Source organism: Coloeus monedula (assembly GCF_965178545.1).
Source record: "Coloeus monedula genome assembly, chromosome: 17".
Classification (NCBI taxonomy): Eukaryota; Metazoa; Chordata; class Aves; order Passeriformes; family Corvidae; genus Coloeus; species Coloeus monedula.
This window is the reverse complement of record NC_138797.1, coordinates 10134930-10206114: the sequence shown is the minus strand read 5'-3', so window position 1 is coordinate 10206114 and position 71185 is coordinate 10134930. Positions and strand designations below refer to the sequence as shown.

The window sequence follows — 71185 nt, the reverse complement described above, 5'->3', positions numbered from 1 at the left end:
TTCTAGCTGATTTCCTGTGTCCTCATGCTGCTGCTGTGGTGGGATAGCAAGGGAAACATTGGGCAGTAGAAGCAAGACAATCAAAGGGGTTCCCCATACACGGCACCCCTCCCTAAGCAATCCCCTTCTTCCTATAGGGCTTGATATTGGAGGGGCAAGCACCCACCTCCCATGGCATCAGATCCACTGGGACTGATGTACCCACCTCTGCTCCCTCTGTGGTGTTTTGACTGTTGTTAATTCACATATTTGCTCAAAACTCGCTGGTGTTTTCTGCTCACTCTCATCCCTTGCAGCAGCCCTCGTGCCACCCCGCCACCTCCAGTGAGAAGTATTTCTTTACATTCCCTGCCTCTTGCTGCTGGGGGTTGTTTTGGTTTGGTTTATTTCCCTCCAGCAGCCTTGCTTCCCCCTCACCCTTCAAAGGCTGATGTGGGACCTTAAAAATAGAAATGAGCTGTGCAGCTGAAATACATCGCATTAGCCTGAGGCTGCTTCCAAATGCCACTGGGTCATGGCTCCGATCCTTGAATCTGCAAACGGGGCACATGCCAGGCTGCAAATGGAGCAGGAGATACCTGTAACAACAGGACCAACAACAGGATTTGCAATGCCCACTCTGGAGTGGTTCCGGAAGGACTGGGACCCCAGCATTCCTGCCTTTGTGGAATGGACTTAAGGAAAAACCTGGTTCCGTTTTTTTGGGGGGAGGAGGGCTGCAGTGCCCAGCCCAGGCTGAGATCCTGGCAGCAGATAGGAAAATTTGGGCTCCCCACCCCCGGCCACCAAGTTTATCTACTTTTATAAAGCAAGTAAGACTCGGAGAAATGCCAGAACCCAGCAGACCATGCTGGAGGGAAAATCCAGGCTGCGGATTGGCTTTTCATGCAGCAGAGGAGGAGGAGGAGGAAGGAAAACTGCTGTGGGGGCAGCACCGTGTCATCACATCCCCATATTCCCCCTCCACATCCCCAAGAGGTCACCGTGACTGCTGAGTGACCTGGTTTTGGGCGATATGTCTGACGGGCTGGTGCCCTGCCAGCCCCACGGGCTTCTCCAGGTACCCCACCATGGACAGCTGAGCCCCACACCAGCCCCATCACCCCATACACACCCTTCTCCTCCTGCTTATTTTTGAGCTCCATCTGGTGGCAGCCAGACCTGCAAATTTACTGTCTTAATTGCTGTTTGACAGCCTGGTCTAGAGGAAAGTGTCCCTGCCCATGGCAGGAGGCTGGAACAATATGATCTTGAAGGTCCCTTCCAACCTAAACCATTCTGTGATTCTGTGCTACATCAGCCCCACCGTGCCTGCATCAGGCATGTTCCTGCCCTTCCTTAGTGTGCCATAGCCCTTCACCTGCTGGATGTGGCTTCAGTCTTTAGTTTCCTGCAGGAGAGGACCTGGGCTGTGCATGGGTGTGCTCTCTGCTCCAGTGTTTGATCAGGCTGCAAAATGTTTGAGTAAGGTGAGGATTTCCTCTTGCAACCATGCCCAAACCCAGCCTGGTACTTTTTCCACCTGGGAACACTCTAACCAGGAGCTGCTGCCTTCCCAGGACAGGGCTGCAGCTCTGTGGGCATGAACAGAACAGGCTTTATCCCACCCCTAAACCACATTCCTGCCTCCCCTTTCCAGGCCCCTCGTGCTTGGAGACTTGTTCAATTAACAGCCAGACTTGTTTCTGCTCTTCTGCACAGCACGGACGCTGCCCAGGCGTGGGGAATGTTGCATAAACTTTATTAACTTTATAAATTTCAACGCTGCTGTTGGCTCAGTCCCACTGGTCACCTGCAAACAGGCAAAATGGGCTTGTCAGGAGGAATTCTAAACCTCTGCCAGTTGCCTTTCACCCACAGCATGTCTGCTCCTGCCACCAGTGCCACAAATGTGTTAGGGCTCCAACAGCCCCACTCGGGCTGCCCCTGCCTGCACCAGCCTGGAGCCTTGGCATTGCTCCTAGTGAGGCTTTTCCATGTGTCCTTCCACTGCTGCCAAGGACAGCCCAGCCTCTGGGAGAGTGCACGGGCAGGGGGGCAACAGGCACTTGGCTGGAGCAAACTCTGCCCCGGCTTGGGAGGGACCAGAGGCTCAAGGTCCCCCTGCAAGGCCATATCCTGGGATCAGGGAGGAGCTGGGGGCAGTGGGAGTATCTCTTGGTCTGTCCCATGGGTGGGATAAAGAGAAAAACAGGGTGATGTAGTGTTTTACCTTTGCTGCCTGCACCTGGGATAAGGAGGCATTCAGTATTTGAACCCAGACATTCATTTTTCTTGGAATAGCCACACGATGGTGAGTGAGACAAGAACCCAGAGTGGAGCAGCCCAGTCAGGAGCTGACTGTGCAGAGTCCTCGGGGCATGTGGGGCTGCTGCCTGGGAAAGGGGCAGCAGAGGCACACAAGGGTACTTGGATGAACAGAGTCCAAAGAGACACAAGAATGGTTTTATCTGTGGTTGCAAGAGTGGGACTGGTTGCAAATCAGTGCTTCCTTGAACCTGTCCTTGATGGATTCCTTGAATCCATCCCTGAAAGTTTTCACACCCAGGTTGGATGGAGCTTGGAGCAGCCTGGTCTAGTGGAAGGTGTCCCTGCCCATGGAACTTTAAGGACCCTTCCAACCCAAGCTGTTCCATGATTCCTGGGAGGGAGTTTCAGCGTGCTGAGGGAGGAGCATCCAGCAATGCCCTGCAAGGACTCCTGTGGGTGGATGCACACACATTTATTGATAAATACACCGAACACACACTACAAGATAAGCAGAGCCACAACTGAACATGAACTGCAAACCTTCACGTTGGTGTGGGGAGCAGCAGGGACCTCTCACCCTACTGAGCAAATGAAGATGTAAACTCAGAGTGATGCCTTTGTGGGCCTTCTCCAAACTGTTACACAGCCAAGCGCTGGCAACGAGTTCTCCACAAATTGTTGCTTTTTCACTTGGCCGCCGCCCTGCACCCTGACTGTGAGGGACCACATGCTGTTTTTTGGGGGGATGTGCTTTCCTTGTAGGCCTGTCAGAGGGCAAACCAGAAGGAAGGAACTTCTTGGCAAGAGCTGGCCTGGAGGGGCTTGTGCAGGAAGGATGGTGGGAAGGGGTCCCTCAGGAGAGGGAGCTGAGCAGCCGCCTGTAGATGAAGCCCAGCTTCTCCCGCAGGGCCAGGAAGGTGGGACGCTCCTCCGTGTTGCCGCTCCAGCACTCCAGCATGATGCTGTAGATCTCGGGAGGGCAGGGGCTGGGCCGGGGGAGGCGGTAGCCCCTGGTGATTTGCCGTACGGTTTCTTGGTTCGTCATTCCTGCAAGGAAGGAGAAGATGCCCCTAGTCTGATGTCCCCAAAGGATGCCCTGAAGGTACACCTGCAGTGGCCAAGATGTCACTGGTGGTGCTGTGAAATGGTGTCTCTCTGCCAGAGGGGTGGTAGAAGAAAGGATGTGGGAGAGCCAGACCAACTTCCTGCCCCCAGCTCCTGCACCCACTCTGCAGCCACTGAATATCCCTCCAAGCCATCCCCTAAGTGTACAATAATTTTCTCATGCTCCAGAAGCTGCTTCCATATCCCTTGGGGAAGCGACAGTATAACAATTCACAACACTCTGGTTTTGGGGATCATAGGTGAGCTGCCCAGCAGATGGATGGAGGGCACAGAAGTGGGGTGGCAGCCTTACCTTCATAGGGGATCTGTCCATATGTGAAGACTTCATAGAGCAGAATCCCGTAGGACCAGACGTCGGACTTGAGGGAGTAGGTGCGGTAGTTGGCTGCCTCTGGGGCCGTCCACTTCACTGGGATTTTAGTGCTGCTGCTGGTGGAATAAATGTCATCCTGAAAAGCAATGGGAGATGGGACATGAGGGATGGGGTGATCAACAGAGACATGGTTTTTGGGGAAAGTGGACAGCAAGGAATGGCTCCAGCATGGGGCAACTTTATGAGCTGGTGGGTAGGAGGGAGGGAACAGAGCATCCCGTTGAACTGACCTTGAGGAGCCGGGCAAGTCCAAAATCGGCGATTTTGCAGGTGAGTTCCTCTCCCACCAGGATGTTTCTGGCTGCCAGATCCCGGTGGACAATGTGCTTCTCCTCCAGGTACCTCATCCCATCCGCCACTTGGCAGGCAATGTTGAGCAGGTGGGAGGTGCCCAGGGACTTCCCTTCAGGACCTGTTAATCCAGACAATCCAAGCATTGGGGGCAATCTATTATGGGGGTTCTGGTTTGGAAGGAGACCCTGTGCTGACAATATGGGACATAGAGAACATGTAAAACTTCAAATTTGAACTCCTAAACTGTCCTGGTTGTGCTGTGTGGGACGTTCAGCACTGCCACGTACTCCTCAGGCATGGGACAGGGGCGGGCTCTGAAGAGTACCAAGGACACAGATATCCATGGCTTATTCAAAGCCAAAGGTGACCTTCTGCCATGCAAATCTCCCTCCAGGCCTCTGAACCTGTTGTACCTGCAAGCTCCAGCTCCTCCGGCACCAAATGCTGCTGGAGCCGCAGTCAGAAACAAGGTCAGTGTGGGTGGGAGGGGGAGTACCCTGTAGAAAAACAGGTCTTGGTGGGAGCGGTTTGTTTTGTTTGCTTTTAAGGCTGATTGTGCTGGGTCAGGAAAATAAAGGCCAAGAAAATTAAACTGGGTAATGAGTGGTCCATGGCCTGTTACGAGCTCTGCACGCAAACAAACCCATGGGGAGGTTTGGCTGTTTCATTCCTAAAGAAGGTGGAGTTGCCCAAACATGGCAGTGAGATTTCTGTGCACTGGTGGGAGTCGGCAGACCATGGGTGGGTGGAGAAGGAGGGACAAAGGTCCCAACCAACATGCTTGGCTCCCAAGGGTTGATACAGACCCAGCCCACATGGACACCCAAAGGATCATGCCAGACTTTGTGATCCCAAGACCATCTCCACCAAGTGCCCATGGATTGCTGTGTTATCCAAACAGGACAGAAACCAGGCTGGCACTCTCTTAGGGTCCCCATTCAGATTCACAGGGCCATTCTGGGGCACAGGAAGCAGTGCCCCAGGATCCCCCATCCCGTGGGGCCAGCACAGCACTCACTGTTGAGGTAGCTGTGGAGGTTGCCTTTGCGCATGAGCTCAGTGATGATGTACACGGGCTCCTCCAGAGAGCACACAGCGTGCAGCTGGATCAGCTTCTCATGTCTCAGGCGCTTCAGGTTCTGAATCTCCTTGTTGAAGTCTTCTGCTTTCATGTCAGCTGCGGGAGAAAGCCAACACAGCCCTTGTGAGCCACTTTCTTACACGATGTTGGAACCTCAGCACCTCCAACTGGGATGAGGACCTTTTTTACCTCCTCACGTCCTGCCCCCCCCCCCCCCCCCCCCCGCTCTCAAAGCTCAGGTTTGCACAACCTGCACAACCTGTGTCTCAGAGCTGATGTTTTCCATGGGGCTTTGGATCCCATTTTCAGGATCACAGTTCCATCAGGATTTTATGTATCACAAACCCATTTGACTTGACATGATGTCACTTATCACGAACCCACTGGCTGGAGCCATTTTATAGGGATGCAGCTCAAGCTTAGGTTTGTGCACAGAAATATTCCAGTGGCTCCGGGCCAGGTCCTACTGCAGTTTGCCTGATAAAACAGTCACAGTGACCAAGAGGATGAGGAAATGAAGGAGGGTGAATGATACAGCAGTGAACAAGACTCAGCTGGCCACGGTTAACATCTGATTCTCCACATACCTTTAATGATCTTGATGGCCACCGGCACCGCGTTCCTCCACAGCCCTTCCCACACCTCTCCAAAGTAGCCCTCTCCCAGCTTCCTCCGCAGGGTGAACTCCCAGCGCGGCCGCTCCCAGCTGTCCCTCTCAGGGGGAGTCTGCCAGATAGACATGGAATGGCACACTTGGACCAGCCAGCCAGGCAGGACCTGCTGATGGAGCCTGCACCAGCCCTTGGTGACCACAGAGGAGCAGGGCACGATGCTTCACCAGCTGTGTGCCCAGGGGCTGAGCCCGAGCACTGCCCTTCCCTCAGTGTTCACTGTGGGCACAAAACACCTGGGGCATCCTCTGCATGACCCCTGCTGGGAGCCCAGGTGTGCAAGGGGGAGAGTTTGGAGACTACACAAAATACCAGGAGTTCAAGTTATAATTCACTCCTCATCAGACCTCAGAAGTGCCTTTTCTCCATCTCCACCAATAAATAAAAATGAGTGAATTAATATTATTGCATATTATGGCTGATTTAGACTACAGCTCATTAAGCCTTTCTTTTATCCCACACCTTTCAATTTCACTCTTGGATTATTCACATGGTTAATTGCTATTTCCAAGTCATAATCAGTGGATGGAACTCTAATCAGGAAATGAGTTGGCAATTTGGGATTAATACTGTAATTAGACTTATGAGTGCTGCACTAATTGGTATGAAAACTTTATAAAAGCCATGTGTTTTTTTCTTATATTCCCAGGAAAAAATTGGAAGCATGGGTATTTCCAGAATCTATAGTGAAGGGGATTGTAACAACTTGGTTTCCAATCTTTGAGATGGAGAAGACATTGCAGAAAATGGCTGGTCAAAAATGCAGATAAATGCCATGCCCCGCCTTAACATGGCTGATGAAAGGTGATGCTGGCAGCTATACTAATGGTGGGCTTTAAATTTAGTTTAATAAAGCTCAAAACTCAAATGGGCAGCCTAATTTGTCTAGTTTCCCTCGTTTCCCTTTCCTTTTTTCCATCCCGGTGACCCCGGGGAGCAGGGCTGAGCTGTGCCTGGCCTACGCACCGCGGGGCTGCAGGGCTGCAGCAGGGGGCTCTGGATAACCTTCCAGTGCTCCGTGTAGAAGGCGAGGAGCTCCTCCATGTTGGGAAAGGGGTGTCCCTTCTGGATGTAGAGACTGCCCCTGGGGCTCTTGCAGATTCGGAAGTGGCTGACCTTCGTGTGGTTGCGCACTGTGGGGAAGCCCAGGTTGGGGGAAACTCAACTCATGCAAAGATCAGCCCCTGCCCATCTCCCTGCTTGACTTCACCCTCTCTCCTTTCCAGATTCCCAGTCTTTTAATTAACCTAAAGCAACACAGCTCTCCCCTGGACTGCTCCATCCCACTCCCCACATCCCTTCTGCTCCCACCTCCTGGCCCAGAGGACTCCTGGTCATTGTGAGCCAGGCTCCTTGGACCATACAGCTTTATTATCAGGGATAATTAATAAACTTTATTGTCAGGCATAATTCCACCATGGGCTGCTCAGAGAATAGTGGAGCTGCTCAAAGAGGATAAACCAGGGGCAGCTGTGACTCCCACAGCCCAGAGACTGAAGGTGGGATGTGGAGTTTGCCATGGTTTTCCTAGGATTCCTTTTATGGGGATAAAACCAGATCGTAATGGCACTGTGGTCCAAAACCCCCTGAATTCGGATTTCAGTATGTGGGAGCAGCCCAGGCCCTGGTAATCTGGAGTGGCAGCATATTTTTAAACAACCGTCAGATGACAAAAGCTGCTGGAATGAAACCCTGGAAGTTAGTGCCACGAAACCATCATTAGGCTGCAGTGAAATGTTTATGGCTTTCATACCCCGGACAGGAGCCACGCACTTTCCTTTGCCACAGTGATTCAACAATCCATCCCTGCTCTGTTAACTTTCCCCTTGCCTTCAGAAAGCAGCCAATTCCCTTCAACAAGGTGCTGAAAAGTGCTTTAAACGTACTGCCCTGTTTTTCACCCCGTGCTAAGCAAACCAGGATTTGCCCCTCAGGAACAGCCTGCTACCTTTCCCTGTGCTAATTTTATCTGAATAATTGCCACAAAGTCACCTGAGAGAGAGTACTCGCCCTTGCTGCTCTCGCTGTCCCGGACGAGGAAGGAGCCATGCTGGTTGGGAGGCGAGAGGAGGAGCTGCTCCGCTTCGTTTCGGCTGATCTTACTGAAGTACCAGCTGGGGAGCAGAGCAGAGGGGTCAGAGTGGTGCAAGGGGTTGCTGCACAGATGGGTCTGTATCCATTTCAGGGGATCCTGTACCTCCTGAGCCAGACAGGGGGAGCAGCTGCTGTGATCCCACTGTTTGCTCATCCCTATAGCCACCAAGCAAGTGGCACAGTGGCCAGTCTGTGTCTCAGAACCTGTAGATGTGGCTGCCTGCATCAGGGCGTTCCAGGCAGTGCTTTACAGGCACTTGCTGCAGTTTATTGAGGCTCACTGCCTGCAGACCATTTCATAGAATCAGAGAATCCCAGAATGGTTTGGGTTGGGAGGGACCTTAAAACTCATCTCGTTCCACCCCTCCTGCCATGGGCAGGGACACCTTCCACTAGACCAGGTTGTTCAAAGCTCCATCCAACCTGTTCTTGAACACTGCCAGGGATGGGGCATTTCCTCCATCAGTGTCTGGACACTGCTGTATCAAGCTGTCCAGGTCTCAGGTCCATCCCACACCCATGAGGTTCACACTCTTGGTCTGACAGCCTGTGGTAAATAGAGCACCAACCACCTGGTGCTGTGTGGAAGGTGCTCTGGTGAGGCTGTCCCTGTGTCCTGCCATGAGAGCAACATCTGCAGGCACAGGATCACTTTGCACTTCTTGACCTGCAGCTCATGGGCAGAACCGGCTCTGAGCTCATGAGCAAATGGCATCGATGGAAACATCCCTGGCAATTGCCTTTTGCTGCTCCAGCTGTGGCAGCACTGTCTGGGGACTTCACAGCACCAAGCCGGGGGGAGAACCCAGCGAAATGCCTCTTCTGTGTCATATCACTGAGATTCATCACTGAATTCCTGTAAGGAAAGGCAGGTTGGCTGGCTGGCTTCCGACACAGAGGGAAGCACAGGAAGAGGCAGCCTCATCCAGCCTAAGGCAGCCAGGACGTGAAAAGCCGAAAGTTTCGTCATTAGCTGGGATCGCCAGCGTCTGAGAAGCCGCGCAGGAAATTACATGTGATGAGGTGAACAAATTACCACCCAGCTCCGACCTGCGGCTCCACGGAGTCTGTGCGCTTACGGCTTGCTCCGGCTGGGAAGCCGGGCACATTCCTGCCGTCTGCCTTCCACGCCGTGGCATCGCCCTTGTCCTTGTCCTCGAGATGTGGCTGGGCACCAGCTGCTCACGGATGGTGCTCACACATGTACACACACGTACACAAACACACACACGCTCCGCTGTAGCCTGCCCAAGAGTCCCGTGCCATGGGAATAAGGCAGGGAGCCGACCCCACGGTCCACACCGGTGTGGTCCCAGCACAGCCCAACCAGACTGGATTTGCCTTCCTCAAAGCACGCGCAGGGAGGGACTCTCGCATCCCACTGGTTCCCATCACTGCCCCTGCACATCGGGGACTCTTCCTGGGCTTCTCCCGTTCCTCTTCTTTACCCGGCTCAGCACAGGGCGAGCGCGGAGGGGTCTCCAGGGTGCCACGCCCGCCGCAGCCCTGCGCTGCCCGCACTCGGCATGTCTCAGGGCCGAGTACAGAGGGAACAGCAATGTCTCGGGGCGCTTTGCCCGACGTGTCGGGACCAGGCTGCCTTATGCAACGAGGAGTCTGGGCTTTCTCCAGCTGCCAGAGGGCTGAGACATCCCCCGAGCTCCGTGTCGGCTGGGAGAGGCACCGACCGGGAGGAAGCCCCCAGCCCTGGGTAAGCAGGATGGCAGCAGCAGCAGCAGAGCTCTGGGCTTCCCGGCAGGTACCAACCCAAACTGCTTCTTCCCGTGCTCCCAAGCCCTTTGGAGCCGGCAGGGCTCAGGTACAAGTTTCCCCAGCTCCCTGCCTTCCTCCTGTCTCCCCTTTAACGCAGAACAACAGGGAGAGGAGCCGGAGCAAGCAGGAGCCTTTGCACCCCTGCCCACCATTACACCGCATCGCAGCCCAGAGCCACAGTGCGAGAGTGATGCAGCCAGGAAGGGGCACTGGCATCTCTCCCCGCTGGCGCATCCCCCAAATCTCACTTGCTGTGCCCAACACCTCCACTCCACTGCCACGAGCTGTAGCGGCTGCAGGGCAGGGATGCCCAGGGGAGGGCAGATCCCCGCTCAGCCCCAGCACCGCTGATGGCCAAAGCAGGGGATGAGGATCTGGTGCTCCGTGCCGCTGGGGAGGGTGAGCACTGCCTTTCCCTGTGCAGGGATGTGCTACCCTAGCCCAGCGTCCATCCCTCTGTGGATCCAGAGCAGCGGATACTTACGGGCGGTGAGCGGAGGTGCCCTGGCTGAGGTTGGCCACGTAGGCAGCAGGGACGTAGCCCGTGGCCGGCTCCCCCAGCAGCCGCCGGGCTAGGACATACTCTCCCTCTTCTCTGAGGACACGCAGTTTGTCCCCTGCGCTTATGCTCAGCTCCTCGGCGCTCCGGGCTGTGAAAGCGTACAAAGCGATACAGAGAGAGGACTTGGGGATGAAGGAAATGGAAGTCGCCTCCGAGTTCAGCGAAACGGAATCAGAGCCAAGATACCCCAGCGAGCAGCTCTCCGTCACGGAGCGGGGACGGAGCTTGTTCCAGAAAGATGTCAGGAAGGTCAAACGCTTCCTGACGAACTGCTCCATCCCCGGTGAAGCGCTGGATGCGGTGGGCTATGCCACCGCGCTCCGGGAGGCCGGGGGAGGGGGGGGTGCCGGGCTCCTGCCGCCGGCCGGGAAGCTCATCCTGCCGGCCCGCGTTACCCGCACGCGTCTGGGCGCTCGCCGGCCCTTCCCGGCGAACTTCCTATTTCTGAAAGTGAAACTGGTTCATCTGGCGAGACGAGTCTGCAGGCGGGACGAGTCTGCAGGCAGGAGTCCCACGCTCAGAGCCACGGGCACATCTGGGAGACAGGCACAGCTGGAGCCGGGCTTGCTGCTCTCGAAGAAGAAGGAGGAAGGCTGTTGTTTTATTTAATCATTATTTTAAAGTGTGCTCTTTGCTTCTTACCGGAGCACCATAAACACAGCTCTCTGTTCTTCAAGCAGCTCTTGTCACAAGTGGCTGACTCTTGTTAATAGTCTTTATCTCACTTGTGTGGGAGGCTATTTTTTTTTCCATAGGACAATAATTGCATCCACAAATGTGGGAGAGTTAAAACAGAATTAAGGAAATAACCTTAGAAGAGATCTGAAGTGTTTGGATATTTCCTGGGTGGATATTGTGGGGGTTTCTAACACCGGATCCTTTCTTCCTTCAGTCTACGATGACCTCCCAGAGTAACCCCACTAAAGCATTTGCCTCCTCACATTCATTCCCTGTTGCAGAGGGTCACAGGGGAACTCACATCCCAGAACCACCAGGGTCTGGTGCTCATTCAGCTTCCATCAGAGATGGGTCCCACTCAGAATCAGGAGATCTTTGCCTGATGCAGGGCCAGCATGGCATCCAGAGCCAAGCCCTGGAATGCAGCCCCCAGCTCTCATTGTGTCAGCACAGCCACACTTCCCCAGCCCTGGTCACACTCGGACACTGACGTGCTCCAACCCCCCTCCCAAATCCCACCGCCCACAGCCATCAGCCAAAGGACAGAGATTCCCCCCTCACATCTTCCATGTGCACTTTAAGCCACCTGGAGATCGCTGCTCTAGTGAGAAATCCCAACTCCAATCCCCCAGCCACCACCTGGACTTTGTCATTTAACTGTTCCATCTAATTAGTGGGAGTTTTGTGCCTGTCAACTCCACTCCTGGCCTTGAGTCCATTGTTTTGATCCTCCTCTGCTTGCAGTTGGTCTTTGTAGCTCATTTTGGGTGTGTAGTTGGGATTTAAAAGAGGCTGCTTAAAAAGAAATATGAAAAATTAATTGTAGAAGTCTGGGCTGCCGACTGCAACCGTGTGGGGTGTGAGGAACAAGCTGGACCCACCCTTGGGTCAACAGCTCTAGACATGCTGTATCCTGCATCCTGGGTGTCCCGTGATGGCCAAAAACCTGCAAAAGGATTTCCTTGTCTGGGTTTTGGACTCAGGAATTTCCTCACCCTCTTCCAGGCACAGACGCCCAGGGCAGAGGGCAGGAATACAGAGCACTCCTCAGCGTGGCCTTTGCATTCCTGAACAGATGAGAACTGGGAAGAAAGGGAGTCTTTAATAAAATATTCTGCTCCCTCCTTATCCAAGTAGCACCTGAATATACGGGTTAGTCCCCCAAGATCTGCCCCCGTGCCCAGCTCACAGCCTCGCCCCCAGTGCCACACAGGGATGCGCAAAGTCTCCGTGCATTTTTCCCACTTCAGCATGAGGAGGGCAACTGAGGATGGGGCACAGAAGGGTTTGCAAACCAAAGGGAAGGGACATCCCCTCTGCTGTCCTTCTGCAGCCCTTGAGACCAATGTGCTCCTCACGTCACACTCCATCAGGAGCAAAAGGGGCTGGCTGGTTGTGCCCTGAAAGATGATCTGATCAGATCCAGCATGGAACGTTTGTGCCTCACTGTTTTGAATGAGGACTTGCTGAACGTCTGGTCTGCAGAAGGAGACTGTGACCTGATTTACCTTTATTGACCTATGCCAGATTAGATTCTCCAGTGGTACCAGCGATAGACAAGTGCAGCTGATTTCCAGCACGAAAGGCTTTGGATCTTCATTTGCACCTAAATGAAAGAGTACTTCCAAATGACAAACATCCCTGAGGACTAAATACTGCCTCTGAGCTGAGCCTACCAGACATGCAGAGCACAGACTCATCCCTGCAAACCTCTGTCTGCACAGGACACACACACAAAGCTCAGCTCCATGCCAGGAAGGAGATGATAAATCACAACCTTTTTCTAAGATCTTTTTTATTTTATTTTATTTTCCTATTCAGTTCCAGGAGCATCCCTGCTGCCTTGAATCCCTTTTGGTACTATAAAACACCTAAAAAAAGTAAAGAAGAAAAAGCATGTTCATAGAAGTTTCTGGTCCTTGTGCTGTGGGAAAGAAAGTGGAAGGAGGCAGGAAAAGTGATAAAGATAAGGAAGGTACAGAGATCTGATGGGTCAAGTATTTTCTCTTCAGTCCCTGTGGCCAGCTTACAAGGATGTATTAAAAACCAATCTGTCCACAGATTTGGGGTTGTGGTGGGTACACAGGGACTTCAGTTCTAGCACCACTAAAGAGCACCTCCAGAGAGCACCAAAACCAGCAGACCTAAGCAGCAGAGCTGCCTACACAGCCCTGGTTTGGCTGCAGAGCACTGGGGAGCCATAAACACAAACAGCACTTTGTGTACACCCGCGTGTCAAACACCACAGCGTGGCCTCCCAGCCTAATTGACAGAAACCAGCAGCTCCCTTCCACTAATGAGAGTGCCCATTACACCTAATTAGCTGAAGTTTTATTCCAGGTCCTGTTACGTTTACACTCGAAATACATCTTCCAGCAAAGAGCCTTTTTGGAGGGGAAAAAAAAAGGAAGAGAAGCATAATTCCAATTAAGCCCCTAAAGGGGCAGAAAGTTGGGGAATGCAGGTCATGCTGAGGAAAATGGTTTTTGAGAAACGGTAAGTCACTCGTGGGGTCAGAGAATGTTCCACTTGTCACCAACGACTGGCAAAGCACAGCTGGAGATCAAGGGTGGCCACACCATGCCTGGCACCCCATCCTGAAACACCCAACCCTGAGGTTCCTCTTGGTCTTTTTGATGATGTCAGAAGATGACTGGGATTTCTTCTGGGGTTCATGTTTCTTTATCTTTTTTTTTTAGTGATTTTTCCAGATGCTTCCTGGCACCACAGTGCATTTGAGAAAGGTTTTGCCTCTTAATGAATTGGTTTGGATGGGTGTCCATGGGACAGTTACGACAAGGAGTGATGGGTGACGACAGAGGTGCATGTGAAGAGGAGCGGAGCAGAACAGTGGCATTAAAGCAGCTTCAATTTGTCTCTGTTTCCTGGGGGCTGTGGAAGAGGCACCTTGGCAGACTCTGGGCTCTCATCATCGAGGGCAGAGCTCATCCCCAGGAGGCCAACAAGGGCAGGAAGGGTCCAGGGGCTGAGGGGCTCGTAGACAGTCAGTGCAGAGGGTTCAATGCAGGCAAAAGTACAGTGGTCCTGGGACAGGGAGTGGTATGAGAGGTGTGAGAGCAGGCACAGCATCATGGGGTCTCATGGTGGCTCTCTGAGCCCTGTAGGGGTGGGTTGGACTGGCTGGTGGAGAGCAGGAGTGCAGGTCACAGGGCACCTGAAATGGCACATGAAAGCAGAAAAGCTCTGTGGGAGCAGCTGGAGGCAGAGCGAGCTGTTTGAACAGTGCCTGGCAGGTCTGGGGCAGGGAAACCTTTAAACCCACAGTAAAACTTTTCAGGGACCCTGCAAACACAGGGCTCATCAAGGATCTGAAACAATGGCAAGGAAAAGCCAACCTGAAAGTCACACTGCACTCTTTGTCACATTTCTGAAGCAGAGTCACTGAGGAGAAAATCTGTAAGGACCAAAACACCAAATCATGCTGAAAGACAGCCTGGCCAACCTGGAGGCTTCCCTTTCTGGATTCTGCTGAGTTTATCAGTACAGATCAGCCTTTGCTTGCCCCATCCTTTAATCTAACTTCCAGAGAATGAATGCTCCTTCTAGTACACACTGACTGGCAGAACTGCACTTCTCAAAACTCCTCTGCTCCTGTCTCTGGAGAAATCATTTGCAACACATAAAAACCATTCAACACCTTCTCCAGACTGGCAGGTGCCAGGGAGCTGTTCAGCCTCTCTCTCACAGCTGCAGAGATCTCCATGGGAAGCAGGAGAAGGGAGCTCAGGCTGTGCTCCCTGTGCCCATGAACACCTGGAGTTCTGGCAGCTCTCTGCCAGGACTGTGCCACTGCTGAGCAGCAGCTGGAGTCCCCAGGCTGGCAGGGGCTGACAGGGACTTTACACAGACACCTCACAGCTGTGCTGCCTTGGCTCAGGCAAACAGAAGACTGGTGCCTTCAGGAGTGAGGAGCACAGTGACTCATGGGGAGGGGAAATCTCTGCCAGTTTGTAAGCAAATGATGGATTGCTCCATCTGCCCAAATGTCCTTGTTTCCCTGGGGAGGAACCAGTCCATCCACTCCATCACCGAGCTTTGTGATATCTCTCCCCACAAAGGTCCTTCAGAGGCTGCTGAATTTGGGGTTAGGACATTAAATGTTGTTAGAATAAACCTACCCAGCGTCACAGGAGAATAGGCCCAGGAGACGTCACCCAATCCACCCGGTCCATCCTATACTTATGTCTTTCCCCATCTTTGCCAAACCAGTTCTTAACAGACCTCCAGGAATGGATACGCCACCACATCCCCAGACAACCCATTCCAGTGAGTCACTGATCATTACCAGCAGAAACGAGTGTCTAACCTGCTGCATTTAAATCTATTTCCTCATGTCCCATTCGTCACCTCATTGCTCCATTCCTTCCTGCATGGGAACACTGCTGAGGTGTCCCCCCACAGTGACCCCACTGGGCCCCAGCCCAGAACAAACACACTGACCTTGTACGTGGTCATCTTTTTCTCCATTTGTCCCCAGTCTTCTTGCCCTGTCCACGTGTGCTGGTGTTCCTGTGGTGCCACCTCAGCTGGCTCTCTAGTGCATTCACCTGGGGGTGAGAAAGCAGCAGCCCTGAGAGGAGTTTGCACCACTGCACAGGTAATCTTTAACCTGTCCCAAATACAAGAAGAAAATGCTGGCTCAAGTTTTCTTCACTGAGGTTCATGACTCCATGAAACACAAACATTGGGACACCAAGTTTTACCTGTTTCCTTAGAGAAGTGACTGTCTTCTCCAGTTCAGCCACAAGGGACTCAAGATTCTCTCTGGAGGAAGGGCTTGGGGAAGGCACCTCGTTTCTGGGGTTGGGGATAAAAAGTAAAAAGGGTTATGCAAACAGCAGCTTCCTGGGTGAGGGAATCATTCTGCCTTCTCCAACACCAGCCTCCAAGTGAGCATCAAAGGGAGGGGCCCAGCTGCCAGATTCACCTGCCAAGGGATGCCAGCCAAAGAGCCCCTCAGCCCAGGTATTTACTCATCAGAGTTGGGCTCTGCACTGAAGTGTTGGAGGACTGTCTGAGTTCAGCATCTCTCTACTGATCCAGCCCTACCCCAAACCTCTGCAAGGAGCCAGATTCAGAGGCCTGAATGGACTATTAAAAACTTCTGTTTCATAAAATGGAGGTAGAAGGGGTGATACTACACCTGGGCAAGTCAGCCTTGTGCCTGGCAGGGTTTTCCTCCGGGTAGCTGAAGCCAGGGGACCTCTTGCTTCGGAACCGCTGCGAAAGAGCCCTGAATTGCCCTCGTGTCCGGCAGTCTTGGAAAGGAAGGGAAAGTCTGCAGTGAGCACTGGTGTTAAAGCAGGACTGCATGAATTTCAGCAGCACAAGGCAGTGCTGCCCTCCTGCACTATCCACCCTGGACACATCTCTTGGGCCAGAGGAAAGGAGGCAACAAAGGTGTGGAACAGGGTGTGCATCACTCATGGATTCCCATGTGTCAGATGGACATCTGCACCCGGAATGCAGCACAGAGGGACCATGGCAGGATCTGTGCTTTAATGGCAGAGATTTAGGCTCCCAAATGAATCTGTGAAGTGGCACGTGGTGGGGATCATGTCCTGTTTCAGTCTCTCCCCCAGCCAGAGACCAAAGCCCTCAGTGAGGTGGGGCTTTCAGACAGATTAAATGAAGCTAACAGGCTTCCTAGAGAGGTGGCCAATGTCCCAAACCTCTTGGGGTTTAAGAAGTATTTGAATATTATAATAATATTAATAATAATAATAATAATGATGATGACATAATTAAGACATAATTAATAATTTGCTTTAACTTTTGATCAGCCCTGAATTGGTCAGGCGGTTGGACAGGATGATTGCTTCAGGTCCTTCACAACTGAAATATTCTATACTATTCTATTTTATTCTATTCTCTTCTATTTTCTGTTCCCTTTGCACCCATTTGCTGACACAAGGTTCTCATGGTGCAGCCAGAAATCAGTTACAATGCCATAAAAGCTGCTGTGGTGTGTGACAAATGCCATCCAGAGTGATGCCCACACCAGTGAGTGCCAGAGCATCCCTCTCCTTACTCTCACAACAGTCCTGCCACAGGCGCAGGTCCACGGCAGGAATCTCCTCACAGCTGACCATGCCCTGCAGGTACGATGCCACCTGGAACACATCTCTCTGCAGCTGCTGGATGTGGTCACTGTTGTCACAGATGACACGAGCAAGGGACGCCTGTCTGATCTGAGTCAGCTGCGCCGGCGTGAAGACTCCAGGGTTCTCATACCAAAATCTGCAGTGGGGTGTAATCACAGCATGACTCAGGAGTGGGAGAAGAGAGAGTGAGTGAGTGAGTGAGTGAGTGAGTGAGTGAGGCTGGGAGAGGAAGAAGAGTTCCCCGACATCTGTGTGGCAGCACCCACACCCCTCAAAATGAGCATCTGCTCTGGTGTCCGGTGGCTGCAAACACAGATGGCTTTTTCTGAACCCACAAACCCCCATGCTCCTGCCCTAAGTGCATCACCAAGCAAAGACGTGTCTCGTTCACACAAGCAGCAAACAGGGATTATAAAAGAGCTCCTGCGGACATTTTCTAGCATTTTCATGAGATATTGGGAACATCCTCAATGATTCCCAGTGTTCTGCAGTGAAATGAGAATCACTAAATCAAGAAAGGACACCTTGACAGTAACTGTGACAAGTGCTTTTGCAAATACACTGGACAGAGAACACTGTTCCTCATATCATAAGACAATAAATAATTAAAAATTACAGATTCTGCTTCTTCCTGTAAGGCAAAAAACCTCCCAAACAGAATAACCAAAGGATTTGGGGTGACTCGAATGATAATACCTGTCTCCATCTCTCAGCCTTCTGAACTGAGTCGTTAACAGGCACATCAGTGTTGGTCCCGCTCTGGTCCCAGGGACAAGGTCCTCCACCATCAGTGCTGGAAACAGGTCAATATTTTTGGTAGTTCCGTATAAACTGCAGGATAACCAATATAAAAAAAAAAAGTTAAGAGGATCTCAAAGAGTAGAGATAATATAAATCTGATACCAACATAGAAATTTGTATGTCAGGAACTCATCTGGACAATATTTTTAATGCTTCTATCTAAAAGACAATGGGATAAAGACCTGCCCTGGAAGAGGCAGCCAGGGCAGATTGGACGCAGTTTAGTCTGACTGGAAAATAGCTCCAAGGCTCAATCTGCTCCCAAGCTATACCACAGCAGTGCCTGACAACATTCCACCCAGAACCAGACTGATCACTTGGAGAAACCTCATTTGTCTTACCCCATTGTTAAACCACAGTTATTACCCTATCTTAACATCTGTGGGGGACAGTATCTGGGAAGGTTATTCCATGGGTGTACTGGAAGGAGCAGGAACTTTTCACTGACTGGTCTCCAGTAATTTCGATGCTTCCACATCCAGGCTACAGTACCTCCTGAGCTTTTCTCTGATCTCCAAGTTCTTTATCTCATTTCTGAGGTCCTCAAACTCCTGTGCAGAGGAGAGGTTGCAGAAGACCCTGAAGTCATTGTAGGGTGGGATGCCGTGGTCTCGCCCTCTCTGGATGTTGATAGCAGCCAAGTCCAGTGACACAGAGTGTGCCATGGAGAAGAGTTTCTCCGTCAGCTCCATGTTGAGGAGTTCAGTGGGCACCCGCATTTTCCCAGGAACCCCAAATAGCCCACGAAGGAGGGGGTCAATCCCCCCTTCCTGCATGATCCTGAAAGGGGAGAAGAAGGCCTTGTGCAGGGGGATGTGGCCTTGTCGGATGGGCTGGAAGGTCTCATTCAGTCGGTACAGGATGGGGTTGATCAAGGTGTGCCCAAAGCGGAAAGCGGCCGTGGCAAAGGCGTTGAGAATCCCCGCATTGACATTGGGGTTGTAGCCTTTGTACTCACCCAGCATCTTCATCCCAGCCTCCCCAAGGACCTTGGGCAGCCACTGGGCATAGGTGATGTGCTGCATCTGGGCACCCACAATCTTTCGTGCCTCATGGTACAGGAGATCCCCATCCCAGTGTGGGTTGAGGGTGGCCAGCTCGGTGGCAACGCGGTTGTGCTCCCTGAACCACAGCGTGTGCATGGCTGTGAGCCCCAGCTGCTCGTTGGCGCGGTGGTCTCCTGCCAGGAAGCACGGCACGGGGCTCTCGTTCTCATCCCTCATGCACTCTGTGGGTGGCCCCACAGCAAAGGGAAGGAGATGCTTCCCCGAGCTGGGCACAACTTGCCCTCGCTTCAGCAGCCCTTTCTGGCCGCTCAGATCCCGCAGCTCCCGTGATTCCTGCTCCGTGCTGCCATAAACGTTGGAGGCATCAATGTAAGATGTCAGGTGGTTGATCTGCTCCCTGGCATAGACAGAGTTCATCAGCAGGGAGGTCATCCCGCTGCCGCACACAGGGCTCGAGCGCACAAAGAACATGCAGCGCCCGTTCCGCACGCGGGGGTCGTTGGCGGGGACCGTGATGGAGAAGCAGGGAGGGTCATTGCTGCACACCTCGCTGCAAGGGGCTCCGTCTGAGAAACGGGACATGCTGATGGCTGCCACCGTCTGGTCCATGTCGTGGTCCAGGAACTGGCCCCACTGCATGAGCATGTGCGTGAACTGGTCATCGGGGGTGATGGTCTCGGTCCCAATCATGGCAGTGGAGACAAGGCGAGGTAGAGGAAGGGGCAGATCTCTGGCATCTTCTGCCAAGGAAAACCCTCGGGGGAGGTTAAATCCATTCTGGTAGGCAGGTTTGAGGAGCCTCTGGAAGGCTGTGAGGGACGCACCCCACATGGGGTGCTGGAGGTTGTTGCAAGAGCCATCGTGGGTCCTGTACTTCTTGTGGAAGCAGATGTCAGAGCAGTTGGGCGTGCGGCGGTGGGCAGAGCAGCCTGACAGGTTGGCGATCATGGTCAGGTAATGAGGGGACACCAGGTCATTGTAGCGATAGCCTGCAAAGGGAAGGGCAAAGCACCAGGTCAGGCATCACCTGCAGCCTCCTGATTCCCACTGTCCCATGGAACAGCTCTGTATTCAAATCCCTGTCAGGATAGGCATGGGATGGCCAGGGCTCTGAGCATGCTTTTGCTGTGGAATTTATGGGAAACAAAGGAAGCACAGGATAGCATCAGGCCCACAAAGCAAAAAAGAAGGGGGAAAGAGTTTAACTGCACAGAGCTGGAAACTTGTCACTGGCAGAGCAAACTGTGGGGGTGGTCTCAGTCCCTATTCTAGGTTTATTTTATGGCTCCCTGGGTTACTGCTGCCACCATGAGCTCCATCACCCACCCAAGCTCTACGTGACGAGCAGCAGGAAGCCGTGGGTGACTGCCAGGGCGCTGCTGCACTGAAAGCGCTGGATGATGCTGCATTGTGTGGATGCTGACAGGGCAATGAGGAGGAGAGGCTGGCAGTCCAACCAGCCCAAACCAGACCTGCTGCCTGGAGAGAGACTCCTCACACCCTGGAATACATCCAGGCAGGAAAAAATATTTACAGGTCCCAGACACACATGCCTGTTCCATGATGAATCACACGTATAGGTAGAAGCATGCAGAATGTTTGCTGTATATCAAGGAAGTCCCAGGCAGCAAGTTTTGGGGTCCAGCTGCTGCATGCTTGGACCTCGTTAGGTAATTCTGGCATTATGTTGCTTTGTTGTTTGCTATCCTGCTTCAATAGAAGGAACCTGAGCTGCTGGGACTTACCTGAGTTTGTAGCTAAGAGGTCAAAGTAGTAGAGAGGAGGGATATTCCCTCTTCTTCTGAACAGCACCCAAATACCCCAGAGTTCACAGCATTGTTCTCGTTGCCATTTGGAGGGCAGGAAACATCTCAGACTATGCTCTTGAGGGTCTGAGCTTCAGACCCACAAGGATATTCCTTCATCAGCTAGTTGGTTAATATTTTTTAAGGAATAGGGCTTTTATAGCCGTATGAGGAACCTTTACAAAACAGGGATCTCAAACCATTGCCTGGGTATCAAATCAGTTCTGTGAGCACAAGACCAGCCCTTCAGCTATTAAAGAAACCATGAGACATAGAAAGAATTGCCACCCAGACAACACATTTCATCATATACCCAACATTTATAGGGATTTTTTATATACCTTGGCACATTTTAAACTTCCTGGATGTCTACACATCATTGTTTTCATTTCATCCTGAGCACAAAATTAAGAAGGGAAGTGAAATCTCTCCTACCTGTGACATTCATGTCCACGACCAGCCCTTGCTGCACATGTTCCTGAATCAGCTGCAGGGTCCTTTCAAAGATCTCCCCTGCCCTGGCTGTCTCGATGGTGTAGGGGTCCCTCGGGTAGCGGAACAAAGCCAGGAGGTCATTGGGAGTCTTGGGGCGCCTATTTCCAGGAATAAAAAGTGATGCAGGATCATTAAAATTAATCAACTCTGCTCAGGGCAGTGAGACCCTACAAGCGGCAAGAGTCAAGCTCTAAGCCTGGTCTAGTGCTTGGCCCCCAAATTAGTGCATAAGACCAACGTGGCTTGCCTGCACATTGCAGATGATTAAAGAAGGGAAGTATTTCCCCAGGAAAATGCACATATTTAATTCTCTCAGTATCTCTGGGTTTTTTCTGCTATAGCAATTTATTTTTTCACTTTTCAACAGCTGAAACCCAGAAGGTTTTGGGCTTAACACAAACTATCCATCCTTCCAATAAAAACATATATTGGGGTAGAAGAGGAGGGAATCATATTCACTTGAGAATTTATTTTTGTATTGAGGAAATTGTTAGAATTTTTATATTATTATTTCTGTTCACCCTCCACAAAGTCAGTTGCATTCATAAAATGACTACTCTGATTATTTTCTCTTTTATTCACTATCTACAGAACCAACTCCAGCTGACAAAACGCAGATAGAAGTGACCTAAGAGATGATGCTTGTGTATCTCATTTTTCCAGAGTCCCAAATGCCTATTGGGAAGCTCTATCACATCCTACATGGTGCAGCTTCAACCTCCAACACTCGAAACAATCCCGTAGCTTTCATTTGCGGGCTGTCAGTGATAAAATGAGCTTTCAGAAAGCTTCCTTTCTTGTGGGTTTTCAACACTTTTCTGCTTCAGGCCCCAGCTCGAGGCACCTCCCACACTTACTTGCTGAAGAGCTCGGTGCGTGTGGAGTTGATGGCGTGGTCCACGCTGCTGATGGCCTCGCGCAGCGACGTGGCCACAAATGTGTCCCCGCTCCGACCCACGTCCGTGGCTTCCCCAAGCACAAAGAAACAACAAAACACCCTCAATTTACTTGGATATTATTTGGCCCTCCCAGCTCAAGGGTGCACCAGCACCAGCCCCAGAGTGACCTCACTGCAGAACAAACTGCGTTTCCATCTGCAATATCAACACCATGAATTTATTTTTAAGACAGATATCCTGAAGAATGTGAACTGCCTGAAAAAGAAGGTGGCTTTTTCAGGAGATGTCTGTGGGCACATATTCAGGGTTTTCTCCTGTACAGCTTTGCAAAAAAAAAATGTCTGTTTTGGTTAGTGGTTAAATTGTAAAAAGAAAATGTACAAATCACAGTGGCTTAGCCCAAGATAATATATTTACTTCCCACAAAGGTACTTCTCAAATTCATGAAATTAATTTAAATATATTGCTCATCCATTAATTTTCTGTTTGTGGAACACTTTACTTACTAATTATTGGTAGTAATTAATAGACATTTATGATGATAATAATAGTTCAAAGTTAGTATAAACATCTCTGCTACATCATTTTAAATCAAAAATACCAAAGTTGTTGTTGTTGTTTCTTTAGAAGTAAAAAGACATCACTTCTTTAAAATTACTACAGGATGCATTTTTTAAGCCAGGGCCTTTGTCACAGCTGAACAAACCAGTTCCCAGTTGGCTACTGGTATATGCTACAGCCAGCTGGTGAATGAGGCACCAATCAAGAATAAACCAAGAAATTGTCTCAGGAATAATTTCAAACAACAAAGACATTTCAGACCATTTTCAGCTCCTTGCTTACAACCCCTGTATGGAAAATGTTACTAAATTCACCTAATAAGTGATTCACTATCCACTCTGGCTATTTCTGGAACAGCTCTTCACTTATATTTTGAACTTTTTTGTTTGCCTTTGATTTCTTTTTTCCTTTGACAGTTTTCTTACCCTCTAATAGGTACAAAAAATCCACTCTTGACCTCTGCTTTGACCAGCAGAGGAGAGTTACGCCTCCTTGTTCATTACATCTTCACTAACGCACAGAGCAGGAGCTTGAAAACCAGATTTAGTTCCCATTCCCAAGAGTGGTACATGGTCTAAGGTTGGACTTGATGATCTTGGAGGCCTTTTCCAGCCTTACTGATTCTATGATTCTATGGTTTTATGACTGAGCAGACATTTAAACCCCTGTATGTGCAGCAACAATGTCGTTCTGCTCCTGCCTCCCCCGGCGTGTGAGGTTTCAGTCAGATGATGATCTGTGAGCGTGTCGGAACATTTTAATAACTTTCTCCCTCCCAGCAGAGGCAATAACTACATGGACACTGACAGCTGGGCTTGCAGAAGGAGGTTTAAGACAACACCTTTGGCTTTGCAGGGAGCAACTGCAGCTCAGCTGAGCAAACAGCGAGGGGCAGCTGGGAGATGCGTGGGCTTTCACAATGGAGTGACTCCGATCCAAGGGACCTGTCTGCAAAGAAGCTGAAGAAATAATTTCTTACATAATTATCTGCTCAAAGTGTAGCTGTCGGCACAGCACAGCACCTCCTCACACAGGAGCCAGAGAAGGCTCGGGGAGAGCGCGGGAGATACGGTACCGGTGATGGTGAGCTGCATGGCACTCGAGGTGAAGCCAAAGGGGTTCCTTGCTATGCACTCGTATCTGCCCTGGTCAGCCACACCCAGGTCCTGAATGGAGAGGGTCCCGTCCTGGCTGATGTGGAACTTGCCACTCTCTGTGATCTGGATGCCCTCCTGTTGCACCATCAAAAGACAGAAGCTGTGTCAGAGCATAGAAAGCTTCCACTACCCCAGCCTTCAGCCTGCTCAGCAAACCCAGGGATGGATGTGATGAACGAATGTGGCCACCAGATGTTAGCATTGCTCTTCCAGGGAAACCAGAAAGAAGTCCAAGGATACCTGGTCCTGACAGGACCCACGGTGAGGAGGTCCCTGCTCTGCTCCTTCCCCTGGCCCAGCCCAGGAACTCCCCACGGGGCACAGACACCCCACACAGACACCCCACACAGTCAGGCTGGCTGGAACAAGTCCCAGACCCTCATGCCCTCACAAAAGTTTCATGGCACAAAATTAAGTCAAAATGTTTTCAGTTTTAGGCCAACCTGAAACCGATGGATTTTTGCTGGCCTTGAGCTGCAGATCCCAGCTTTTGCTGGCTCTGACTGCATCACTCAAACCCAACCTCTCAGCCTGGCTGGTGGTAGAAGTGACTTTAGGTTTTACTTTTCCATTTCCCTGCTTCTTAACATCTTTCTGCTGCCCTGTCCCAACCTAATGCTTGCTCTGATGCCCTTCCAGGCTTTTTTCTTCTGCTCCCACTGTTGGTTGAGCCCACAGAAAGCGGCAAGTTCACCTTCCACCAGAGATCTGTGGGGTAAGTGAGGCCCAAGCATTTTCTGTGCCTGTCCTTGCTCAAAGGCAGGGCAGGTATAAAGGAAGGTCCCAAGTGTTGTACTACAGCACAGCAGGAAAGAAGTCTGAAGAACTTCACCTATTGAATTCTTGGAAAGAGCAGCCAGGCTGCAGCATGATTCTGAGGGATTGTGGCTTTGCCTTGTCAAAACTGAAGCCAAAAAGCATCATCCAATGCCATCAGCATAGAAAAAAAATCGATTTTCAGGGTTTTTTTATTTTTTCCAGGGATTGTCAATCAAGTATTTATAACATCCTGGAATGTCACTGGCTTCAAGTGACTCTTTTGGAAGGAAGAACAGGAGAATATTTGCTGCATGGCTTTGAGCCTGAGAAACTGCAACGTTCTTTCAAAAACCCCAAATCAGTGGAAATGTTGGTGTCTATCCCATGTGTACTGCAAAACTGATGAAACTAATGAAGCTGGGAGAGGTGTTGAAGGAGAAAGTTGTTTAATTCTCCCCAGTGACATGAAATCATCACGTACCTTGACCCAGGTTATGGTGGGCCGAGGGTCTCCCTGGGCAGCGCAGGAAATGGCAACGTCCTGGCCTGTCTCTGCCACCAGGTCTTGGGGGGGATGCAGGAACACGGGGATCACTGTGCAACACAGGGAAAAAAGCCACTGGGGTAAGAAATGCATCAAGGAAAATAGAGAAATCTGTGGGTAAAAAACCATCTCAGCACGGAGAAAGCAGAGCTGCTGAGCTGCTGCTATCGCAAGGGCTCTGCAGAGGGGCAGCCGCTCACCCTGTGCTCTCTGTCTCGCTGCCAAGCTCTTTTCATTCATTTACGTAGTTTATGTTCATTATTTTCTGCTCCTCTGTGTCTCTACTTGGGGCAATTACGCAGGAATGTGCTGCATCATTTAAAATCCTTAATTCAAAGGCTTTCTAGAAAAGATGCTCCAGCTGAAACAGGGATCATGACTTGTTTTGGGAATTATCGGATGAGACTCTCTTGAAGTATTAGTCAGGCCAGATTAAGTAATTATATTGATCTTCCTGGTCTTAAAATATTCTGTGAATTCTGTGCTTGAAGCTTCACTAACTTATGCTTCTAGAGAGTTTCCTTCCCTCCAGTCTACCATTAGTAAAACCCTGCCCTATTTGTGAACAAGCAAGGAAGTTTGCTTATTTAGAAGGGTTATTTATAAGGGAAAAAAAATAAAATTAAACAAAAGCTTTAAAAAAATTAAGGAAAAAAGAAATTAAGCCTTAATTAAACAAAAGCATCCCTGTGTGACTTGTGTTTTACAGAGTCTTGATTTTAGAAAACCTAAATTTAGATTGAACCTATGACCTGGTAGGGAATGTTTAAGACAAATGTATCTAGAGGCCGGATTAAATGTTTGCTAGAAGGAAACATTATGTTTTGCAGAATATTTTGTTTAAGAAAGAATTTTACTCTTAATTTTGCAGGAGAGACAAAATTTTAAAATTTATATATATATATATGTAAGAATTTAATTAATACACTCTATTATTATCCAGTTTTTCCTTTACCAAAGCAATCTTCCCAATGATCAACTCCCAAACTGCAGCAGCTTATTCCAATTTACAAACCTTGCCACTCTGGCAACCTCTCTAACATTTCCCACCAGCTGATGGAGCCCTCATGGCTGGATGTCTGTTCCCAGGGAAGCGCAAAATCCCAACCCATCGGGAAGGGGGCAGCTCCCTGCCTGCTCCCTTTATATAACCATAACCTTGTTATGGTTATTTACCATAACACCAAATCAGTGTCACACCTCTGGCAGCCCCTTGTGCCCAGCTCACCTCGCGGGGTGACCGAGAGCTGCACCGGGAGGGTCCTGACGCCGATGGCGCTAATGGCGTGGCACTCGTACTGCCCGTGGTCGTGCAGGGCCACCCGGCCCACCCGCAGGGTGCCCGTGGACAGGACGCTGTGCCGCCGGTCACTCGGCAAGGGCCCACCTGGGATAACGAGCAGCTCGTTAATTCCCCATCCTCATCCCATCGATGCCAAAATGGTTTTTGGTTTGATGTATTCTTCATGTCTGCTTGTGGCTCTGCAGACTGTTGTTGTATAGTTCTGTGGTTTCCTAACTCCAGCACTTTTCCTATTAGGCAAACAAATTCCTGAGGGCCAGTTCTGATCTTGCTTATTGGGGAATCAAGGACAAGGCACCTTGCCAAGACATCTTCTCATTTATTAGGCATAAACAACTAGCGAGGAGGGAGCTTCAGAACGGGTCGAACCAAGAGGGGGAATTACTTCATTACCTGTGTTTCTAACTGGGGATTATTGTCACTTATGCTAATTTGCTGAATTTATAAAATTGTACTTGCCCTATGCCCCAACATATGCTTCAACAAATGTGCATATTCAATGCATTTTCGGTGTGCAATTTGCCATATTTGCACCTGGAGGCCTCCAATCAAAGACCTGATTTTATATTACTTCCTATATTAATATTGTCTCAAAAGTGTTTTGTTTTGTTTCTAGATTTTGAAGGCATCACCATCACTGGAAGGGTCTGTGTGAGTTACACATTTCATTTCCTTTCCAGCATCAATCACCCTGAAATATCACCTTTACACAAAGAGTTGTCTGATCAGCTGAGAAGAGCTGGAACCCTTTTTTCTTTCCTCCTAAGTATTTTCTTAGTGCAACCTGCAGATTTTTTGACCCCTGATGGATAGCAAATCACTCTTCAATTATCCAAACTGTCTGTTTCATCAAATAAATGGGAACATTTGGCATTGTCTTTCTAAATATGTTGGTCTGATTTTCTGGTTTGGAAACTGTTGTTTCAATATTTTCTTGATTTCAGGAGAAAAGCTGAAACCTAAATTGCTTTAACAAACCCAATTAACATTATTAAAACTCATCAGTTTAACAACTTTTTTTTTTAGTATTCCATTTCCCTCCATTTATTCAACCTCTATTTATTCATTCCAAATACCAAAATCCCCCCATGCTGTCAAAAGTGGCTTTGAGATGAGCAATGCTCCACCACTTCCCCTCCTCTTGTCCTGCTTTTAGCATGTGAAAGCGCTGTAAAGCCTGGCTGACTTTTGATTTAGGATTTCTGAGTGCAAACCTGGTTGCAGAGCAGTTATGAACCTTACTTCTTGTCATCGTGCTCCTTTCCACATGCCTAAGATACATTTTCTGGGAAGTGGAGGAAAACAGGTTAAAGGAGATGGAGAACATGCTGGCAGAGCAGAATTTCAGCTGGTCCTTCTTAACTCTGTGTCAGGGCCATTGCTGTGGAAGCTGGAACACAATACCCACAAACTCCACAGCACTAAACCATTAATTACGGCTTGTGAAGCATAAGGAAAAGTTGGAGGACCTCTGGGCCAAGCATTATTGGCTCCTGTCCCAGAAAGTGTTGGATGAGATCAGTTCAGTGGAGCCAGCGCTAACAATTATTTGAGACTTTAAAAGTTCACCACCACCTGTTGTCCCAAAATCCTTTTTCCTAAGCTAAGAGAAAACTCTGAGGTGTGTCAGTGAATGGTGCCCTTCTGCAATGTGTGTCCCCAAGGGCAGCAAATCAAGGACAATGACAGAGAGCTGGCACATGGTGGTACAGCAAAGGGAAGTGGTGGAATCATCATCCCCAGAAGTGCTCAAAAAAAGTGTACATTTGGCATTTAGGGACACAGTTAAGTGGTGAACATGGCAATGTTGGGTTAAAGGTTGGATTTGATGATCTTAGAGGTCTTTTCCCACTCAAACAATTCTGTGATTGATATCCACTGATCTGGAGTGTCCAGACCTTGCCTTTTCAGAGGAGGTGGGAAGCCTCTGCAGGAAGAAGTGTGAGGCTTTCCATGGGTTCCATGCTGATGAAAACCATCACACTCCTACCTTGTGACAGAGATCTAAGAGGCTCCTTCCACAGTGCTTAACACCATCCTTGGTGATCTACAACACACCTCCCCGTGGGACTAGGTCTGTGCTGTTCACAGTTTGTCCTGTGCCACCCCTGCAAGTCACCACGCTGAACCAGCAGCTCAGCTGTTCCCGCCCACACCCCGTGGATGATGGCCTGGGAGAGAGAAACCACGAGTCAAGTGAGGCAGTACCTGCCCTTGTCCAGGTAATCACTGGGGGAGGGTGACCCTCAGCAGAGCAGGGGAAATCCACGCTTTGTCCCTCAGTTACTGTCTGATCAGTGGGAATGACGAGAAACCTGGGAGAATCTGGAAGGGAAAGCAGTGACTGAGCAGCAGGAAACACTCAGGCAGCAAACTCGGGGAGTTCATGGGAGCAGAACCAGTCACAAGACTCAAATACACCCCACTGACCAAACACTGTATCCCAGAAATGTCACAGAATCTTCACAGGACCAGCCTGGGAGCCCTCACCTTGCACTATGATCCTTGCTGTGGCCTGGATGGATCCCTCAGAGTTGCTGGCATTGCAGTTGTACTGCCCCTGGTCCGAGAAGGTGACGTTCTGAATGAAGAGGCCTCCAGAGCTGGTGATTGTGAAACGGGAGTCCTCTGGCAAAGGAGAGCCTGTGCCAAGGGTCCAGCTGATGCGGGGGTGGGGGTGCCCAGAGACCCCACACTCCAGGGTGACACTTTCCCCAATCAGCACTTCAGTGTTCTGTGGCTGGATCACAAAAGTGGGCTTGGCTGGAAGGGAATGAAAGCTTTAGGAACCAGCTCTGCTGCCTGCTCACTGATGGGCAGAAGTTGCTTGGACTCCTCTGCAACCCAGCAACCCACTCTGGTTCTTCCCTGACATCCAAATCCTCGCTCTGAGCAATGCCCACAGCACCTTCCTACCACCTCCTCACACCCACTCACTCAGTGATGGAGCATCCCCACGCCAGTGCTGGAGCATCACCCTTGTGCTGTAGAATTCATCCCAGACTTCAAACTCCCTCCCCAGTGCTGAACTACCTTCCATCTCTAAGTACCCCTTTTCCCATTCCAGTGGGAACTCCTTAAGTTCAGGCCTCACTTCGCTGACAGCCACTCTGTCCCCCAGCACACCAAGACCACCTTGGCACATACAAAGCTGGGACTGACTCTGATTTAGCTCCACTCCCACCCCCAAGCTCAGCCGGGTCGTCAAGGGATGCACAAAGCTCAATTACATGGGGTGCCAAAATAGCGCAGCACGACTTCCTGTGTCTTGACCTCCCCAGCAATGTTCTTGGCCATGCACTGGTAGACGCCTTTGTCCGACTCCTTGGTGTTCTGGATCATCAAGGTACCATCTTGCAACAGGTTCAGGCGGCTGTCATCTTTCATGTCAATCTTATTACTGAAAAAACAGCCACAAACAGGCAAAATCTGAAAGGAATAAAGGCTGGTGGTTCCCCCTCGAGCTGTTGGGGTTTCTGGGGGCTTTGCTTGCATGGCAGTAAGTTGGTGTTCCATGGAGCTATTCTGAGACTTTGTGAAATTTGCAGCAAGAGTTCTGATTCACAGCACTGAACTGCAGCTCCAGCTCCAGTTTACTCCCTGGGTGAGCTGCTTTTTCTCTCCCTACTGATTAGGCAGGACATTTACAGCTCATCAGGAGAGCACTCTGTTCCCATGTCACAGCATCACTGCCATTGTCAGGGCGTCCTGGCCTGGAAAGCCTGCTCTCCTTACTCACTAAGTGCAAATTTAACAATGAATTAATATTGTTCTTGTGTGCAGCCATTGCTATTCAAACTCAAGGCTCAAAGGCCTCAGAGGAGCAAAAAGCTCTGAGAAGTCACCATAGGACCCCAACACAGCTTGGACTCCAACCCAGCCCGAGAGCTGTGAAACATCTTCCTTCTTTCTGCAATGACCTGCGACTCCTGGATCCCAGCCCATGGCAGAAGGTCCCAGTGCTGCATCCCATTTGTCCCAGCACGAAGGAATCTTGGATGGCTGCAGATGATTGAAAGGGAAGAAGGGACCTCTCTCCCCCTGGGACAAAGGCTGAACCCACTATGCAATCTAATCTGCTTGCTGGGCATTTATTTAATTCCCCTGGTGTCTCCTCACTCCAGTCATATCTCATTTGTGGAACATTTATTATCATTACCCTTCTTACAATGCTGTCTTTGGGAGCCTGCCAGCATTTCCCTAACAAAACCTTCCTTCCAAAGGGACTTAACTCAGCCATAAACTTTTGCTCCAGGCTGAAACTCTGCCTGGTGGGGGGTTTGCTGAAGAAGCACACATTGATCATTTTTATTAATAACCAAGCCCTGCTCAGGCTTCACCAGACAAGAAGCTCGTAAAGCAGCAAAGCAGCTTCTCTTCCACAGTGGGCAACTGCCTGAGCACAGAATATTTTATTGTGTAGCATTTCCCAGAACACTCTGGCATCTAGCACATAACCTACACACGAATTTGCAAATTTCACCCTTCAGTGGAGCACGGCGATTTTTCCCTTTGGAAAGAAACCTCATACCTAACACGGTCAGCCTTAAGTGAGAAGCATTTCAGCAGTTAACAAATGGCAAGCATGGTGGCTGAGAGCAACATGAAACACTAATTTTATTTTTTTCCTGATCAAAAGACAATTGCTTTCAGCCTGCAGAGTATGTTTATAGGAAAGTTATAATCTCTTGGAATCCATTACAAACGCAGATGAAATATTCCAAATGCAGATGAAAACACCACTTGGATTACGTGGTCACCAGAGAATGCTGTTAAAAGGAAGGTAAATATAGCCCATGGGATAACCATTTCTTTTTCCTTCTTTTCTTTAACGTTGTGTGAAACAGCTTTTGTAATTACAGGCAGGCACTGAAGAGCTCAGCGCTTGAAAACCTTTGCCACCCCAGGGCTCCTTGCGTGTGACTTACTTGTTGTGCAGCCAAATAATGGCAGGTTTTGGGTTGCCTTCTGCCCTGCAGGTGAAATAAACTGTGTTTCCCAAGAGCACATCGACGTCGTGGGGTTCTGAGGTTATTCGAGGCCTCTCTGCAAAACACCGTTTGAACACAACCCAGTCCAAAGCAGCACAAAACCACCTGCAGCCCAGCTGGGGGTATGGTGGGGCACACAACACCCATCCTGCAACACTCATCCTGCAATGCCCCAAGAAACAGGCACCAGCAGAGCCCTAGGCACAGCAGCATCTGCTCAGAGCCACCCCAAAACTCACTAACCCCTGCGAATGTCATGAAGGAATAGCATCATTCACCCGAACCCATTAAGAGCCCTGGGGAATAGTTGCTGTTCCTATTCTCAGTATGTTGGGCAGCGGATCAGTTCCCACAGATCTGTCTGTACAGTGGCTCATTACAGAGCTGGTCCCTGTCTCCCCCCAGAGAAGCAAAGAAGTCAGCAGCGTCCTCACTTGGGTTGTTTTTCTGCCCTTGGCAGCCTGCAGCTTCCTGCTCCACCTGAACACAGAGCCAGATCCCTGCAAATCACACCACTTCCCTCCCAACAGGATTTCATTCATTATGTCCTTAATTCATCATCCTGCCCTTCACTGTGTGCTTCACTTTGAGATGTACTCCAGCACCAAGCAAGTTAAACATTGAAAGGATGTGCTAAAATAGGGAGGAATTTATGGACAAGCCCTGGAATGCTTGATCTTGATTCAGCAAAAAGCTTACCCATTTCACAGTCTGCATGTTCACCAGTAATCCAGTAAAACCAGCTGGATTATTCCTAAAATTGAGAACCTATCACTCCCTCCAGTGGAAGGTCAGTATCCTCACTCCCTAGTCCACAAGTTAATGGCTCAGAAAAATCCCCAAAGGCAAAGCCAGCACAGCCCAAACCCAGCACAGCTCCACAGTACAAAACGCCTCTGGCTCACAGCTGCTCAAAGCCATGGGTTAATGGTACCAGCAGCTTTCAGACTGACTCAGATATCAGCCACCTGCATGGGTAGAGCTTTGTGCTGAACTCTGTATCATTTGTCTTCCCAGCTGGCACACCACCACAGTGAAAGCCAAATGCCAGCAAAATCTTCCCACCAGGTGCTCTGGCTGATTTGACAGACACCCCACTGTGTGTCCATGCCTAAACCAGAACAAATTTGCACTAACAGCTGTACTGTGGCACTGGGGGTGTGTTGGGAACAGCTTGTTGTGCGGCACAGCCACTCCATGTGTCCCCAGCTGCTTTCCCTAGGCTCTTCCTATCCCCCCTCTGTTGAGGTCACAGACCCATTTGTGCCAGCTCAACTCTTTGCATGGCTGTGCCCAAAATTAAGCTGTGAAATGGTCAAGACTTTTTACAAAAGCAAGCTGAATTCAATGGAGAACTCTTCAAAATCCAGCTGAGCTCACACATTTGGCTCACAGCAGGGCCGTGCACAGCTGGACTGGCATATCCAAAAGGGATGCTAACAGCAAGCCTGTGTGAGTGGGAATTTCTCAAACTGACTCTACCAGCAGCGAAGTACCATGGAATTACAGCCAATGCTTGTGCCAACTTCCACTTAAAAATCAGAGTTTTAACTTACCTCCACTTAAAAATCAGAGCTTTGTCTTTTTTCTATGGGAAACAGTTAATTTTAGGATTTTTCAGAACAAAACCAAGTTTAAAATTCTAAATTTAAAGAATAACAGCCTAACAAGAGCCCTCAGTTACACCACAGTCAAACAAAGCATACAGCTACACGTCTTCTGTGCTCTCCCACAGGTTTCCAGATGTGTTTCCAGCCACTGCAGCTCTCCCAGTGTTCCCCTTCTGTTCAGCCTAATGTGGGATATTTCCTCTGGTTCCTGGTTTAGCCACTGTTGCAGCAGATCCTTTACCAGCCCTACTCTATGCAAAAAGCCAAAACAACACCCACCAGCCAAAACAGTGCTGCCTCCAACACCTCTGGGAATGTCAGCTTCCTCCTGCAGCCCCACTGGGATTTTCCCATTTCAGCAGTGAAGGAGGGAGAAACCAAGATGCCAGCAGAGGAAAGAGGGAGGAAAAGGGATGGAGGAAGCAATTCCCAGACCAAAGGCCAGCTCCAGGGCCTGAGGGTGGCCGACGGAGGGGTTTGACCTCGCTCACCACAGTTGAACTCCTGGGCGGTCAAGGTGACAATGGAGCGGCCGTGCAGGTCGCGGGGAGCCTCGCAGGTGGCAGCTGTCTGGATGCTGCCCTGCTCCGCGTATTTCCTCAGCAGCTCTGCCAGCCACAGCAGGTCACAGTCACAGAACAGGGAGTTGGAGTCCAGCCGCCTGCAAGAGCCAGGAGAAGGCAGCTCAGTGCCCAGCCTCCAACTGCTGTGCTGCCTCCTTCTCCAGGGCACAGGAGGGGAGCAGTCCTCTGGAGTGAAGGGTCACTTGGGTGGTTTGCCCTGCATTTGATCATATCCCAAGTGAAAATTTGAGATATCTCATTGGCAGGATGGTTAACTAGTAGAAGGGTTTAATTGTAAAACTAGCATTACCATCAACCATTCCAGTTTCAAATAGAAATGATTCAGTTAAAGTGGATTATACATTTTTTGACTAACTGAGACACTGAAATATTGGGGTTTACCCTGGGATGGAGATTTCAACCTTTACTGAATTCTATAAGAACTGCCTCTGTTACAGCTTTTCTCTTTTAGTTCCAAAAAAATCTTCCCCTTGATTTATGTGTGGGTGGGATCAGTCCCTTTCTGTAACCAGCTGTGAGGAGTTGCAGCATTTCTGCACAACTGGAAGAACTTTTATTACTGCAACACAAGCCTGAACCACAGCAAATGGAGCTCCAGTGACCTGCCAGTGCCCCCAGCCTCTTCCCTACACTGACCTCATTCCTACGAGCAGTGCTATCCGTGAGGATAAATAAGGACTACAGGGGGATTAGTTTGTGCCTCCTTCCCCACTGACAGTTTTACAGTCAATGGGTCTGGGCCATCCGAAAAAAAAAACAACATGGAAGAAAATTCTAACACTTTCAGGGTCACATATTTGAGAATGTGAGATTTCACACAGGGCCATGACTGAGTATTTTATAGACACCCCAGCTTTTTCTCTGGCACCTACAGACAGCATTTCACAAGATATTCCCTGTTAAAGAGAAGTGAAGCATTTTACCTGCTTGCAGAAATGACTGAGGGCTGCCGTGAGAAATACATTATTTAATTGTACTTGAAAATCATGGCAGAACACCAAAATTCTTTACTTTTTGCATTTTTTTCCCCCCAAACACATCATAGAACTTATTTCCAGAGATCATAAAACCAAAGCAAGAAAGAAGTAAGCTTAAGAGACAGACAGGTTATATGGGAATAGCACCCTGGGGAATTCCTGCGTGGAAAAAGAATCATGCACCGTGGCATCCTCTGACTAATTTCAATCTAGAAAACAAGCCTTTTCTTTTATGACTATGATTTTTCTTTCCATGTTAGATCCTGATCTACAGACATGTTCAAGGTCATATCCATGACCTGGACTTTCTACATTTTTCAAGGATGTTTTATGGGTTCAAACTGTTGTGAAGACTTTCCAGGAACGTTCATTCCTGTGGCATTATTAAGTTGTAAGCTGATTATAATTAGACACTAGAATAAAGAAACTTCTAACTGCTTAAATAAGCTTTCAGGTCCAATCAAAACTGTTTTATAAACTTAGCAGTGGCCTTAGAAGTGCAACAACTAAAAGCATTGCCAACCAGGCACATTCTTCCTCAGGTCCTGCCCATCTGATTGAAGATAAACAAGTCCTCTTTGCAGGCAATGTTTTTTACTTACAGTCGCTTGAGGGATTCCAGTTGAGAGAATGTCCCTGGGTGAATCCTGGAAATCTTGTTGTTGTGCAAGAATCTGCAGTGGGAGAAGCCACGCCAAAACATTATTCAGTATTTGCACTGTGAGGATGATAACACCCCAGGTCACCACTCGGTTTAAATGCAAAGGCTGCTCATCAAAATGGAGCTCAGTTTTTAAATTCCGTGTTTGTTTCCATGAGCTGGAGGGATTTCATCCCTTGGTGGGTGTGATGTAATGTGCCAAAGCCGAGAGCGGGTGTGGGCTGGAAACACTGACTCAGGATGTGATGGAACAGGTTTAAACTGTACCCTTGCAGTTTCTTTGCAAAGGGAGGAGAAAGGGCACAAAATCCCCTCAGATTGGACCCACCCTCTGTTTTCTGGGCCTGGGTCAGCTCCAGTTTAGAAGGGACCTTTTCCTTCCCCTGTGCAGATGACGTGACAATTTTACAAAGGCAGCCATTGGAGTTAGACAACTCCTGCCTTAAACTCTGTGTAGTTATTAACCCAAATCCGTGAGTAAATCTAATTCAGACAACAGCCACCTAAACTGGGCTTATCTCTGAACAAAACTGAGGCAAATTCCCACTTTCAGAATCTCAGCCCACACATAAAACTCCCCAGTTCTTAGGGAAAAACCCTGATTACGCTAAAATGTATCAGTGGGGACCAAGAGGGGATAATTAACTCCCCATTCCCATAATGGTGGGGGAATTTACTTACATTGGTTACACCAAAAGCTCACAAGAGACCATTGATAAAAGATATGAAGCAATTGATAAAAGATATGAAGCAATTTTAGTAGGTAAATTTTTTGGAGAACACAAAAGCAGCACAGCTCGAGTGCAAATGTCGGCACACACATGTGCACCAGAGTTCAGCCTGGTTGCCCAGCTTGGATGCTGAAAAGCCTTCCTTTAAAATTTAAATCCAGAATTTTTGTTGGATCCAATACAGTGACTGAGATCAGCCATGTACTGATCCAGGTCTGAAGTTTCCTAAGGGTGTGGGATCCCACAATTTTATTTCCTTGGCATGTATGGATATAAGGCACATTTCCACACAGCCTAGAGAAGTCTGCTGGTTTCTCCATGGAGTGGGAACCACACATGGACTGTTGTGCTGGTGGCTGCATTACTGCTAGAAGCAATCCTGGGGAGCAGGAGACTCCATTTCCCTACTGCTTTCAAGAAGGATGTGTGTTTTTCTTGTTAGACTTTCTTCTGACTTTATCCCTTTTCCACCCCCTTTTTTTTGCTCACTTTGCCCAACAGTGACTAATGTTGCTGACCTTATGTTCAGAGTAAAATTTCACTTGGCTTGACCAGCTGTAGGACTTTCTGCAGATTTACTCCTATTTAGATGGAAACGTGAACATAACATAAAATGGGAAATTCCCTTCACATCCTCAGTCACCCTCCTACTCGGCAATTATGTAAAACCTCTTTCTTTAAAGAAGCTGCTTTTTTGCATTTTGAAGACCACACTCTGTGCTACCAAAACTGCTACACTAAATAAAGGGGTTTTCCCCCTTCTCCTCATCCTCTTAGTCCCAAGAAATAGCCCATCTTTACTCACAGCCTTTCAAGTTTAGGCAGGTCACTAAAAGTCTCCAGCTCCAGACTTTCCAGGTTGTTGAAATGCAGGTACCTGTGATACAGAAATCACGCAGAAATCACGCAGACTGCAATTTAAGGGACAGAACATCCCAGATCAATCCATCAGTGCCCCCCAGCTGGTCACACTCATCTCAGGGCAGGTGTTGAGAAGCCAGAATCCACTTTAGTGTCTCCAGTTTCCACACGCAAACACAGTAGCAAACATGGCCTTTCCCTATCCTGTCAATTATTTACTCTCTCTGTAAATAAACTCAAACACAGAAAGAATAAAGGACAGATTTGCTGATTTGCTCTTCCCTGAAGACCGACACCACCATCCCTGTGAACTGTTGCACTGTTAAGAGACAGGAAGAAACTATTGCCCATGGAGAGCCAGCAGCAGCTGCTGCCATCCAAGCACTGTACAGGAATTTTCCCTGCCTTTCTCAGCACACCCCTGGATTGACAGGGAGGGAGAAACAGCCTCACAATAAGGCACTTCTTCCCAGCCTAGGAATTGCAACACTTCTGAGTGGACAATCAGTTTGCTGAGTATTAATTTGAAGAAAAAGGCCCTGAACAACCCACAAAAACTTTGAAATTGGTCCTTGTTGAAGTGGGACCAAATACAGCCAAAGGTATTTTCCAGCCTGCATTTATCTGTTATTCGAAATGGGGCACCCAGGATGTGCATCCACCCAGCAAGAGCAGAAGCATCTCCAAATGGCTGGTGTGGGGTTGCTGTGTTCTGTGGAGGGAAGGCACAGCCTCCAAAAACAGGGAAGGTGCAGTCATCTGGAACACTTGGATCCTAATGACACATCAACAGGGACAGCCCAGTTTCTCAAGTGTGACCTGCCGCTACAGAGGCCTGGGGGACCTCCTGCCTGCCCCAGGTCATCCCTTGCCATCAAGAAAAGAAACCTGGTGCCTGCAGAGCAACTCACCACAACACCTGAGCCTCCCTGCTGCCATGAGCTGTGACATTCACCAGCACAACTGACGCATTCCTGACCTTTAGATGGATTTTGTACAGTCCCAAAGTTGCCTAAACTCTTCTCCTTTATTGCACACAGGCATAAATTTCACAGCAGACACAGATTAACCACAGATCTACAAATGCTCATTCTGCTATTGTAGCTCACTGCCTTGAGAAATAATTGCCTAAGCCTCCACATGGCTGTTTGATTTGTAATGGAAGGATTCATGATAAATGGTCCAGTATCAGAGCTCAAACCGGGAGAGGATGACTCAGATTCTGCACTGGAGTGTCACAGTGGGGAAGAGAGGGACATGCTCTAATCAGTCTCAGATGTCTGCTGAGATTGCTTTGGACCTTTAGGAAAGCATCTGATCCTGTCCATCAATTGGGTTCTACTTTTTCTTGAAAAGCTGGCTTGTCGGGGACAGGAAAATGGGGTAGGGTTTGAGCAACGCTAATTCTTTTGGAGCTCAGCCTGCCTGGGATTGAAAACAGATGGGACTTTAGCGGATTGTTTGTTGGTTTTGTGGGTTTGTTGGTTTTGGTTTGTTTTTTTTTTTATTCGTGACATCAAGTCTGGAATGCTCACTGCTAAAATATCCCTGTGGGCAGCATCAGCTCTCTAAGCTCAGCTTAGAGCCAGTTTCAGCTTCCTAAATTTTCTCCCAGGCATCCTTGCTGAGCTGGCTGATGAAAAACTACCTTGTACACAAGCTTGGTGGCACACCTATTGTTAGGATTGCCTGAAACTTCCAGTTGTGCTCTGTCCTCTTGTGCTCTCTGTCCTCTTCTGTCAACCTGGAGAACAAGCTGGATCCTATTCCTTTTACAGCAAAACTCTTGGTTACATTCCAGCCCTATAAATGCTGTGGCTGGGAACAATTCAGGAATTAGACCAGTTTCACCTTTGATCCCTGTTCTCTGATGATGCAAGTAATTCCTGCATTTCAATTATTTAGGAAGAATAAATCATTAGGAAGACATTCTTCCCTGTGAGGGTGTTGAGAGCCTGGTACAGGTTTCCCAGAGAAGCTGTGGCTGCCCCATCCCAGGCCATGTTGGACTGGGCTGGGAGCAGCCTGGCTTTGTGGGAGGTGTCCCTGCCAATGGCAAGGGGTTGGAATAAAAGGAGCTCTAAGATCCCTTCCAAGCCAAACCATTCCATGTATCTACGATTCAAATATACAAGCTCACACTCTCTCCACCAGTCCCAAGCAAGAAAAATCCAATCGCAGTTTAGGAAGAGCCAAGTCTAGGGAGCCTTGTGCCAGATTTTAATACAAGTTTGCCCATCTCACCTCAAGCACGGAGCACTAAGAGCCAAAAAACAAAACTTCTTTGAATAAACAGCAGAGTTTTGTCATACACAGAAGGGGAGCAAGTGGGGACTGCTGGAGTGTCACTGTGATGGACTCCAGCTGCCAGGGAAACACACGAGGCTCCCTTCATCCCAGATCCAGCACAGAGTGCCAGGCAGCTTGAGGGAAGGTCATTACTGTGTTGGTTTGGATCCATCATCTTCCCCCACTGCAATTTCTAGATGCTTTCCAGCATGGGAGCTCCACCATTCTGGTAGCTCCCAGGAATACTCAGCTGCCCCAGCTCCCAGCTCGTACTTCATCCATTCATTCCCAGCAGAGCTTTGGATGAGAGAGAAACTCAACCAGCACCCTCTGTTTAAGTAAAGGACCAGATCCGAGTCTCTGCTCGAGGAATCCCCAGACACAAACCCAGCAGAGCAGCTGCCTTCTGCTTCCAGCCATCCTGCAGACCCCTCTCTCCTCCCATCATACGGTCCTTGCAAATCAAGGCCATCAGAAGCACAGTGGGGTTCTTCCTATGCTCCAGAGGTTTAGGGGCAGGAGAAAACATGCGGAACATCCGTAGGAAGTTCGATATTAACTAACCAAATCCAATACTCAGACCAGCTGTTTTCAAATGAACCCAGGGTAGTCTGGCAAATCTGGATGATAAGAGAGCAGAAGCTTCATCCTACCCCTCGCTAAGTTCCTGCTGCTCTCCGAGCCTGGGAACACAGCACACAAACAAGGCTCGTCTGTACTTACAGCTGCTCCAGGGAACGGAGCCCATGGAAGGCATGTTGCTGGATGCTCTGAATTTCATTTTTATAAAGGTAGCTTTCAAAAGGAGAGAAAAGAAACAGCATTAGGCCAACTGATCAGCAGTTGTGTTCTAGAAAGTCACAGGAAACAGCAATGACCCTCAACCCAAAGCAGAACTTGCTGCCTGGACTCAAGGGCCATGTTTTATACCTCTGACACTGAACTCCAAACACAGAAAATACATCCTTGACTGGCAAACATGAAAAGTGGGTTGTTAGATCTTAAAGAGGTTAAGAAATTAATGAGCTACCAACTCACAGGTATTTCAGGTTGTCCAGACCTTCAAAGGATCTTCTCACAATTTGCTTTATCTGGTTATTGTTCAGCAGCCTGTTCAAATCAAGAAAGAAAAATGCAGCTGGTGAAATCAGCACATGTGAGATTTGTAGCACGTCTGTTCTTGGATGCCCACTGAAAAATCCTGAGCTCAGGTGTCACAGAATTTAAGATTTAACAGGGTTGGAAAGTCAAAGTTGGGTACTCACACCAGCCAGGTCAATGCGAGCTGCCAAGCGCTTGCAGTGTTCAAAGAATTTTCCTTACCTTTTGCCACAGTTCTCACCCCAAATTGACAATTTTGTCCAGGAAAGGGAGGAGGGAAAGGGACCCACAAAGACAGAAGTGTAGGGGAGTGAGGTATTAAACCATTGCTGCCACTCTTGTACAGCCACGATGGGTTTTGGAGGTGCCTGGTTGTGTTCAACAAGTGAGCAGGGCAGTGTAGAGCCAGTTTTTAAAAGAACAAATGCAGTTTTAAACACCAGTTCTCAGCAGAGTTATAGGAGCTATAAAATGGTGATGGCTTTGCTCTAACCACTTTGTAACCGATACCTGCAAATGAGAAAGAAATAAATTCAACTTTGACTCCTGAGGCTGCTCAGAGACAGCCTCTTTTGGTCTAGGGAGCCTTGTGCCAGATTTCAATACAAAACCTCTGCACCACATGGCACTGGGAAGCCGTGTGTGCCCTGTGTGTGCAGCTGCCATGATTGTGCATGCAGATGGTGGCCAGTGCCAGTGACCAGAAACAGCCCAGCCCTGTAAGAGCCACAGTGTGCAGCAGTGTGACCACACAGCTGAGCCCTGCAGAACACTCTCCTGCAGCCCCTGCCAAGCCCAACGCAGAGAAGACACGATGAATCACTTATAAATAGCTCTGTAATACACAAAGTTTAGCTGTTCATCGTGGCTGCCTGGCCATGCTCCCGCGGGTCTCTCACTGCGGTGTCCCACTGATGTTCAGATCTGGCAAAGCTCAGAGCTGGTGGAGCTTTTAGAGTTGAATAGCCCAGAGCAAAGATTTCACCAGCCACACTAATTTTTAAAATTCCTAAATGGAGCTGTGGGCAGAGAGGGAGTCGGTGACTGTGTACTGCAAAGATTTATTTTTCTGGTGTTATAGGAAAAACAGCAATTCCCAGTGCAAGCAGCCAGACCTTACAACGCTGGTTCACATTCAATACATGCACTGGATGTGCATTTCACAAACTGATTTTTGCCATTGCGCTGCTCCTCAGGAACAATCTGCCACCAGGCAGCAGGTGAGAAGACAGTTCAGCACAATCCCCGCAGTAAAACCCAATCTTCTGCCCCACTTTTCTGGAGAAGAAGGAGCAGCCAGCCTCTGGCATTACAAGCCAACGTCACTTCCTGAGGAAAAACAGTTTGTGCAGGTAAAGGATGGAGAGAAAAGACAAAGAGATGGGGAGAAATGGTAAAAAACTTGTGGGAAAAGAAGATGAAGGTAAAATCAAACGCCTCAGGGATGACAGGAGAGATAAAAGATGTCAGAAGCACACACGTGGGATGGCAGCTTCACAAGTTGTCTCCAGGCACCTGAGTCACACCAGCTTTCCACCAGCTTGTTCTCAGGTGGAGAATTACATTGAGAGTCAAAAACAGCATATGAGAAACTTAAGAGCAAACAGCTTTGTAAGTCAGGTAATGAGGGGCTGAGAAAAACCTCATTCTCCTTGATTTGACTATCCTCCCTGGATTAGCTGCCCTGATACCATGGATGTGGGTGCCACTGCCAGACTGCACATCACCAGGGCTGGCACAGGCAGCCTGGAGAGGTTAAGGCAGTGCTGCTGCAAAGCTCCAGCACAGCTGGAAGCAATGGCTCCATACACACGGCTGAGGTCAAACAGCCCGAGCTCACTCATAAGGATGCAAAAGTGATGTCAAGTCCCTGGAACACAGGATCCTGCTTTGACAGCCAGCTATGCTGAGTGGAAACACAGCATCTGAGCATCAACCCAAAAGTTGGTTTGATGACTGAACACCCAAGGGCTGGAAATAACTGCCCGAGAGCAGTGTGGGAGAGGGCTTTTGTCTATTTACCCACAGGACAAAGACAACACAGGCACCAGCAGTGCTTCCCTCCCTGCCCCTATCAACTTTCATCTCTGGCCAGAGCACGACCAAGGTAGCTTGTTCTCTGTTATCTGATCCTTGGCCACACTTCTGAGCACACAAAGGGCTGACAGACGGGTGCCAGCATCGATGTCATTCCCATGGATGTGAGCACCTGTCACACAACTGGCATTGGCCATTTGCCTCCCAGGGGACAGGTGACAGTGACCAGGTGAGCAGGGTCATACCAACAGCCTGAGCAGCCCCACGCAGCACCACAGTCTGGAGCCCTTCACTGATTGTTATCTTTAATGCTCAGAGTTCAGACCAGGACTGATCTCCACTGGAATTTCAAACTGCATTATGTTGTCTGGCTGTGTTTTGGGGCTATTTAAAAGCATTATCCCAGTCTGTTTTGTTGTCTTGGCTATTTTGTACAGTTCAAGGGAGTCTAATCACTGACCCAGCCAAATAAGATGAATCCTGGAAGTTCAGATGGCAAGCAGCACACAGGGCTCTTATCTCATCGTCTGATACTTAAAAATTTGTTCATTGCCTGATTTAAGAATAAAAACTGCATGGAAGAAGCCATCTCTGCTTCCTGTCTCAGAATTCCCCATTGTAATGGAAGAATAAGTCCTGGAAAACATTTGAGAGTGAGATAATTGATGAAGTCCCTAACAGTCCACTTAATCCAAAATGCTGCTTTCAGAGAAATCCATGGATAAGGCAGCACATGTGGCTCCTAGAAAGACTTTGGATAGTTCCTGCACAGCTGTCTGCTCCTTGACTCCTGTGCAATTCACTCAGGCAGAGAAGTGGGCAAAATCCGGGCATGGCCTGGGCCTATCAGTCCCAGCTGCCATCCATAGCAAAAATGCCCAAATTCCTGCTGCCCTTAGAGGGCTGAAAGCTGAGATCCCAGATCTGCCGGGAATAGATGCTCTGGCAGACAGAGGCTGGAAAGATCATTATCACTATCATTATCTTAAGCACACCCTGTAGCTAAACAGGCTAAATTAAAAGTATCAGAAGCACATTTCCTAGCAAAAGGATGGGACATTCCCTTTCATGCCAGACAGTGAATTGGACCCCAAATGAGCAGGAGAACTCAATCCCACAGATTTTATTCCTGCAAAACTCTTCTGGGACGTTTGAGATATACAAGCACCATGAGATCTGGCCCAGATTCACCAAGAGAACGTTTCATATTCAGTTTCCTTTAGGTTTTATGTCCTGACTGCCTCTCCCTTCTCCTTCCCCACCCACTCCCCAGGTTGCCAGGCACAGGCTTAAGTTGCATTAAATGAGTGGTTTTCTGTTTTGAAGAATGTATTAAATGATGTGACAGTACAGAATTCAGACTCAAACCATGCTCTCTTTCCTCTTTCATTTGACAAATCACATGCTACAGTCATTGTGAAAAAACAGCTATTTTTTTCCTCACACCACTTATAGAAATCATCACGTAGTGTATTTAGAGGGGGAGAAAAAGTGAGTTTTATGTTGAACCACTCATTCTCCCTTGTTGACAGAATGATCTGGAATATCCATTTCCCATATTAAAGGGAGAAACTCCTATTCTGAAATCCAAGCAGGCTCTGACATCCCCTCCTTTCTGGCAGGAACACATTCTGTCAAGAGTTACTAGAGGGTAAAAGACAGAAACTCCACGTTACTGCTGTTGTTTGCCCTGAGATCCTTCACAAGCAGCACCTGAAGCAGAGCTGCAGGGCTCAGCAGAAGTGCTTTTGCTCTCTCCTAAGCAGGAAGAGAAATATGATGTGAGCAGTGATGGGGCAAAGGGCCAGGCAGAGGCACAAGCAATGTGGTCTCCACAGAGTCGCTGTTCCCTAGGGTGCTCTTGTCTCAGGAGGACAAAATGCAGACTGGAGATGTTAAGAAACCTTGGTCCCTGGGTTGGACATTTCTGTGGATGGTGCTGGAGAGACCCAAGGAGCAGCAACCCTTTGGCTGTGGTTTGAAAATACAGCAATGAACCAACTGGGCTGACCAGGCACCGCTGACTCCTGTGGGAACACGTAAGGAGAGGCCTCACAGGGGTGTCATCATCCATCCCCACCCAAAAATGACCTAAAGGAGCAAAAACTGGGAAGCAGCGAGAGGCTGTGCCTCACCATGGGCTCACAGAGTTTCCTCTCTCTCCCACAGCCCAGCAGCTGCTCTGAGCTAATGTTGGCTTCAGCCATGCAGCAAAACAGCTGTCCTGGAGCTGAGGGGATTTTGTGGATGGCATACATGAAGGGTTTTTTGCCTCACTCTCCCTGTTACCCTTTTTTTTTTTTTTTTTTTTTTTTTTTTTTTTTTTTTTTTTTTGTACCAAGGGGACATATTAAGAGTTTAAAAATACACACCACATCTGCACAGATGGGAACAGAGCAGAGCCAGTAGGAAGGGACGAGGAAATCTTACAACTGTCTAAGATGTTTAGCCCAAGAGAACTTCTCCAGTGGCACACAGCCAACACAGAAGCTCCCAGTGGTGCAGGATATGGGATAACTGCTCCTTACCTGTGGTGCTGTACCAGGAGTCCCCAGCTGAAAGCAAACAGTGACTGTGTCTCTTCCGCAAACAGGGCTCCTGTTTTTAATGCTAAGTAGTGCTCTGTGATTTATCAAATCTCCCACACCAGAGGAAAGCAGAGAGGAGCCAGGGGAGGGTTTGAACTGTTGAACAGCCCCACTGGACATCCACACAGGCTCCTCTCCTATCAACCCATTTCCCTGCATCCAACACAGGCTACAAAGGTTTCCTTTTCAGGGTGGTTTATAAACTGTCAAACTTGGATACAGAACAGCCACCCTGCCCTAAAGGAGATGGAGAACAGAAGCTTCACCAGAATCTGTTGCTCTTCCTCTGCCATTAGTGGAAAAAGCTCTTTAAAAAACATTTATTTGCTTATGGAAGATTTATTTAAATTCAATGGCAGAAAGCTGCAAGCTCAGAGGTCTGCACATGGAACCCAGACTATTCTATCCTCCAAACCTCTCACTTCAAATTTTCTGGACAAATTTTCCCAGGAAGTTTCTCAGGGATTTGAAAGGATTCATTCCCTTTATCACTCGAAAAGCTATCCAAGTCCTTGGGCAAAATTTACCATCTAAGAAACATCAGCAAATTCTTCAGCTCTTGTCAGTTTTGATGTGGGAATTGGACAAACCAAAGTTCCTGGAGAGAAATTTGCTTCAGGAGTGTGAGGTCCAATGTTCCCTCAGTCAGCTATCAAGTTCCTCAGCCGTGGGAATTAACTACTACAAGTGTGAGAATAACTGAGTGTTCCAGTTTGCTGGCCAGACCAGGAAATACAACTAAGCATCAGAAGTACTATCAAAACAAAGGTTTCCTTGGCAAATCAGGTTGATTTTCAGAATTCAAATATAAAAGTGCAGTATTTTTTCAGAGCAGCGTTTCACCTAGTCCAGTATTCCAGCTCTGACAATGGTCATAGGACACTGTTTAGGGAAAGCAGGAGTGTCTGCCCAGCACCTGTGAAAATGCATTGTTCTTACTGGCCTGGCACCCCAAATCATGAGATCAGGGATGGCAGGGGGTACATTCATGCCTATTCCTTCTGGTACTGCTCATGGACTTGCTGTCCTTGAGGTCTCTGTCCAGGAGAGTATAGAGACAGAAAGGAACTGCAGAAATTCATGGAGCACAAAGAGGTGTTAGAGAGAGACAGGTCTTTTCCCCTTCAGCCAGGCTCTATCTGTATCTACCCCTATGCAGAGTGGAGGAGTCAGAAAGGCAAAAGCAAAAGTCCTGCACAGGTCAGAGACCTGCCCAGTCCAAGGTGCTGGCAGGGCAGGAATTAGGACCCCTTACAAAGCTTGGCAGGCTGGGTGGAGCATCTGTCCCAGGGAAGCCCTGCCAGCATCCTCATTTTCCCCAGAGCTCGGCTGAAACTCGCCTGGTGGTCCTGGGAGCTGCTGCCAAGCATCTGCCTGCATCACACAGAGATGACATCATCTGAAACCCTTTGTTTCCTTGACTCAGGAGAGCTCCAGGGGTGGAAGAGCAGGGCTGGAGATCAAAAGGCCTCAGCAGAGCTTTGTGATAAGGCAAAACCCTACGGACTTGGACTCTTATTATCTCTCTAGATATTTTTTTCTCATTTCTCACTGTATCTGACCCTATCTCAAATGACAGAAATCCATCCAAAGCATCCTTTCTTCCTTATTATTTTTGGCAATTAAGTACCACATGGTGCAGTTTGTGAGACTAACCTGGGCTGTTCTAGATGAACAGCATCAGTGGCAGTAAAGTTTTTGACCAGCTCACTCTATGACCACTTGTCCTGGGCCACAGCCAAGGTACTCTGGAGCATCCTGCAGTCATGGCTTGGCCACTCAGCCCCACACACAGAGTGGAACAATCTTTAGCAAATGCTGGTTTTTCAAAGTTAACACTTGAGCAGGTCTCTATAATAAAGTCCTGCTGTAATCCCACTTTTCCTACAACTCCTTGGAGCTGACTGAATACCTTATTGCCCAGGCTTGCCTTCCTTCAGCTCTGCCACCTTCACAGGATCAGGGACTTCAGATTGCTCAAGGCCAGACAATAAAAACCAGCCTGAACTTTCTGTTGCCATTTGGGATCATGAATGTGTGAATATCTGTCAGGTTCCCAAAGGAGCTGCTTTGCCTCGCTGAGGAATCTGGCTTGGACCTGGAAATCCTACAGCTGTTAGCACCATGTCACAGCTCAAATAATTAGATCTGAGTCTCAACAGCCCAGCTACATCCAGCACAGTGCTGTGCTGACACAGCTTCTGGTTCTGATTTGGGAGCTGGTGTGTTTTCAGCTCCTTGGCTACGGGGTGCAGATGCACTCAGATCTGTCTCCAAACCCTCAGCCCTGCAGCAGCCAGAAGGAGCAGAGGTTCCCGGGATTTCCTTTGGGAAGAGTGAGAAGCTGGTTAGTGGAGCAGTGTGTACAGTGATATGAGAGTATCAACATACAGGGATACAAGGCTGGAGGGGCAGCTTTCTACTCCCATTTCTACCTGGAGCAGGGCAGCTGTAGGCACCTCTTTTAGGGCAAGGCATAGGGGCAAGATGGCATTTGAAGGATGCTCAGTCAAACTCATGTAGAGCAACTGATGTGGTTCATTCATTAGAGGAGACCATGGAAAGGAAGAAGATTTTAATCCATCCCTGCACTGTCCTGATCCCAGGTGAGAAATGCTTTCACGGGCTGTTCCCAGGCCATACCTGCTCTAACACCCTCAGTCTGTGCTAGAGTTCACCATATTTTATTTTTGAACACAGAGGTTAAGTGTGAAAAATGAAAGTTATTAAACACCACATTTAAATAAAAACAGGTAAGAAACATGATCCACGGTGGAACAGAGGGAATTTTAAAGCTTTGGCTGGATATGCCCAGCTTGACTGAAATAAAGCCCAAGGCCACCTTTAAGCCATTTTAGGGGACAGTACTAACACAAGTAATAAATGGATATCCTCAGAGTGCAACTTACAGTGTGTTGAGGTTCTTCAGTCTTCTGAAGGCTGCAGGTTGTATCTCCTTGATGTGGTTGAAGCGTAAATCTCTAAAAGCAGAGGATATAAACAAGCCATTAGACCAGTGAAGGGAGTGGAGGAGTGGGGACAATGGTTGGGGTCTGCCCTTGTCTGCAAAGTCAGCCAACAGCTGGGACAAGCCTACACTGAGAAAATTCTTTATTCTAATTCCAGAGAAAACTAAGCTCTAAAAGGTCTCAAGGGATCATTCCCACAAGCACCAGAAAAAACTCTGCATCAAAACCCCCCATGTGCAATTACTCTTGCATCTCATCCTGATTTGTAGAGGAACACCCATCATCACGTGGACCCATAATTTAGCTCCCTACCAAAACTATCTGTGCCCTAAAATGGTTAAATCTGCTCAAATAACCTCATATAATAAGCATTTCCCATTTTGCTCTGCAATGCTCCAAGACTTACAACAGCTTATCGCTGCCTGCATTTCAAATTTGTGCAAACTTCAATTAGAATTACTGGAACCATGGGGATTCTGGCAAATTTCAAGGGCTGCCCATGGAACTACATCAGCTTGGAACCCAAAAATATGGGGTTTGGATTGCTAATGGGATAATAAAACAAGAGCTAAGTGGTTTAACCTGGTTAACCAAGGAGAAACACTTCTATAGAGAACGTGCATTGATTTGGCACCTTGCATGGTCCCGTGTATTATAACAAACCACAAAAGGCTGACAAACGGGGATTGCTGCAGGTTTCTGTCCAAAGCACACAATTAAGTGGATTTTTTTTCTCCTGCACTGCTTGATCTATCACATTTAGGGAATACACAGCTAATTTTCAGTTTAAGGCAGCTTTTTAAGGGCATTTGCTTTAAGAGGAAAAAGCACAGGTTGCCCATTCTGGTGGTAAAAAGTCACACTTGGACGCAGAGTTTAAACCAAGGATTCTACAAATAGCTGCATGTTCAACACTTGTTTTTAGACAGGTATCAACAAGAATCCCAGCATTTATAAAACTCAAATTAGAAAAAGGTGCAGTCATTGCAGGTAACCCCAAACTGGCAGTGAGGATCCAAGGGGGATGAAACAGCTTGGAGCAAGTACTCAGGAAGAGGCTGCACAAGGAGTAAAGCTGATTTTATTTTAAGATCATGGAATCATAGAATAGTTTGGGGTGGAAAGGACTTTAAAATTCATTTCATTCCAACCCCCTGCCATGGGCAGGGACACCTTCCACTACCCCAGATTGCTCCAAGCCCCATCCAACCTGGCCTTGAACACTTCCAGGGATCCAGGGGCAGCCACTGCTCCTCTGGGCACCCTGTGCCAGGGGCTCAGCACCCTCTGAGTAAAAAATTCTGCTTAATACCTAATCCAAACCTGACTTCTTTCAGTTTAAAACCTTTGTCCCAAGATGTAGTGTTTCTTTAGGTTAACAGTTTGCAAAATGTAGTTATTTTATGCAAAAAGATTAATAATAAATTTTCTTACATTTTAGGCAGAAAATGAAAGGCAGTTTTACTTAAATTATACTGAAATATCAAATCTCTGCCTTGTTAGCCCTTTGTTATCACTGGATGCAACAGTACACAGGCCCGTGGAATTTGGTTTTTTCTGTTGCGCTTTTTTCCTTTAACTTTTCCACTTCAACCAAAGGATTCAGAAGTCTAATATAGAAAGAAATCTTTCCCCTCTCTTAGTGGTAAATATTGCACAGAGAAGAATTAGAGGGCAGAAAGAAACACAGCTTCACAATATTTAAAAAAAACACAAGACTTCTAATTGTAATTCATCTTCTCTGTCCACTGCAAACTGCGGCCCCAAAGGATCACCCTTTGGAATTTCAGTTTTTAACAGAAACTTCACCTCTGACATTTTCAAGTGTGTTTGGCTTAACTTGCATTGCTTCAGATGTGCATTTCTTGCCCTTCTTCTCGGAGGGAGTTCCGTGAGTTTGAGGGCATCCTTATGGATTTTTCAAGGCAATGGCTGCCACCACGAAGCCAAACACAATTAAATGTTGGCAACAGTGATAGCACAACATGCTGCCTGTTTTCCACGGCCTCATTAAAAGGAAGCAAGGAAAGACTAGACCAGGAAAAAAGGTGAAGAAATGCAAACTTGATTTATACCCTGCCATGCACAGACACCAACTCTGCTGCCCCAGGGGGTTGTAAAGGGCCCTGTAATTAGTCCAGGCAGCTGGCTGCAGGTAATAGGGGACATTACAAATACGTGGGAGGAACACACAGGGGTCAGGGCTCGAGCTGGTGATGCTCAAGGAAGGCAGCAGGGAGCAGGCAGTGAAGTGTAAAATCCAACTTCGGGTCACTGGCTGAAGGTGGGGACAAAAAGCCTCTGAGTATTTTAATGAACAAAGACAATGCAATCCTTCACAGCCCAGAATTCACACAGAGGCACTGGGCTTCCACGGCTGAAACAAAGCCAAAGCCAGGACTCAGGTGACAGAAAACACCTCTGAAAACACAAGGGAAAATAAACCACAAGCCCCACTGATGCCAGGGCTGTTTTTTCGGTCACCTGACAAAAAGGACTCCTTGGAAACAGTGCTGTGGAAGTTTGCACATGGCCTTGAGCCCCCTAAGCAAGTCTGAGCTCCCCGGTGGTGATTTGTTCACCTGGGAGAGAAACAAAGCACAGCTGGGAGGCACAGCCTGGCAGGAGTGACCCCGTGTCACCAGCAGAGCTCTCAGGGCTGTCCCCTGGCTGCTCCACCTCTCTGTGGTGCTCCTGCTCTGAGCAGCACAGGGGTGGAGATGCCTCCTGACAGTTCCTGCTGCTGAATGAGCACTGCGGGGCTGGGTTCATGCAGGAGCTTTTAGAATCATAGAACAGAACTGGTCTGGGCTGAAAGGGACCTCAAAGTTCATCTTGCCATGGGCAGGGACACATTCCGCTAGACCAGGTTGCTCCAAGCCCCATCCAACCTGGCCTTGGACACTTCCAGAGATGGGGCAGCCACAGCTTCTCTGGACAACCTGTTCTTTTTAAACTACACCACCCCCAAGGAGCATGTAATAAAACTTAGCTCATTATTTTAATGAAATAATTAAATTTTTCTTCTGTTTTCTGTTCCGGTAAGACCTTTAGATGATTCTCTGGAGCCCAGCTATCTTTCAATCCTTTGCAAAGTTCTTTTTGGATTGCTCACCATCACAAAGGCAACAGCTTTCCCCACAGACAAAAATGGAACTGAAACACTGCATCTCTTCTCTGAGCACTTCATTTCAGGAAGTGATGTGAAATAACTGGAGAGAATCCAAAGGAAAGCAATAGGAAAGATCTGAAGTCTAGAAAACATGACAATGAAAAGAACTGAAATTGCTTATTTAGCAATAGATACAATAACTATGTCAGGAAATTGCTACAAATAGAAAGGGCAAATGGTCACTGGCTAAAACTGCAGGTTCAGGGGATTTTTCAAATATCTCAATTAGCAAGGCTCATAAACCACCCAGTGGACTGCAGGTGAGACAGGCATTAGCCACACACGGTTTAGGTAGGTGGATCCAGCCCTGGAGGCAAAGGATGGAGCAGGCTATTCTGCTCCCTGTACCCCAGACAGCATTAAAAGTACCAATGGGGAGGTCCCTGCACAGCAAAGAAAGTCCCTGGGCATGCAGAGGAGCCTACAGATTCCTCTTTACCATATAAAAACCCCAATACTTTGGCTCATCCTTAGTGTTTTCACTCCAGACCTTGCCTTAGCCTAAAGCATCGCTGGCAATGAAGGGCTGCACTGGGAATTCCCTGGCTTGCATGTGTTTGATTGAGAACATTCCCTACAGAGTTTGTCTCCTCTCACACAGAAACTCTTGTTCCTCTTTATTCCCAGGGCCCTCACTCTGGAAATTTAAGTTTCTTTTCAGAAATAAATGTGGTTTTTACAGGGACCCACCACAGAGCTGCTCCCAGGGCAGCTGCTCCCAGCTGCCCTGTGCCCCAGCAGCTGGGTTCCCTCCCTCCTGCCCACTTCTTTCCACCTGGGAATTTGAAAAATGGGGGGAAAAAATAATCCCTTGTGATTTAAATCTCCCCCATGATTTCAAGACCGGCAGTCTGGGACTACAAATGACCTTCCCACAAGGAACAGCTGCTGCTAAAGGATTCTGGATCCTCTTCTACCTTCACACAGAGTGGAGGCCTGGGACAGCAGCATCACCCAACACGGATCCCTCTGGACAACACCAGCTTGACTGGCTCAGCTGAAAATCTCACCAAACCCTCGTGCCCAAACTGACAGGAAAGTGACCTGGAATACGTGGACAATCCGGGATCTGCTGTGAAGTAAGTCACCTTTTCTGAATTTGGGAACTATTAACAGAGGCTACAAAGAATGCCAGAATTTGCAAATGGATGGGGAAATGGGTCTTTACAGAATGACACTCAATCTGTCTGAGCCTCTCAGCTGCTATCAGAACAATCATCCCTGCAAGCCTTGTGTTAATTATCAGTGATTAGCATATAAAGCAATCAATAGCTTTTACAAGAAACTTCCACTTCTGTTTAATCTATTTAGGTTTTCACAGACTCATGTATTACTATGTTAACTAAGCAGATAATTAGCTACAAGAGGCATTTTACTGCAGCTCCATGGAAATTACGGGGTTTGTAGAAGAATCCTTTGTATGCACAGCAATGATGCTGACAGTTCTGCCCAGAACTGGTTGGAAAGTGGCAGCCACACAATCATTACCAACAATGACACCCAGAGTAAAGGTGCTTTTACAGAGAAGATGTTGAAGTTCCTCCCAGTGTTTCCAGTGAAGAAAGGGCATGAAAGACATCCTAAACATATTCTAAAAATATCCTATAAATCAAGTTTCCCATATACAAGAAGAGCCAGGACACTTATCAGAAAGAAGCTGTTCCTCACACTTATCTGCACAACATCAGTCAGCTCTGCAGGTTCCCCAGTCCTGCCAAACCACTCCAGTCCTGGCAGGAAGGGAAAGCTGCCTTGCTGAGATGGAAATGAAGTCTTCCAGACTCACTGTCATCAGCTCCCCAACTCAGGAATGTCCCTGTCCCACACGAGTCCCCAGATGGCTTTAATAAATGACAGCCTTCATCCCAGAACCCCTACATGGACAGCTGACCCCTGCCAGCACTGCAAGGCAGATGAGGAGACCATGGGGAGGCTCAGGGCTGGGGATCTTCCAAGTCCTGGTTACCAGCTTAATACATCAAGATCTGACTGTTCAAAGAGTGAAGAGGAAGGAAGATACATTGAGCATGGAGATACAAGGAAATGAAATGATGGGATCATGGCTGAAACAGCAGAGAACCAGCAGCTGCAGGGAGCCTCACTCAGCAGAACAGGCTGCAGTTCACTGTTGCACTGCAACACCACTTATTCTGAAGTTCTAGGAACACTAGATTTTAATTAAGAAGTTACCAAAGGCATTCCTGAACCCAGCTTTTTAAGATTCAACTTGCACAAACAGGAGTCAGATTTTCAAAAGGGCTCCCTCTGCGTCAGCTGGGGCAGGAATTTGACCATAATCCAGCAGCCAGTGTACCAAGCTGGTTTGATCCCACTTTTTCTGTGCATGTAAACTGGAGGGAATGCTATGCCTGAGAGGCCAGTGCCAGGGCAGGAGGGATCTGCTGTTGCCTCATTCCTGGTGGAATCATTTCAAATGCCACCTGGCATCCCTTTAGCTCTTTCCAGGAAGGGGAGCAACAAGGAACACCTCCAAAACATAGTTTTGGTCCTAAACACTTATTTAGGTAGGGAGATTACATAAAAAGATGCTGAATTCAGCAATGTTTGAGCTACTATGTATTAGAAAGGGATGAAGATTAAGGTCTGATCCCACTCAAACCAGCTGAGTCTATTCTTGGGCATTCATGGCAGCAAGGACTCTTTTAACCTGATGCATAATTCCTTTGCACCAACTACCCAAGGTATTGCCTGCATCAAAGGAAGACAACTTTTCCCTCCTCCTGAAGTGTGTTCTGATCCTGATTCAGAGGAAGTAAAATCAACACTTTAATATTGGGTCTTGTGTAGCTTAAGTGTCAGCCTTTCCCTTTTTTTAAGAGCATGATCATTGAAGTTTTTACACAGAATACACACACATTCTTTCACCAAAAAATACTGACTTCTCCTTAAAGAGCACAGGAAAAAGTCCTGGTATCCCTATGGGGAGAGGGATGTGGTGAGGGCAACAAAAATACAAATATTCAAGTGTGAACCAGCTGCTGAAGCACTGGGGAGTTCAATGAAAGTAGGATTTTAAACACTTAAGGTAGCTACAATCACAAGACTTAGGATGCTTCCATGAAAAGAGGCTGGAATGTTTCTAGAAGGAAAGTATGTTTAAAATACCTTCCCTCCCTATTTTCCTTCTGATGAAGGGATTTCTAAAAATAGAACATAAAGTTCTTGGTCACCTCTAGAAGGTTTGATATGGATTAAATACTACACATTCTACCTGGCACATGCAGAATGTGTGGGTGTGCATTTAATGGCTGCATATAAGATTATCACACACAGAGGAAATGAGTAATCCCTTCTTCAACCCAAAACACACGACAGAGACCACAAACAGAGCAGCATTTCCAAGAACTCATTTGCTCAGTAAACCTTTCCCCAACAAATGTATAAAATTCCTTCTCCAAACTGTGCTCATTAATAGACTAAGAGAGCTACACCCTGTCCTACTCCAGCCTTCCTCTGAGCAGGCACCAAAAGCAGCACAACGATGAAGGGAAACAAAACTTGTCAAGCTGGCCATGCTTACACTGCCCAATTAGCAACCAGGTCTGTGAACAACTGGGTCACCTTCAGTTCATGCCAGCGATGTGCTCACATCCCAGATCCTGCCCTGTGCCCTCAGCTATGTTCCTCCAGCAGTACTCATTCATTATGTGCCCTGCATAATGCAGAAAGAAGAATAACCCATGGATAATTAGATTGCAATCCATTAGCTGCCAGCCAGAGGGGAACTTCTTTCCATGGATTTCTTCTACTCATGCCCACACATTTCAAAGTTTATTGTTTATATGTCACACTGCTGAACAAATGGCTGCGAAGGTTAAAGACCTATTGAAATTTTTGGAGTGTATGTTCCACAGCTGTTCCCTTCCTTGGGCTGCTGGCTGAAAGAACTGCCTGAATCCCAGCGGTAACCAGCAGATCACATCTGGATAATCGTGTTCCAATTGAACAGACAACAGCCAAAATACATCTGCAGTTCTACACAATGAGTTTTTATGGCTTATCTGTACACGTGTAGTCGTTCCTGCCATCCTATTCTCTGCTCGGGATAAAGCGAGCACACTCCATTACCAAAGATAAATAGTCTATCGCTAAAACCAGACTTTGGGCCAGATCCTCAGCTGTACCCAGCTGGGATTGGGAAGGGAGGAGGGAAATGGCAACCCAAGAGGAGCCAGTAACAGCTCATCAATCCTGGAGCTGGTTCCATGCCAATCCCAGCATCGCTTGGAGAAGGCGATGGGCGGCTCCAAGTGCTGCCAGCTGGCTGCAGCCCCAGGGGCCATCTGCCAATGGTGAAGCACAGCCTGTGCCAGCCAGGAGACTTCCCCACTCTTCCAGGATTCTTAGAGAGGGTGGCATGGAGTCATGGAGGTCAGAAAGTCCCAAACTCCCAACTTAAAAGGAAACTCCATCTGGAAACTGCAGCTGTTCTTCAAGGGAACTGAGCTGGAGCCCGGGATCGGTGTTTGGAGCAGCAGTCACAGACTCAGTCCTGTTCACACCAAAGATTAACTGTGGAAAATATCCCAATCCCACATTTTCTGCTCAGAATAACTCTGTGATCAAGACTATTCTTGCTATAATTCCAAATGTTCAGTCTGACACAAGGGTTCTCCCAGGAGAAACACTAACATGCCAAAAAAGCTGGAGGAGTCAGGGCTTGGTTAAGAAGCATTCCTTGATCTTCCACAATTCAAAAAAAGTTTCATTATTCCAATGCTATTTATAACAGATACAATGGGATGCTGGCTGGGAAATGTATTTTCGTACATTAGATCTTCAAGATAGCCAGAAAGTCAGGATTTTTCCTTGCCACACAAAGGCCCATGATCTGCCAACAGAGAGCACTCACCAGGCTCATCCGTCTTTATGTCTGTGAGGATCTCTGATCACCAACATATTATTTGCTTATAATTATGCAGACAGTAGTAAAAGAGAATAAAATGCATAAACCACCTTAAAAATACTGGTCTATGAAAAGTGATCTTCCTTTGCAATACTGCAATTTTTATATCTCACACCTATACTATTCCTTTAATGTCTTAAAACCCAGTTTCCCATTCAAGGTGGTGCAGAGAATGAGATGTGCTGCTGCCAGAGGGAGCTCGGAACCACACCATTCCAGAACTGGGAAAGAGGTGGTGACACAGTAAACTTCCCTCCCTCTGCACTCAAAGGATCTCTAGCAGAAACACTCTCAGGCTCCACTGTGACAGCAAATGTTGCTTCATTTCAGAGAACAGGAATTAAGCTTCAATGATCTCAGAAATACCTCAGTTCAGCCAATGGAAAAAACCCTTCCCTCAAACAAATCTAGGTTTAAACAAGGAGGAACAAGTTACTTTGCTAAAATCGGTGTCAGGGTATTTTAAATATTTTAATATTTCAAGATGAAGGGGAATAAGGGGGAGAAAATGTTGGTGAGAGTGTGGAGAGTCAGATGCTGCAAGTTACTGTAAGAGCACATAACCACTGCCCAGTGAGCAAGTCCTGAGCAGGGTCCCGCTGAAAATAACCACTCCAGCACCAGCCCAGGGGGTGAGAAAGCTCTGGCAGCTGTAGCAAGTGTAGATCTTATCCTGTGGGCCACTAATGCAAAAACCTCTGTGGTCTGCACCCCCCAAAGCAGACCTGGATGGCAGCAAACCCATGCCAGCATCCTGCCCACAGCATGTTCCTCAGGCTGCCAGCAGAGAAAGTGCATTAGGAGTATTAGTGAGATGTTTATGGGAAAAAAGCCAATATGGATGTGCTAGCTGAGATAAAACTGACTTCGTTACAAGCACAGTGAAAAGCTGCTCAAACTCATGTTGGAAAAGTTTTGCAAAGTTTAAGGAGGATGAGAATGAAGATTCATTTTTGACAAGCCTTTCCAGCTACTTAAAAAAAAAAGGTCTTCCAAGCCAAGGGATCAGATAAGAGCAGCACGAAGGGAAAGATTTTGTCATGTGCCACTGCATCTTAAAGCCACCTTTAAATTCAGGATTAGTTTAGAATCACAGGGAAGTGCTCTTCTGCACCTATCAGTGAGAGCTCTTTAGGAGTCTCCAAGCATTACACATCCTTTTCCTCCACCTTTCCTGTTTGAATGGACCCAGCCACCAGCTCCCTCACCTTCTTATTTCTCAAGGAATTGAGTTACCACAGTTGCTACTTTCCAAAAAAGCCTTAACTTTGGTTTGAGCAGTTCAAATAGAAAGCGGACAACCAGTACTTAAAAGTTCAGTACTGAAATGGTGTTGTATATACAAGGAAAGTGTTTGTGTCACTGGAGACAAAAGCCTGAGCTGCTCTTTTTCCCCTCTCCCCTACACCCATATACAAAGCATCCTAAAATGCAAACTGTGCTCCTTTCCATAAGCTCAGTTTAATATTTTTGACCTTTGATTCCCCAAAACGGTCTTCCAGTGCTTGCCCTGGAATTAGTCTCATTAAATTTTTCAATTCCCTTGATTGTCCTATTAGCAATGAACTGATGCCAAAAGAAGCAGTTTCTGTTTCATGTTTTAAAAGCACAAAACAGTTCTTGAGGCAGTTCTTGTGGCGAAAAAAGGAGGATAAAAGTATGCCTTTGGCCTTGGCTTTTTTTTTTTTTTTCCCCTTCTTTCTACAGCCCAAGCAGGTAAGAAACGCAGGAAAATGAAGTGGTTACTCACAGAATGTTTGTCTGGGGCGGGATCTCGGGGATGGTTTCCAACATCAGATGCATGCATCTCACTGTAGTCCTGAAGCATAGGCAGCGGCTGGGGCAGGAGCAGGAGAAACCAGGCAGGAGGAGAAAATACAAAAAGCCTCCAAGAGCTGAAGGTTTGATCAGCATGGTGTTTGCTGGAGCGTATTTGCCTCAATTCTGAGCTGCAGGGAGCTGACAAAAAAAGTTTCCCAGCCCTGAGGTCCAGGAGGAGGGGACTCATCAGCATGTGTTTGCAATTAAATTAAGGCAGTTTGACAGTCCAACCGCCCACCCTCTCTGCCATTCTGCACATCACTGGAGCTCACACTGCCCCCACCCCTCTCTAATTGTGGCGCTGAAATACAAACTCTTCATTTTGATCTATTTTCACCTTGTTGCTTCTTTTGAACAGCAAGTTAACTCCTCACTTTCTCCTCGGGCATCTGTCTGAAAGCACAATGCATCTCCATGGACAGCAACCAAAAAATGACCCCGTGCTTCCAGGGCTGAGCTGGGATGCAAAAGATGCAGGGCCAAGGTTTTTATGTCCATTTTTTTGCCCTAGCACTCTCTGCAGACTAAATAGGGAGTCTTATCTAGCAGCCTGTCAAATGTACTGTGCTGTAACACTTGCAGGATAAAGGCTGTCTCTTATCACATGTAATTACAACATCAAGCAAAAATATGCCTCCAACCATTGATGTGGGCATGGGATGTTACAGATAAGGGATTTTAAAAGGGAGGTATCACTAGCAGAGATAAAAAACCTGCAAATAAAGACAAAACCCCACCCTGGAATCTGTAAAGTTTCTTAGGCAGAGTGAAAGCTGATTCATTTCAAAGGCCTTTCTTTCTACAAGGATGTCATTTGGAAGAATGTCAGGATTTTTGAGAAGTTCAAGGCAACTGAGGGATGAAGAGGGAAACAAACAATAAAATAACTGATTTTGAGCAGTAGGAAATGCAGTCCTCCACTTGTTTCTCCCCACTGGATGATAAAACTGAGATGCAAAAGGCAGGATTTGTTTCCAGTTGAATTAATCACCTTTATAGAGAAGCTACAGTGAAACCAGCCTATCTTTAGGTTTCAAGTTATTACAAGATCCTAAATGTGTGGGTTGAGCAGGAGGGAGGTATTAAAAGACATTAGGATATAAAGGTACTTGAGGAATTTCAAACACGGCACCATCTCACAGAGCCTGGAAGATCAAATTATGGTTTCCCATCAAACTGCACAGGTGCTTTGTACTGTACACTAAAAAATAATCGATGTGACAAAGCAGTACTTCACGAGAGTGACATTTAAACCTTCCCAGTTCAGATTCTCTGTCACTTGAGCATTTGGGGAGAGCATTGAGTTTGGGGTTTCACCTAAAATTTGATGCCATAGAAGATAAAAGATGTTTCTTTTTTCCAGCTATAAAAGAGAATTATACTGCAGGCTTTCTGCACTTAGTCCTCAGGCAATCTGCTGTTTGTTTGCCCTGCCATTGCTTGGAAATCCAACCAAGTTCACTGAACTCATGGTTTTGGGCAGAGAGTCCTCTAGCGGCCACCCAACCCAGGTCAACCCTGCTCACAAAAACGGGTTGTAAAAGGCCAAATTATCATCTTCAGCCTTTATACAACAACTGGCAGCTGAGATCAGACTGCTCTGGGTTAAACATGACAGTTGTTAATTCCCCTTTAAGGCTTTAAGTGCATTAGAAGCACATCCTCCATGTGCATCAGGATACGCGCGTTACGTGAAAATCTTCCTGACTCAAGTTCTCTGTTCTTCCAGCCTGATTGCTCCCCACATCATCTCCTTCCCAAGCACACTGGACTCTGCTAGGACAGGGTAGCACAGCTGGTAGGAGCTGTTCTTCAAAGCTGGGAAAAGAAACAAAAACGCTCTCTCCAAACAATGCGTCAGTATTTTGGAGCCATCATTTCCCCTGGCACATCTGGCCGCTCTGCAAATAGGAAGCTTTTGTTTTCTGCCTCTGTGGTGCATAAACCTTGAGCTCTAAACCAACCCTCTGCAACAACAACAAAAAAATCCTTCCCAGGTATATTTGTATTGCAAAGAGGAGAGCTGGGCCAGGGCTCAGTCTCATTTCTGTGGAACGAGTCCAGTCTGTGGAATCGCATTCCCGAGCCCGGCTGCACTGTGGGGGAGCAGCCTTGGGAAGGATTGAGGGGTATTTGCCCACTACTTTGTAAGGATGGCATCTTGAGCCAAGTCAGCAGATTTAACAGAGCACAGGGAGTCATTTCAGTGCAAGAAGGGAAGTTCTCCAACCCACACCTTTACTGAGAGGCAGATCTTCACCTGACCTTCTTGCCAGGAGAAGGCAAACAGCGTCAGAGGAGGAGGATGGTGTGCAGGGGGGGCACAGATTGTGCAGCAGCAACCTTGCCTTTGTTCAAGGTGCTGTATCCACACTCCTCAAGCACGGACATATTTACCATCAACACCTTTGGTAGCAAAGGTTAACAAATTTACCATCAACACCTTTGTTAACGAAGTAAGAGAACAGTACTGTAGCTGCCAAGGACTGGCCAATGATTCTAGGTCAGTGAGGGCCTGGAATCTTCAGCATGGGAGCTATTCTAACTTCTTAGTCTTGAGAGTACTTTCCTGTGATGGAAATGAGTTGGGCAGAAGCAATGTAGGGAGGCAAAAGGAAAATTAGCAAAAAGGAAAGGGTATTTCTATGTTCCACTGTTGACAAATACTATCCAGTGATCGAATCAGGATCCTCAGCCTAGCTCAGGGCTCCAGCCCTCTGCTCATGTCCAAGGGCTTCCTGTATTGCCTTGGCAATGAGGGCTCTGTGAACTCAGTGCCAAAGGAATTGTTTCTTCCATGGCCTCCACAGATCCAAATGAGCTAACAGATGTTCTGGCCACTCTGGACAAAGAAAAATTACTTCTGCTGAAAGCAGACCCTTCAAACCCTCCCTAATGCTGCAGAGCAGGTCTTTTTGCCCTATGTCAGCTATGTGTCATGACTGGCTATGTCTGTTTTAGGCTATCACCCACTCTGACTGACACTGTGAGAGGATCAGAGCGACTTCCAAACCTTTATGTGAAAAATGTAAAGTGCAGAAGTGCTGATCTCTGGGTTAAATTAAGCTCCACGAGGTGTCCTGTACCTTGCACAGGAGTTAGTGGAAGTTTCTTTGAGGAGAGTTCTACACAATTTTCCCAGAAACCATCACACATTTTAATTACTCCTTTTACACATCCAAGCACTTTATATGCAAGTCAGCCTTCCAGGCAAGTGTCTTTTTAATAACCTTTTAGTTAAGCCTGGTAGTTTTCATTTCACCAACCATTTACTCTTCCCTTATAACAGACCTTTGTTCAAAATACTTCCACCATTATGCCAGAGGTACAAATTCCACTGATGGCTAGCACCAAAAAGCAGATTACCTAGATGTTCCCAATTACCACAACTGCCTAAGCAGAACTGTCACACAACATAGAGGTGTGTGTAAGTGGTGCAGTTTAATTGGATATTAAACCACCCTACAGCAGGAGCATCCCATACCCAACAGAAAAGCAGGATGATGAACAGGGGAGACTTTAGCTGATAACTTCAAAATGGGGTTAGAAAACAAGTGGGCAAACTTAATGCATGATAGCCTCTGGAACAGCTTTGTCACTTTGTCTGCCCTCTCTCCAGGTCACCTCAGCTCGTGATGAACAGCATGGTTCCCACAGAACATCACTGGTGACCTCCCTCTGCAGATCAGTCACCCACTGCTATCCAGTATTCTTTTCATGCAAAGATCTTTCCTCCCTGAGAGGCTGCACAGCCTTCAGATAAGACTGAGTTGTTGCTAAGGGGCCCCATCAAAGGCCCTTTGCAAACCTAAAACCGAACTGGAACTTCCTGCAGAGGGGGGTTTGGAGAAGTCTCATTCTGGGCCCAGCCATCCCAGCTTTGCAAACACACACAGAACACAGAACAGAGAACACATCCCTCAGAAGCATGATGCAGATCAGCTCCCTCATCTGGAGATTTCCTTGAGAAATGAAATGGAAATGATCCATTAGTAACACCAATTAGTCTCTCATTTATAATCAATGTAAAGTTTTGCTGTGGACAGTGGTTCATCTTGATCTGAGCCAAGGATCTGACACCAAACACAACAGGACCCACTGTGTGACACCGGCTCAACTGCTGCACAGGTGGAAGCAGCTGAGCTGCTAACGTCCCTTTTTATTCTATTAAATATGGAAACAAAAGGCACAATCAGTACCTTATATTAAACAACCTGGTAACAAATGCAAAGGTTCATTACCCTGGAGCTTTATCTTCAGTCTGCAACTTCAGGACAAACTGGATGCTTCTACCACAGTGGTTAACAGCTGATTTAAAGTCATAAGTTTCAAAGTTAAAGCCCCACTGCCAACACTGAGGCATTACACACCTCTTGGAAGTTACAGCCTTGGAGGATTTGTCAACACCTGCCCAAGTCTGCCAGGCAAACAGGCAATTTCTAAGGAAATTTTTCTTCACTAACCATTTGAATCTAAATTAAAGTGAAGAGTCTAACAGACTTTAGGCAGTACTTGTGATTTACCAAAATATGGATAAGGACCTAGTATCGATATCCATATCAGACAAAGACTCTCAAATAGTTTAGAGTTAGAAAGTGTATGTTTATTAGGCACCTGGAGACTGTGTGGGATAATTCCCTAATACACAGTGCCCCAATACAAACAAATACAGAGCTTTTTATCTACAAAAATTATGGATATCCAAAATACAAATGCATATTCATAACATTAATACCTCCCATTCTCCGCTTCATATGGAAATGAGCTTAAATGTTATTAAACATGAGTAGTGTGTTCTCTGAATTGAGTCGGTGGTCTTGAATTGGGTCAGTGGTCCCAGATGGATGAAGTAATATTCGTCTCCCTCATTTTGACCTTTTTGCCCTCCTCAACTTTAACAATCTTAATTACTTTGGTGACCTCCAAATTTCCTGTTGTGTGACTTTTGTATCAGTTCTCACAGAGGAGGAACTTGGTAATTATCCTTGTCCCTCAGACCAACCTTATCAATGTTTCTGTTTCCCATTCTAAGCACCGCTAAGCAAACATGGACATGACAGGCAATCAATTATTCAGTAATCAATTACTCGCATCTTGAAAACTCATTTCAGGCCCAGCTCTTCTAACTATTTTCATTAACTCTAGCCAGGCCCAAACACACTCCTATCCCAACTAATTTCAACACAGCTAGCCTATAACTAAAATCTTTATATTTCTTTAAAATTCTGTGTTTCACTTGGACACACCACAGAACACAGTTTTGTTATGGGAAGCTTCCCTATGTGTGACAACATTTAAATGAAGAAGGTTCCTACGCAATGAGTAGCAAAGGTGGCTTAAATTTGGTCTTTTGGCCTTTAAATTTTGTGTCCTCAAACATTTCCTTCCACAATACTCAGCTGGAGAGATTTAGTGTGCATGGTTGCATCAGAGACACAAATGTATTCAAACCCCATCACCCCAAGAGCATGCACCATTATACGCCAAAATAAAGCTTTCCCCATTATTAGCAGACATTCAAGCCATCACACAAAAGTGCATAAAGTATTGATACTCCCTCAGATAGAAACACCCTGAAATACAGCTAGTAACTGTTGTGTTTATTAAGGAACTAGTTTTTAAATGGGGGGGTTGGGTTTTTTTAATAACCAACATGATACTTCCAAATAAAAAGAAATGTAACAGAAAGAAAAACTCAGCAAAATACAAGGAAAGAAGAGATAGAGGGACAAGTCAGGACTGTTCTAATTTAGCAAGTTAACAGATCTCCTAACCCAGTGTCAAAGAGCCATCACACTCAAGAGGGTAGGGCCAATTTATCCAGTGAATTCTCACAGCCTGTGCTTACACATCCCTGCACAAAGCTCGAGCAGATGCATTGCCAGTCCAGCAAACAGAGACAGCACAAGCACATGTGAGTAATTTCAGTCTCCTCAAGGGTACTAGATTGAAAACAAACCAGTGGGAGGCACAAGGTCAGAATAACAATTTAATAGGGAAATTTAAAAAAAAATAAAGACAGAGAACACTGGGTTAAACTGACAGAGTCAGGATACAACCTGACACCCTGTTAGTCAGGGTGGTGGTAGCAGTCCCATAAAATGGTGGCTGCAGTCCTCCTGAAGTGGTGGATGTGGTTCTGTTGAAGCAGGGATCCTGTAGAAGGGCCTGCTCTTCCTCAGAAGGTCCAGTGGTGGCTATGTAGCTCTTGTCCTCTGGGAATCCAGTGGAAAGAGTTGTCTTGGAAAGATAGTCCAGATGGAGGAGGCAAGGAAACACTGTCCCACCTGGTTTCAACAGCTCATGAGGATGGTAGTAGAATACACTGCAACCCCAGACACATGTTGAGCTGTTTGAAGTGGAGCCACTGTTCAGTTTCGCTAAGGACTCTGCAACACTGAGAGGATGTGCTTTTACATGTAGCTGAGAAGGAAAGTGAAAATCACCTGTATGTCTGACAGTTTGTAGGCTGCAAGGGAAAGGTGAAGGCCAGGCCTGACTTTTGCCTGTGGGATTTGTTGCAAGGAAGCAGCTGCTGGATGTTTTAAGCTTTTTGGGATCTGTGAGAGTGAAAAACTACACTTGTACCTAACTCAACTGATTGTTGATCATCTGGCTGAAGCTATTACATAAAGCAGGACTTTGATTTTCTCCCCTTCATGCCGGTTTTTTCACCTTTGCACTGAGCAACCTTTTTTGAGGATACTGTGAAATGCCTTGCCTTGAAAACTAGAAGTACCTCAGTTCACCCTCTAAGAAATATGGTGAACAGCTAAAGTTAATTTCAGAACTGCCCTGAGCACAGCTGATGCTTCACTACCTGAATTTACCATTGGAAATATTTGCAAGAACCACCATTTTATTACACAAACATGTGAATTACAGTAGCAGCCTAATCTTATTCTCATTGGAGTCATTGGAAGTTTTGCTACTTACTGAAACAGGAAAGAAATCAAACTCAAGGAGCTTAATAATCCAAACTCACTCACCATTGTGCAACTAGCACTTGATTAATTCAAGGTACCATTGCAACATACAGAATGGCTCTGCACAGAAAAATGGAAGTCTTGTTCTTCACAGGGGTACCAGAAAACCTTTCTACCACAGAAACTCTGGGAGTAATCCATCATGCCTCAGTGTGCCACTGCTGGTCAAAGAGCTACACCATGAGTCTCTGTGTCCATAATAGTCTTAGGGCTCAAGGCCCCACATAACACCCCACCTTACAGACACACAAGAAAAGCCCACAAAAATGCAGATCTCCAGACAGCTCGCTGAAAACAGTGACTCTATACAGCTATGAGTTTACAGGATCACACACGGCAATTCTGTCCACAGATAGATTTAGTTTTAATGAATCCAGATCAAAATTGCATTTTTATAGTCTTTTGTGGGAAATAAGAAATGCTCTACAGAATAAGGACCTTTTCACCTTTGTTAAATCCTCTTCACTTTTCTTCACCAAAAAGCACTCTGGGAGGGGTTCAGCTGCAGGTTGGACGGCTGGAGAGTGGGTTGATAGTTACCTCATGCGTGAGGCAGTGATTGGTTGATGAGACACGTGGGCACTGCGTGATCAAGGAGGTGGTTGGGTGATGTGTGAGTGGCGACACCACTGTGGCAGGCAGCCAATGCATACTTGTTTTGGTTTAAGTTTAGAGCATAAAAAGGCTCAGTTTGTTACAATAAACGATCTTCTTCATAGCAAGCCAGGAGGTCCATGTGTCTTTGTTACCCATTGCTACGGTCTTTGGCTTTACTAAGATGTGTTATGCAATGGCAAGAATAAATTTGTTTAGACAATGATAAATAACAGAGGGAATAATGTACATTTTGCTGCTATCTTCTCAAATAAATGCTAGCCAAATACCTCATCAACTCTTATTGTGAATACAGACTGCCAGACTGGTAGAGAAATTTTGAACCTTTACAGGACACTTGAACCATGTGTCTTGATCAATTTATATGCAGAACCTTTCCTTCAGCAGAACTTTTTTGCACTGTTAGCCCACATGGCTGAACTGTGTCTTGGTTTGAAAGACAGGTGTCTGCTAAGGAAGGCAGGAGCCTCCCTTGGAATGGAAAGTGCAACTCCCTTCCCTCTGAATTATTATAATTTTGAAATTAAGGGGCTTTCAGGCAAAGATATGAGGAATAGGAATAACAGTTCTTTACTACGTTCCTTACTTTATATATATATATATATATATATAAAACAAGACAAGCAAACAACAATAACTATGGCAGTAACAGCAAACAGAACCACAAACCCAGTGCCAGCCTTCTCGGCTGTCAGGCCCTTTCCCCTCGGGTGCAGTTCCGCTCGCAGCCGGCAGGGGCGCTGGCGGCTCCCGGTGAGCAGGGCAGGTGCGATGGTTCCCCCGCGGCTGCAGGGGGCGCTCCGGAGCGAGCTCGGGGAGCACACAGTAATGGCGGAAAAAAGCTTGCTTCACAAACCCCCTGGGGCAGCCAATCCCGGTGCCCCAAGCAGGACCCTCAGGAACAGCAGGGATGAACACAAAATCCTGGGTGTCAGACGAGATGCATCAAACTCCGGAACTGCAACGGAAACCCCGGGATGTCTCGGCAGGCAGGACGGTGTGGGGCTACAGTGTAGCGAGCGGCGGCAAAGGAACGGCGGGGGCAGGTCAACCACGGCCCGGCTCCCAGAGGGGCAGGGAAAGGTGGGCTTGGGATCCCAGGGTTTTCCCTGACATACCTGAGCAGATGGTGAGAAGGTCCCTCTTTTAGTGAGGTAGGTGTTAGGGTCCCAGTGCAACAGCCCCTCCAGCGAGCAAGCTCCACCCACAATAGAAGGAAGGCAGCAGAAGGCAGAAGCCCTCAGCGGTGACGAATTCTCTCCACAACAACAGCAGCCTTCCTCCCCTCCGAATGCCAGAAGAACAAGAGAGCTAGGGGCTGTACCCAAACCGTTTTTCCCATTCAAATCTCACAGCATTGCTGCCCTACATGAGAAAACCTCAGGTGAAAGAGGGTAGCCAGCTAGACCACTCCCCCTGTGGCCAGATCTTTTTGTCTCTCTGAAGTACTCAGCAATTTGTCTCCTAGCAACATGTATGAGGAAAATTCTTTAAGAGGAAAAGAAAAACAAAATAAGAACTCGTAAAACCCCAACAACGTGAATCCAGTACAAAAGCAGTGAATATAGGAACTGTTCCCCTTTAATTAGAAAGGTGATAAAAATGCAAATCATATAAAAGCCTTTTATAGCAGCAGCTAGCAAATCATAAAAAGATGCATATTTATAGGGTCTTAAAAAAATTTAGAACTACATACAGTTTTGTAAACTGCAAATATAACTCTAAATCACACAGGATCTTGAAAGGTGACATGCAAAAGATCAAGAGGAAGTAACAAGAAAAGAAAACCAAAAGAAGTCAGAAATAAGGCACAACATCTCCTCCTTTTCTGCTTACTAGGGTATCTTAGAAGTACTTTATACTGTCTTAAAAGTCATGTAAGTAGAAAACTGTGCCAAGAACAAGTGTGGAAAACTGTGGAAAACTGTGATATCTGAACATAAAAATTTGGTTTGTTTTCTTGCTGATTAAATCTGCATGCAATGCATAAGATAAATGTATGTTTTGTATATTCCAAAAACAATTTTAAAATGTTGTCAAATTGAAGTGACTGCTCTTTATTTGTTTTGAAGTACTTGGTTAAATATGGTGTATATTAAAATACTGCAGACTTATCTTTTATTATATAGTTGCCAATTGCAAAGGAGGCAAGCATTTCGTGTGCTTTAAAAAGTATTTTAGAGTGCTTTTGTTACTAGTTTAAAAGGTTAGATTATGTGTAAAATATGCTAGCTGAGGACTTAAAATTAATTAATTATTTGCTGTAAGTAGGCCAAATTACATGAGCTTTCAAAAAGAAAAAGTGCCATGCCAATTCAGAAGAAGATTAGTAACCCTTAATTACAATATGGAAGAGGAATACAACATAAAAGGTTAAGCAACACTGTTGACAGCAAAAGGCATAGCCTGCTTCACACAAATACAGGAGATAAATTACTATTTTTATATAAATGTAACTATTCAGAGCTTTCCTTGAAAAATTTAAATTACAATCATGACAGTACAATTCTGAGCAAGCATGAGCAAAGTACCTTAAGCAAATGGTAGCTCAAGCCTGACTTACATTTTATGTAAAAAATACAACTTGGCCTGTGTTTATCACATCTACTCCATTAAAAAGCTTACTCTGTCTCAGATTTCTTTCCAGGGATACCAAGTCAGGCTGTGACATTAAAATGTTGATTTAAAGAATGATGTATTTGAAGAATGGCATAATGGTTAATTTTCTTTTACTTTCAACTGCTTTGTTTGCCCTTTTAAATTTTTGAAGTCCTTTCTATTATTACCGTGGTAGCACTGCAACTAGTGTTGAGTTCTAAGCTGTCCATATTGCCAGCTTCTTGACTACCTTCAGGAAACATCCCACTGGTTTCATATAGAAACCACAAGTACTAAAGATGACTAAGACTGCAAAATTCTTCTCATCTGTGTCACTCTCTTTCTAGAGCAGGACCATGTCTTTGACCCACTCCTACTTAGACAACTTTCATCAATCATGAGGGAGTCTCACATTCAGGAGTTAAGCAATGATAGCTGTAAATGACAGATGTAAATGGCAAAAAATACATTGAAATTCTCTTTGGACTCCAACGTACAGAAATGAAGACAGTTTAATTCGCCTTGTTGGGAGGTTTTAAAATGCACATTAACTTTAGGACTTGAGCTAAGCCATCCTGACCTTTGTTGCATATGTCTGCATAGACAGAGTTCCATCACTGCAGAAGGAATGAAATTTAACCCATGATATCATCCCTGGATGCTAGGCTGCTGTTACTGCACAGTATCAGTGACACATTGTACAGGGTGGGCTTTTATGTTTAAACCCTGAGTAACATTTCAGAGAGAGGTACTTTGTGGGGGGAAACCTCCAAGTCTTAAATATTTAAAGCAATATTTTTAAAAATACCAACTTTAAAATTATTTTAAACTATATTTTAAAAATCTAAAAATTTTTATTTCTAGATGTATTACCAGCACAAACTGTACCAGAATTAATGACACTTTTGATTATAACAGCGTAACTCTACCGTGGATGCTGTTGCTCTGGAATATTCCTTAAGAAATTAAGCCTTCACTATAAATAAAAAAAAATTAGCTGAAATATTGGTCTTGATTTCAAAGACTATGTACTTTAATAATTAGTGGACTAAGAGTTACATCAATACAGCATAACATAGATCAAAGATGACTTGTGCCCTAATGTTCTCACAGCAGACTGTACAAACCTCTATTTTTGTGGGTTTGTTCTATACTTATAGATGGACCTTATACTTATGTTATCCCCACAGTATGAGAATGTTTAAGACAAAATTGAATGACCTCATACAACTTTCTATAAGTAAAGAAAGAGAAGCCAGAAAAGAAAGGCAAAATTGTTAATTGCAGATGGAAAGATGGAGGCAGATAAAACAAAAAAAAGAAAAATAATAATTAAACCCCACTATTTTCTGTGCAAAGTAAACGCACAGACAAGAAAGAACAACTGCAAAATCATCACTAGAAAAGTGCTATTTATCCAGCTCAAGTATTTTATGATACATTCCTTGCTGTTTTCTCATGCCAAGCATCTTAACCATGGAAGGTGTCCCTTTTCTCTTCTGTACTACAGCTAGAAAGAATTTCTGTGCCATTGCTGACAAGCTGCTATTCTCAGAGGTGCCCAGCTGAAAGTCCTATATAAACTGATTTTCTGTCTCACTTTAATATGGCATGACCTGAGCCACTTTCAGTTTCAGCACCTGTTGCCCAGCCCTAGAATGCTTTGCCCCTTGAATGGTTACGCTCCTTGGCAACTGGCATTTGCAAGTTCCTGGAACTATGTAGAATTTGCACTATTAACTCATACCAAATGAGTCACACTGGTAGATTAACTAGGGCACCCAAAGCAGAGAGGGGGGGAATGAGAGTACAAGGGAGCACAATCTGCTTTTTTAGATTCTTCAGCAGCAATGAAACCAGCAACAGGGCTAACTAACACTGTAGAAATCTAAATTAAAACAAGTCCTCCTAGGGGTAATTCTTGCAAAAGACAAAGACTTCCTTTTGTGTTCAAAGGCCTGGAATATTTAGCTTTGGAAAATCAGCTTCTTTACAAATGTAACTGCAGGAGGGAGCCACCATTATGCTAATTAACCATATCACCTTTAGTGGGGATTCGTCCTTGTGATGCACATTTCAGTCTCATTTTATAAGAAAAGAGGCATTGTTGAGTGGCTTCATTGAAAAACATCCTAAATGTACTCTGGGTAGAATTAGGATCCAAAAGAGCAAGTATTTCAGGATTTCAGGAAAGCCTGAGCTATTGCCTGTGGTGAGATCCCTTCTAACACGTTCACTTAAGGTACTAAATGCTCCATCCGAATACTGGCAGATTAGTAACAGGAGAAAAGCAGTCTTTTCTAATGGTCCTTTGGGAAGACAGGGCTTGCAGGGAATTTGGTACTTTCTGGGATATTGCCTACATTCCAAGAAAGACTATTAAATATTGAAACGACCTATGGAAGATGAAGTCATTGTGAATTATAGTCCAGTGCATGGCAGTCTCAGAAAGGAATCCATCAAAGCCCTTTAAATCCCAACACACAAGCTGTGAGTTGGCAGTGTATGCAGCTTTTACCGAATCACAGCAAAATGCAGATCACAAGAAGAGGCCATTAGGGTAGTTATAAGTAGTATGAAAGAGGAAAGCATCAACCTAAGAGCATCGACCCTAAGTGGTATAAGAAATCAGTATTCTTACTGACATTAGCAGAAATTTTCAATAAGTCTATGAAAATTATAAACTAGGCAAAAGAAAAGGGGAGTGATGACTAGTCTGAGATAGTGTTTTCTAACAGGGATTTTCAAAATATAGAGATTGTATCATCCTTTAATCCAAAGGAAGGTATTAAAATGACAGTAAGGAAACAGCATCAAATGCTAGAAAGACTCTGGGCAGCATACTTATAGATAGAAATGCCACTGATACACTGAGAAAACCGACACCAGTGCAGCAACACTGTACTAAACCCCAGAAATGTCCACTGCTTCACTCTCTGGCATTCCGTTAATATGCACATAGCAGCTTGTCACAGTTGAGACGGATGCGACACTCACGAATCACACACACCAACTCCATTCAGAAGACAAAAGGATAGAAAGACATTTTATTCTACAAAGTCTCCATTTATATAGTCTCTTGGCATTCATGCTGTGTCCTCATACGCTTCTGCATTAACACCTCTTAAAACTTATTGGTAGTTTGCAACCACCACTCATTAGAAAACAAATCTAAGCTAAAAACAACATCCCTCGAACAGCTGCGTGTTTTCTTCTCCTTGCTTTGGTTTCTTGCTTCTATTGATGCTAAAGTTCTCATGGGTACAAGCCGAATTCTCAAGGGTATGGAGTAACTGTGCTCAAATCTATG

The 71185-nt window shown here is 47.0% G+C and overlaps 2 protein-coding genes across 2 annotated transcripts; both read right to left on the bottom strand.

The window, feature by feature from the left end:
- Positions 1-2717: 2717 nt before the first annotated feature.
- Positions 2718-10608, bottom strand: LOC309579663 (tyrosine-protein kinase Srms-like). The gene is made up of 8 exons (XM_082293085.1): positions 10146-10608; positions 7787-7908; positions 6761-6927; positions 5711-5849; positions 5061-5219; positions 3979-4160; positions 3668-3824; positions 2718-3297 (listed from the first exon to the last, which is right to left on the bottom strand). Exons 1-8 carry the CDS (start codon positions 10499-10501, stop codon positions 3104-3106), a joined length of 1476 nt encoding a protein of 491 aa, XP_082149211.1. The 5' UTR covers positions 10502-10608; the 3' UTR covers positions 2718-3103.
- A 4765-nt stretch (positions 10609-15373) lies between these two features.
- On the bottom strand, positions 15374-57769 carry LOC309579510 (peroxidasin homolog; the record flags this gene model as incomplete). Its single annotated transcript, XM_082292893.1, has 22 exons — positions 15374-15469; positions 15626-15719; positions 16066-16180; positions 16954-17162; positions 17723-17857; positions 18320-19823; positions 21075-21232; positions 21992-22100; positions 23670-23826; positions 24992-25104; positions 26283-26441; positions 28566-28682; positions 28848-29120; positions 29588-29757; positions 31286-31403; positions 33450-33619; positions 35122-35193; positions 36717-36788; positions 39785-39856; positions 40100-40171; positions 47697-47768; positions 57606-57769. 22 exons carry the CDS (start codon positions 57767-57769, stop codon positions 15374-15376), a joined length of 4221 nt encoding a protein of 1406 aa, XP_082149019.1.
- Positions 57770-71185: the final 13416 nt, after the last annotated feature.

What these genes read in the sequence shown, in the direction of transcription:
- LOC309579663 (XM_082293085.1), bottom strand. Translation starts at nt 10,501, where the DNA reads ATGGAGCAGTTCGTCAGGAAGCGTTTGACCTTCCTGACATCTTTCTGG. An exon ending in GACTTGCCCGGCTCCTCAAG is followed by an intron (nt 3,825 to 3,978) that starts GTCAGTTCAACG and finishes ATTGCTTTTCAG; the next exon opens with GATGACATTTATTCCACCAG. An exon ending in TGGACAGATCCCCTATGAAG is followed by an intron (nt 3,298 to 3,667) that starts GTAAGGCTGCCA and finishes CCTTCCTTGCAG; the next exon opens with GAATGACGAACCAAGAAACC.